General features: G+C 37.5%; 3 protein-coding genes across 3 annotated transcripts; 2 read left to right on the plus strand and 1 right to left on the minus strand.

Annotated features, from left to right (window-relative positions):
- The first annotated feature begins 2,423 nt into the window (after window positions 1–2,423).
- On the plus strand, window positions 2,424–4,379 carry LOC142529184 (protein COFACTOR ASSEMBLY OF COMPLEX C SUBUNIT B CCB3, chloroplastic). The gene is made up of 2 exons (XM_075634644.1): window positions 2,424–3,042; window positions 4,112–4,379. Exon 1 carries the CDS (start codon window positions 2,486–2,488, stop codon window positions 3,029–3,031), a length of 546 nt encoding a protein of 181 aa, XP_075490759.1. The 5' UTR covers window positions 2,424–2,485; the 3' UTR covers window positions 3,032–3,042; window positions 4,112–4,379.
- A 4,918-nt stretch (window positions 4,380–9,297) lies between these two features.
- Window positions 9,298–20,943, minus strand: LOC142529183 (anaphase-promoting complex subunit 8-like). The gene is given in 8 exon segments (XM_075634643.1): window positions 9,298–9,440; window positions 9,552–9,671; window positions 10,570–10,869; window positions 11,102–12,347; window positions 12,431–12,993; window positions 12,996–13,680; window positions 20,148–20,478; window positions 20,592–20,943. Coding segments are annotated over 5 exon segments (1,737 nt in total). The 5' UTR covers window positions 20,678–20,943; the 3' UTR covers window positions 9,298–9,440; window positions 9,552–9,671; window positions 10,570–10,869; window positions 11,102–12,275.
- A 23,817-nt stretch (window positions 20,944–44,760) lies between these two features.
- LOC142529125 (E2F transcription factor-like E2FE) lies at window positions 44,761–47,930 on the plus strand. The gene is made up of 11 exons (XM_075634524.1): window positions 44,761–45,129; window positions 45,295–45,362; window positions 45,491–45,543; window positions 45,658–45,735; window positions 45,873–45,926; window positions 46,154–46,262; window positions 46,373–46,443; window positions 46,531–46,606; window positions 46,694–46,755; window positions 46,912–47,296; window positions 47,599–47,930. Exons 1-11 carry the CDS (start codon window positions 45,029–45,031, stop codon window positions 47,688–47,690), a joined length of 1,149 nt encoding a protein of 382 aa, XP_075490639.1. The 5' UTR covers window positions 44,761–45,028; the 3' UTR covers window positions 47,691–47,930.
- The last annotated feature ends 24,159 nt before the right edge of the window (window positions 47,931–72,089 follow it).

Here is a 72,089-nt window from a genome sequence, read left to right on the forward strand (position 1 = left end):
TTTAGGTAATAAAGCTGATCCTATCAGAAGTCAAAAAGCCGTTTTATTTATAGACGTTGGATTCAAGACTTCTATAAATACACAAGATCAACGACATTTATAGGTTATTGAAACAAAGTTCACATTCTCCTTTATACGAACGTCGATTTGAGCACTCAGACTTACTTATCATCTTCAAAGCTCAATATTGACACCATCAAATAATCGAATTTGAGTATTTAAATGGTAAAATCAAGTATTTGTGAACTTGTATTAGGCATTATTTGTATTAATTTAGGTATCAAATTAGATACTTTTCAAGTAAAAATAAATATTTTAAAATTCAATACTTAGTTGAGAATTTGTTTTTTTTTTTTACAAAAAAAATATTAAATTAGATGAATATGTCATCTAAATGCATCTTCCAAGGAAAGATAAACGCTTGGTGAGCTTACGATGCATATTCGAATATCCAATATTCTATTACATATTATGAGTATCTCATGTAACAAATTAAATATTTGCAATATCAAATTAGGTACTTCACAAATAAAAACAAATACTTTAAAATTTTTATGCTTAGTTGGAAATTTGTTTTTTCTTTTACAGAAAAAATATTAAATGATATGAATATGTCATCCAAATGCTTATTCAATGGAAATATCAATAGTTGGTGAACTTACGTTACCTATTCGAATATCTACTATTTTAATACATATTGTGGGTATCTGATTTACGAAATCAAGTATTTGCAAACTCAAATTAGGTAATTCTCAAGTAAAACTAAGTACTTTAAAATTTTTATGCTTAATTGATAATTTGTTTTTTTTTTAATTATTAAATGAGATGAATATGTCATCTAAATGTATCTTCTATAAAAATACCAACACTTGATGAACTTACGTTGCTTATTCGAATATCCAGTATTTTAATACATATTGTGAGTATCTCATTTACGAAATCAAGTATTTGCAAACTCAAATTAAAATATTAAGTATTGGTAGACTCGAATTAGATATTTTTTGTACTAATTTAGGTATCACATTTTAACTTCACAAATGACACATCAAAAGTCACTCAATATTACTTGAAACTTTTTTTTTTATATCCCAAAATAATCAAAATTGAGTCTTGAAAGGGTAAAATCAAGTATATGTGAAATCAAATTAGATACTATTTGTACCAATTTAGGTAATACGTTTTTAATTCACAAATCTCATCATCAAAAAATATTCAATATTATATTCAAATTATATATTTTGACACACTCAATCGAATTTGAGTATTTAAAAGGTAAAATCAAGTGTTTGTGAACTCGAATTATGTATTATTTATATTAATTATTGTATCACATTTTTGTTTCACGAATATCATCATCGGTGTCACTTAATATTAACTTCAAATTATATTTTGGCATCCTCAAATAATTGGATATGAGTATTTACGGGGTAAAATCATGTATTTATATATTTAATTATATAGTCTTTGTACCAATTTAAGTATTACATTTTAACTTCATAAATGACACAATCAAAAGTCACTTAATACTACTTGAAACTTAAGTATTTTCTTACACATTTGAAGTATTCAAATAGCCAAATCAAATATTTGGAAACCGAAAATAGGTATTTTATCGATCAAAATAAGTAATTTTTCTAATTCAACAATGAGTGAGAAACTGTGTTTTTTCAAAAATTAGATGACTATATAAGTCATCTTAATGTATTTTCAATGAAAATACCAACAATTATTGAATTTATTGTGATAGCTCGAAAATCCAGTATTTTCTTACACATTTGGAGTATTCAAAGAGTAAAATCAAGCATTTCGAACTCCAAAATAAGCATTTTGTTGGTCAAAATAAATACTTAATCTTATTTCATGATGAGTGATGACCTATGTTTTTTTTTAAAAAAAATAAAATTGACATGAATAAGTCATCCTAATGTATTTTTCATGAAAAGACCAACAATGACTGAATTTATAGTGAATGCTCGAAAATATAGTATTTTCTTATATATTTGGTGTATTCAAAGAGCAAAATCAAGTATCTGAAACCTTATAATAGGTACTTTGTATGTCAAAATAAGTATTTACTTTTATTCCATGATAATTGAGAAACAATATTTTGTTAAAATTATATTTTAAATAGAGAAAAATAATATAATTTTTGTGGATAAAATAATATATTTATTTAAATAATAAAAGGTAAAAATGTAAAATTTGCTTTAGGTAGTTAAAACTAAATATATAGATTTGTCAGGTACTGATTTCTAAAAAATTATGATTAGGTACTGAATTTTAATTGAAACATTGACAGAGGTATTTTTTGGAAATTTACCGTAAAAAAACGCTGTATTATTATAACATTTTTTATTGTATTCCATTATATATTAAATTAAAATATTTAAATTTCAATAATTTTTCACACCACTTTTGCAGAATCCAGGCTCCAATATTAGAATTTAAACCACCGCTCATCAAACTGAGGAATGAACAGAAAATAATGTATTGTCTATCCACTGCTCCTGCCGTCGGAATCCTAGAATCCCCTCCAACAAGGTACCAGATCCTAAGATTTCCACACAAATGCTGTGCACGATGTTGTTTGAGAATACCCTCTTCTCCTCCCTGCGATCGCCCACTTCTTTCCTCCTTTTCCACCTTATCCGCAGACCCTTCAATCAGCGGACATGAAGTCTCAAAGATTCCACGTCCTCCATTGCTGGAAACACTGGTGTTAATGGATTTGGACCCTGCTACAGCGAAGCTCGCAATCGGGTTCTTGGGTCCGTTTTTCTCTGCATTCGGGTTCCTGTTCATTTTGAGGATAGTGATGTCTTGGTATCCCAAGTTGCCTGTGGACAAGTTCCCTTACGTTGTGGCGTATGCCCCGACAGAGCCACTTCTTGTTCAGACAAGGAAGTTGATTCCACCTCTCGGCGGAGTCGATGTCACCCCCGTTGTCTGGTTTGGATTGGTCAGTTTCGTTAGTGAGATATTGGTCGGCCCACAGGGGCTTCTTGTTCTCTGGTCTCAGCAGCAGGTTTAGAGTTCGTTGAGGTGTGTACTCGACGTGCAATTTTGAATGGAACTTTGTGCTATCTTTGCTGTGCTTTTGTTGCTTGAGCATATCTTTTGTGCTAAGCATTTATTTTTTCAGGTTATGCATGAAAGTAGGAAGATTTACATGGCCTGGTATTGATGTTGAAATCTAATAGCCATAGGGATAAATAAAATCAAGGAATTATTAGAAATGGCATAGAATAAAAGGTTTACATTTCCAACTGAGGATTTTGACACGCAAAAACCATAGGCCTAAAAAGAGCAGTGTTTTCTAGTGTTTACATATGTGTTAATGCAATAATTACATAACAAGTAAACAAACTATAAGAAGAGAACTAGCAAGTAAACCTTGATCTGAAAGAGCAACATTTGATAGACAACATTGTTGTCTGTTGAATGAAGTCTCTGAAGTTGAGACCTTAATTCCAGGTATTTTGGGAAGGAAGAATGTTAATGTTAATCTGCACAATTCAGATCCATCATGTACATAATTTGTAAGGTACTGAAATATCCGACATTATAGTTTAGCTCTTAAATGTTCACTTAAAGTTAGAATTCTTAACACTGTCCAGACAAATCACAAAACTCAATTAAGACAGAAACTGCAACTGCTCAAAATTTATACGATTCTGCTCAAATTCTATCTGGAAAAGGGGGCTTGAACTCGCATGCATACAGTGGATGCATTGCTATTTGTCATCTAATAGCATCGGGCAGATTATCGTCATTTTCATCTTCATCATTTCCAAGCTTAAACATGCTGAGATGTTTGACCCTGAATTTCTGTTCTCCTTAGATTGGATTATAGCTCACAAACTCAGCACCTTGATCTTCGGCTTTTCTTTTAAGCATTTCTTTATACCTCTCGATCCTTGGTCCCACGGTATATTGCTGGCCAGTCATCTTGTCAAAACATTTTATATTAAGAAGAGTCACCTCGGCAGGTTTATTGAGACCTTGTCCAATTGGATTTCCCCAAAGAACTTGATGCTACCAAAACCATGTCTTCCAAAAACAAAGTCCTTTATATTGCAGCAGAAACCTGGTTCAGCTCTTTCCTTTGCAGCTAGCTCCTGCAATCGTGGCTCCTATAATAATCAGAGTGACAAGCTTAGGCATCAGTGCCTCAATGTTGGCTCCACGCTCGAACACAATAGCAGCTTAGCCAGCTCTTGGCTTCCGAGAGTGATATAAGAATCCCCTTTACATGCGGAACCTTCGAGGGCTTTTGTTTTGGGTTCTGTTTGACAGAATTAACTTGTTCATTAGCTGCACCGTTTTCCATAGAGTCTTCAGCAGGGGAAGCTGAATTGTAACCAGATAGCCACTTTTTTGTACATCATATATGGAGCCGTACATCAGTTTTCACTTTTAGAGCAAGCGTGGACACGCTGCCCAAGTCATCTTACTCATTTCCAATTTCTAATATAATCAAATGTTATCTACACACTGCAGTGGGCTAAGCCGCAAACATTGGACCTTGTGCCCATTTACTAAAGTGGAGACATCTTTCTGCTGAAGTTTACCTACAAAATTAAATAAGATATAATAAGTGAAACAGTCGATAAAATATTATCCCAGTAGAAACAGGGCATCCATCACGTGTAATCAGAATTTGCTTATCCTATCCAACTGAGACAATCAACGGCCAGTGATGAACTAATGACAACATTCTACTCTACATGACCTGGAGCCATGGTGCTAACAGGGCATTCAATGCTTAAAAAACTATCGTATATTTGAGTGATAACCTCATCATAGCATCTAAATTGTTCAGGTACCAATCTATTAGGGAGTGATGGAATACATGCAACTAATTCAAAGTAATCAAACCTTACTTGAGGAGACCAAATATTGTGAAGAAATAATGCGTACTGAAAATTTTATATGTTAGTATATGATAGTTAAATGATAACAGAAACCTCCCACAAAACAATACTAACAAAAAGGCCAAGTTGATCATGCACACAATTGAGACACCAACCACCTTGCCAAAATTGCCTTCCGTGACGTGTTTGAAGCTAAGCAATAACATCAAGCACTCTCCATTGTAAAACCATAATCAATCTTAGTGGGACATAAAAATGTATAATAATCATGGAGAACGGCTAGTATATTACTCTGCATGAGTGCATGTATGTTGTTCATTAATTAATAAAAAACACCAGTGTAGGGCCAGTCCAGACTCCAGAGATATGCGATATAAGTAGTTAGGAAAACGCCACTGTGATTACTATAAAATCGATATTAATATTCATCTAGTAAAAGATCTATCGGTTGGAGCACAAAATTGTAGTATCTACCATTTTCATATGCAGGAGCATTTGTGGTCTTCAATCGCGTTTGATACGATCCTAGGGAAATGAATGAGCAGGGTCGGGTGCTCCACCGAATCTGCTATCAAGATAATGAAGGAAACTGAGCAAGAGCTATATCTGTGATGAAGATATATCTCTGCAATATGGCTTCCGCTGTAACCTGCAAATAAGAAAAGAACTCGTGAATGGGCGCCGGAAGGGTGTCCGGCGTGGCCACTCCGATGCTTAAGCCAGCAGGTGAAGATGATAACCAGTGTAACTTAGATAAAAGTAAAGGCTACTGGTGTAAATATGTGCGTTAACATGTGTTGGTGAATGAATCATTCTCCAGCACAAGAGAAGAAGAGGAAGCCAAAGTCCTTAAAATGAATTACATACCTGCTATTTATAGGAGAAAAGATAGTAGGTACCTTGTTTTTAGTGCCTACTTGCCACTTCCTGTCACGCCACCCTACTTTTCCATCAAGTCACATCAATAGGATTCTGTCAGGTGCGCTTCTCGAGACAAGATGTTATCTTCTGAATCACTAGAATGCGGCACTGTTATCGAGGTGCCCGGGTAGAATGACTCCCGGGAGATTTATACAAGAGCCCGGGACTATGACTGCCCGGAGAGTAGAGCATGGGCTTGCACCTGCCCCGCTCCAGAAGAATCCATCTGCAGACTCACTCGGATTTGGGAATCCATTTGATATTCCGGGTCATCCATGACCCGGGCTCTTACGGGGTATCATCACCCATCCCTTAAATAGTCGGGTTAGAGTCATACTCGCTGTCCCGATCAGTCATGCCTGGATTCCCAAAGATATCATCAATCTTGTTCTATAAAAGCATCGGGGGCTTCATGTCTCCCAGAAATGGGATGAAATGCCGGAGTCTCATGTCTTATAGACTTGAGATAAGATGCCGGGGCCTCGTGCTTCCCGGTCTTTGCATAAGATGCCGGAGCCTCATGTCTCCCGGACTTCGCATAAGATGCCGGAGCCTCATATCCCCCGAACTTTGAATAATGTGCCGGGGCCTCGTGTCTCCCGGACTTAAGAAAATGTTCCGGGGCCTCATACCTCCCGGACTTTGAATAATGTGTCAGGACCTCCTATCTCTCGGACTTAGGAATGGTCGAGGTGTGGTGCCCCGAGCCAGGTTTGAGAACCCTGGGCTTATAAGTAACCAAGGTGCGGAGCCTTGAGCCGGGGAGCATGTCCCGGGACTTGGGAGTGGTCGAGGTGCGGAGCCCCAAGCCAGGTTTGAGAACCCTGGGCTTATAAATAACCAAGGTGCGGAGCCTTGGGCCGGGGAGCATGTCCCGGGACTTGGGAATGGTCGAGGTGCGGAGCCCCGAGCCAGGGTGTAGTGCCCTGGGCTTACAGATAACCAAGGTGCGGAGCCTTGGGCAGGGGAGCATGTCCCGGGACTTGGGAGTGGTCGAAGTGCGGAGCCCCGAGCCAGGGTGTAGTGCCCTGGGCTTACAGATAACCAAGATGCGGAGCCTTGGGCCGGGAAGCATGTCCCGGGACTTGGGAGTGGTCGAGGTGCGGAGCCCCGAGCCAGAGTGTAGTGCCCTGGGCTTATAGATAACCAAGGTGCGGAGCCTTGGGCCGGGCAGCATGTCCCGGGACTTGGGAATGGTCGAGGTGTGGAGCCCCGAGCCCCAGGGTGTAGTGTCCTGGGCTTATAGATAACCAAGGTGCGGAGCCTTGGGCCGGTGAGCATGTCCCGAGACTTGGGAGTGGTCGAGGTGCGGAGCCCCGAGCCAGGTTTGAGAACCCTGGGCTTATAAATAACCAAGGTGCGGAGCCTTGGGCCGGGGAGCATGTCCCGGGACTTGGGAGTGGTCGAGGTGCGGAGCCCCGAGCCAGATTTGAGAACCCTGGGCTTATAAATAACCAAGGTGCGGAGCCTTGGGCTGGGGAGCATGTCCCGGGACTTGGGAGTGGTCGAGGTGCGGAGCCCCGAGCCAGGGTGTAGTGCCCTGGGCTTATAAATAACCAAGGTGCGGAGCCTTGGGCCGGAGAACATGTCCCGGGACTTGGGAATGGTCGAGGTGCGGAGCTCCGAGCCAGGGTGTAGTGCCCTGGGCTTATAGATAACCAAGGTGCGGAGCCTTGGGCCGGGGAGCATGTCTCGGGACTTGGGAATGGTCGAGGTGCGGAGCCCCGAGCCAGGGTGTAGTGCCCTAGGCTTACAGATAACCAAGGTGCGGAGCCTTGGGCCGGGGAGCATGTCCCGAGACTTGGGAATGGTCGAGGTGCGGAGCCCCGAGCCAGGGTACGGAGCCCTGGACTTTAGATAATAACCGGGGCCTCATGTCTCCCGGACTTAAGATAACGTGCCGGTGCCTCGTCTCTCCCGGACTTTAAATCAGATGCCGGGACCTCGTCTCTCCTGGACTTTCAAGAATAAGATGCCGAGGTCTCATACCTCCCGGGGTTTGCATAAGATGCCGGGGCCTCGTATCTCCTGGACTTGAGATAATGTGCCGGGGCCTCATAACTCCCGGACCTAAGATAATGTGCCGGGGCCTCGTATCTCCCGGACTTTCAAGAATGTGCCGGGGCCTCATACCTCCCGGACTTGAGATAATGTGCCGGGGCCTCATAACTCCCGGACCTAAGATAATGTGTCGGGGCCTCGTATCTCCCGGACTTTCAAGAATGAGATGCCGGGATCTCATACCTCCCGGGCTTTGCATAAGATGCCGGGGCCTCGTATCTCCCGGACTTGAGATAATGTGCCGGAGTCTCATAACTCCCGGACCTAAGATAATGTGCCGGGGCCTCGTATCTCCCGGACTTTCAAGAATGTGCCGGGGCCTCATACCTCCCGGACTTGAGATAATGTGCCGGGGCCTCGTACCTCCCGGGCTTAAGAGATTTTGTTTTACCTGCTGTTTTAGTTTTATTAAAAATAAAATCACTAACCTGGAAATATTGATTCCGAATTCATTTCCGGTGGAGTGAAACTTCTCTGGTTGAGCTAAATTAGGTGACTAATATAGCTGTATGCTACTGAGTGCATAGTAAATGCTCTTCATGCCAATCCGGGATAGCTGCTGAGCTTTGAGCCCATATGAAATCCACATATAAGATCTGAGTGCCGAGCTGGTCGGACTTGTATGTTTGCCAAGCAGAGTTGGGCTTACTGAGGTGCCGAGCAAGGTCGGACTTACTTTTGAATGGAAACCATATCTACGTCTTGAGCTCAAGTTCCCACAGACGGCGCCAATGATGCGATCCTGGTTAAATGAATGAGCAGGGTCGGGTGCTCCACCAGATCTGCTATCAAGATAATGAAGGAAACTGAGTAAGAACTATATCTGTGATGAAGATATATCTCTGCAATATGGCTTCCGCTGTAACCTGCAAATAAGAAAAGAACTCGTGAATGGGCGCCGGAAGGGTGTCCGGCGTGGCCACTCCGATGCTTAAGCCAGCAGGTGAAGATGATAACCAGTGTAACTTAGATAAAAGTAAAGGCTACTAGTGTAAATATGTGCGTTAACATGTGTTGGTGAATGAATCATTCTCCAGCACAAGAGAAGAAGAGGAAGCCAAAGTCCTTCAAATGAATTACATACCTGCTATTTATAGGAGAAAAGGTAGTAGGTACCTTGTTTTCAGTGCCTACTTGCCACTTCCTGTCACGCCACCCTACTTTTCCATCAAGTCACATCAATAGGATTCTGTCAGGTGCGCTTCTCGAGACAAGATCTTATCTTCTGAATCACTAGAATGCGGCACTGTTATCGAGGTGCCCGGGTAGAATGCCTCCCGGGAGATTTATACAAGAGCCCGGGACTATGACTGCTCGGAGAGTAGAGCATGGGCTTGCACCTGCCCCGCTCCAGAAGAATTCATCTGCAGACTCACTCGGATTTGGGAATCCATTTGATATTCCGGGTCATTCATGACCCTGACTCTTACGGGGTATCAGCGTTGTTTTCTCCGCACTTGCCATAGAAGGCCGTTGATCCAGAGGACGGATTACAAGAGCCCTCGGATTCTCCTTTGGAATGAAAAGAGCATCTGCTTTTGGCGTGTTGGGTGTTTCTTCATCATCAGCATTTAAAACGGGCATCTGATTGGAAAACAAATACAACATTAAAAATGGTCCTGCAGAACCAAACGAAGTATGCTGCAGTGACCATATTTTAAGCATTCAAGAAAGTCATGAAGGGTTAACTATTACCTTAGGACCATCAATTTTTAGGGTGATATTTCCTTACAGGTAGAGCCTTACACGCCATTGGGAAAGGTGCCGAGGAGTCAAAAGTGATGATATCCTCACAGGCACTGGTTTCTTAACAATCTGCTGAAAATTGCAGTTAGTAGATGAGACAAAAAAATTTGGATGAACAAGTTCTTTATCTATTTCTGTAATAACGTAAGAAGGCCATGGATCAATAGCAATTTATATGACTTTTCTGGAGAAGCACAAGACAAAAATAATCACTGGCAAGTTAGAAATTCCATACAGAATAGAAGGAGAAGTGCCTGTGCCTCCGAGTTCCAAAAGCATACATGCCACATGATTGATGCAAATTACAGCCACAAAATATAGCATACATGCCACATGATTGATTCAAATTACAAACTCTTAACAAAGTGAGATGAATGACAACAATAGCACTAACATTGATGGTGATGTAGAATATTATTGGCCATTTGGATTATAAAGTGTGAGATGAAAACATATGGTTAAAAAAATAAATATGCAAATAAAGAACACACACACACACACACGCATAATTACAAACGTATCGTTACAAATTACTATGCAATAATTTTTACAATGGATGTGTTTCGCTAGAATATCACACTCGAAGTTACTTGTAATTGTCGATTCAGTTGTCTTGCTTACTTGCAGTTGTGCTTCATGTATTTAATATGTACACTATTTTTAAAAGATTATCCAAATTCATTGTTAGAATTTTCCGTAGTTCTAGCAAGTACATTTAATCATTTATCACAAAGCAAACTTTTATTGAAGATGAAGTTGAAACTAAGAATGACGACTCTTTAAGTTTTGTGTAGTGAAACTAGATTTTAAGTATTCTTAAAAACAATGGACTTACAACATTTTTGTTAAAAAGGCCACAAGAAAACCATTCTCTGAGATGTACGGTTACGGAGCTAGTCTATAGCATATAAGGCAAAACTTGGAAGCTCGCTGACACAATGTCATAGGTCGGTATTGATGCACTTACCACCAAATGCAGAAGATGAGTTTCCAAAAAGCCGGGCCTGAGGAAACACCAAATGCAGGGGTTGAACTTCCAAAAGCAGGTACGGAAGAAGCACCAAACGCAGAATTCGAACCTAAAGAAGAAGAAGACCGAGCACCAAATACACCATTAGACATTCCCCCGAAGATGAAACCTCCGATCTGCGAAGCAAAAGGGCTCGTGCTTCCAAAGGGCTTAGGAGAAAAAGGATTGTTATTTGCATTACTAGCCTGGCCAATAGCTGGCTGTGACAAAATGGACTACTTGATGATTGTCCAAAAGCTGTTGAAAGACCACAAAACTTGGCATGTGCAAGTATCAAATTGGAATTAAAATACAGTTTCATCTCTTGAAAAGGCACCGAGAGTGTCAATAGTTTAGGGATTCCCATATTTCGTAAAATTAGAATCTCTCAAAATTATTTAGGCTCGAATCATTCCATCAATTACCCTTTTTTATCCTAATTATACCGCACTTCTTTAACCGATGGATGACGAGAATAATAGTTCATTACCCATGTTTTCTCCAGTCAAATCGACATGACATCAGAGCCACGGCTCTATACCATCCATAACAAAAGAAATTAGGGTTTGCAAAGGCGAAAAAACATAGTCATAGAACCCTTCCCGCGATTGGGCGTTGCGGGGCGCACTGCTGATAGCCGCAGAACTCTACCCCACCGGTGGCACTTCTCTCGGCTGCGACGATGCACCAAAAGCCCACCCAATAAGCCCAATACCTCACTTTTTAGAAAAAGTTCAGAAACGTAAGGGAATATGGAGTACAAAGCCCGATATGGCCCAATGGCATTATACATTTATACGGATTACACTTTGGGGTAGACCTCCTCTTTTATTGGGACGGTGGTGATACTGGATCAAAAGAATTTGTTAGCACTTTTTAAAAAAAGTAAAACTAAGTAAAATTTTATATGGAACTTTGTGCAGTTGTGCCATCTTTGCTGTGTTTTTTACTACATGTTTATATATCTTGAGCGTCAACATCTTTTTTCAAGGTATGCATGAAAGTTGGAAATTTTCAACGGCACTGTATTGATACAGAAATCTAAGAATAGGGGGTAAATAAAATCAAGATTTTTCAAAGAATGGTCGGAATTATAGGCAGCAAGTACACAAGGATACTTTGAGGTTTATGGTACATTTCCATGGGAGAAATGGATAACTTTGACAGACAAAAACATTGGCCTCGAAAAGCAGTAGTGTCTTTTAGTGTTTACACATGATTTCTTACAATAATGACATCACAAGTAAACTACTATGGAAAGAGAACTAGCAAAAGTAAATCTAGAACCAAAAGGGCAACACTTGATAGACACGCCATTATTGTCTGATGAATGAAGTCTGTGAAGTACTTGGCTTTCTGATTGTGATTCCAGCAATCTGGCAATTCGTCAGATTCATATCCTCGATTCAAGATTCCCAAAATTCTTTAGGACGGAGTTTGAAACGAAAGATTTGATATGAGTTGGGAGGGGGGATATGAGGTTATGCCATCTAACAAAGATTTGGAATAGGTTGATATGAATGAAAAAATAACATTAAATAGTAGAAAGAAATTTCAAACATATGGGTTTGACAATCATCAAAACAAGTTCAGTGGATCTCCAACAATGATATGGGATCAAGTATTTCCAAATCCTCCCATCCAAAGGAGCTTCACCGCTTAATTTAAGGAGGGAAATGCTCGACATCCCTCGAGTGTCTTATTCCTCGAAGAAGATTCTTCGCGGTCTCTTTCTCCTGCACACAGAAGCCATGATGGAATGAGAATCACAATTCACAATGCACACGTAACATAAAGCACACAATCTAATATAACTTACTGGCCCAGTATAGTCAAGAAGACGTGCGCAATAAAGCTCTGCTTCATCAAATTTCTCCTCGTTTTTACAATGTTGAGCAAGAAACATCAAAGCTTCGACCATATTTGGTCCTTCCCTCTCTTCAATCTCCATTCTCTCCAAATCCTTCTTGTAATAAAATGTCGCCTCTTCGATACGCCCAAGTTCACAGTGAAGCTTTGCCAACTGGTGTACAGCAATGGCCTCCCTGTCATTACAATTTGCTGCTCGTTTATAACATTTGATGGCTTCTTCGAGCATATGAAGTTGCTCAGTTTCATAGCATTGAGCCATTGCAATCCACAACCGAGAATCATTTGGCTGCAAGAACACTGATTTTTTAAAATAATGAAGTGCATAAAAGGGCATTCCCATCATTTCATATGCTTGGCCTAATCCATACCAAGCTCTAAAGTCACAACAATTTATATCTACTGCCCTTCGATAGGCACCAATTGCAGCTGAGGTGTTCTTCATCTCCACGTATTCGTGGCCCATAAGAGTCCATGCTGATAAGTAATTCTTATTCAGTTTAAGAGCCCTAACAAATACACAACCGAATTTTCATGCTGGCCTTTCAAACTGTAATAGTTCCCGATTATACAACATGACTCAGGTCGGTATTTATCAGTCAAGAACACACGGTGGGCTAGATAACTCAATGCGGAGAAACATTCCTTGGCATAGAGAACATTGGAATACATATCCATATCTTGAATCCTATAAGGATCGTTTCTTAAGAGTTCTTCGAATATAATTTCCACCTGTTCAAACTCCCTGAGACTATATTGAGCTTTAGCTATTTGGGCTTGGATGTAATTGCTACAAGTGAATGTTCCTTGTAAATATTCATACTTTGCCAAGGATTCGTTAAGCATCCGGAGTTCTTGGTAAGCGCTGGCAAGGAAAAAGTCCTTCATCCAGTGATTATTGAGATTAAGACTATTTAATGCCTCACTTGTGGTACACAAGACTTGTAGCTCAGACCAAGCACTCCAGTTCCAAGGGTAGTTATTCGCAGACTCAGCAAGCACAGACCTAGCGATATTCTCACTGCCTTTCTCCTTGAGGACAAGTCCATACACATAGAGACCAAAAGGGTCGATTGTTCCATTTTTATGCAGTGTTGACAGTTCTTTCTCAAGAGAAACCAGTTCTTGGTTCACAGCATCACTCTTGCCCAAAGGTCCCTCAAGTTCTATCATCTCTTCCTCTTTTCGTTTTTCTCCCGCCTTCATTAAGAAAAGGAGATGAATAAAATTTAATTACGTCTTTGCGGAAGATAAAATATGCGGAACTTTTTGCAAGATGATACAGCCCATGCAACCACAATGCACATTCAATAATGAGAAAAAGAGGATCACATGTATTCAATGCATTATGCCCCAGTACCACAAACAGATGGAAATTGGCATAATAATTATGCTGTTAGAATCATATAAGAGAAATAGACCTAACACCAAAGGTCCATATGCTTGCTCCAAATCATTTCTGTTCATGAAATAGATACAAGATACACAGCCAAAACCTCATAGCAGCAATCAACATTTTGTATGCCTCTTCTCCCTGTTGCATGCAATTAAAATCATTCCACCACTTTAATCCGGGAAAAAAAATCATGCCACCGCTGTTTAAATACCTGAAAACCAGACCTTTTATATGGTGAATCAGAAATTTAATAGTCAACATGCGTAACTTCTTTAAACCCTGAAAACTTCTATTAACGGAGGGATTTTCAGAATAACGCTAAACATTTACAAGGTTTTAAATTCCATGTTGGTAGAAAGAAACATGAGCCTTAGTTTACTGACTGTTGAGTGCTGTTTCATCAGCAAAAAACTTTATTGACTTACTCAATCCTACTAGAAAGCATCACTATGTGCCATGAGTCAGAAACTTATTTATGATGGGAACAGATACATATTAAGAATGAGTTGGGAGGTGACAAGATAGAGAGATATAAGATAGTGGTCCCCTGCTCAACCATATAATAACTAGCAGAATTTACGCTTTTTCATATCTCATAGATCATTTTGGTCAACAAGAGCACAAACCTAAGAGTGCAAACCAAAATCTTATGGCTGGGTTTGTGTTCCTTCCTATTCATAAATGAGATCTTATTTTAATGTTCGAGTACCAATGCAAAATTTAACACCTCGAGCATGAGTATCTACATATAATCTTTTTTATGCATATAATTGCTAATTGTAACCATATGGGACATTGATAGATAATTGCATGAGAAACTTGTAGGAAAAATTCTTGGTTTAGTCCCAAATCTTAAGTGTGTTTCCCGGATTAGTCCCAAATTAATTTTGTGACCCAATTTAGTCCCAAATCTTCACAATTTTTTAATCGCTTGGTCTTTCCTTCAAGTTGGAGCTCAAACTAATGGAATAAGTATGGAAGCTTATGCCTTGATCGAAGAAAGCCCAAAACAAATGCCCTAGCGTTCATCGATTTCTCCACTTCGAAGCTAGCCGGTCGCTCAATTCAGCAATCCTCCTCCACGCACCTCTGCATGCTCAAGGTAACCATGAGGTCTTTCATTCAATACTCGTTTGTGTTAACTTCAATTTTCCAGTCTAACTCTTTCCATTCTTGTTACCTGTTTCTTTCTTCTTGAGCTATCGACTCAAAAAATTAAACTTTGCTGAATGAAAAATTATTTGTCTCCTAACTTTTCGGCCATCTCGTGTAATGAAAGTTACGATATATGGAAACACCCAAATAATTGTTTTGAAATTTTTAGACAATTACTACAATAATTTTTCATTCCCCAAAGTTTAATTTTTTGATTGGATAGCTCAAGAAGAAAGAAACATGTAACAAGAATGAGAATGAAAAGAGTTAAGACTGGAAAATCAAATTGAAAACAAACGAGCATCGAATGAAAGAGCTCATGGTTACCTTGAGCATTCAGAGGTGTGTGGAGGAGGATTGCTGAATTGAGCTACTGGCCAGCTTCGAAGAGGAGAAATCGATGAGGGCTAGCGCATTTGTTTTGGGCTTTCTTCGATCAAGGCAGAAGCTTCCGAACTTATTCCGTTAGTTTGAGCTCCAATTTGACGGAAAGACCAAGCAAGTAAAAAATTGTGAAGATTTGGGACTAAATTGGGTCACAAAATTAATTTGGGACTAAACCGCGAAACACACTTAAGATTTGGGACTAAACCGAGAATTATCCTGCACATAATTCCATGCGCAAAAAAACTCTTCTGTGTTTTAAAGCAAAAATGAGTTTTGTTGGTCTCATTACTTACAGTAATTCTTTCGAGGTACCTTTCAAAATCTTCTTGTTTAAAGCTTTTTGCTTTAATTTACATGGATTTCATGTTCCCACTTTCCAGTATTTTTTCCCAGAATTCTATGTTCTCAGGATTTTAACATAATCTAATACTGCATCAAGCAGTGTTGCTGGTTATGGACCATTGCTGCAGCACGAACGTGAACAAGATACGCGAAAAGAAGTATACAAATAATCACAATAAGACGATCAATGTCGTAATCTACCCTCGTATGAAATTAATCATATGAGTCCAAAACCAAAAGTTTCTATTATTTCCTCTCCATGAATCTTCAATCATATGTTTGTCTTATTGTATTTACTAATTAATCAAAATGTTCAATTGGACCTTCGATTGAATATATGAACTTGCTTGCCATTAAAGCAAAATGAAGCACAAATCTCGAACTAGTTGCTATAGCTCCGGTAAAAGCATCGTTACCTCATCCTTTCCTTCACACAGGAAAGATAAGTAACAGCAAAAAAAAATTCCAATTTCCTATTGTAGAACCCGTTAAATCAGACTACGTATAAACCATGCATAATTACTATTATTTAAATTAAAATAATTTTTATGCATGAGGATTTAAATTCTTTTCTTTAAATTTGTTGAGTCATTTTATGCAGTAGTTTAGTTGCATCTTTTCGGATTAATAAGCGAGGCCGGACTGGAGTTGGAGTATTAAGATAAAATTTAATGATAAGAAAATATTCCTAAAATTTATTTAAAATAAAGAATAATTTATTTTAATGAAAAATAATGTTTAGGGATTTAATTAATTAATTAGAGATAAGTAGTAAATAAGTTCCTTTATGTACAATAATTTAATTAAAAGCCTAAATTAAAATGTGTGACCAATTGAGATAGATTAATCTAGGCTTATTTTATTTAAGAAATTGTAACTTAACATGTTAGTAATTTAATTTAAAGAATTAGCCATGCATGCAAGAAAATTACCATCCTAAATTAAATTTACTATTTCACTAAAATACATAATTAGTGTTTAAAACTTTAAGGAGATAAAATTCAACATTTAAGCAATATTTTACCTCCAAATAAAAGCAAGATTTCGGCCATTCACCTTGTAGGATTTAATTAGTTTGACAACCCACCATTTTGATCCCTTTCCTTATCCCTTTTCTTGGTAAATAATCCCTTCATTTTAATCACCAATAATTAATGATTTAAGCAATATTTCTACCTTAGTTGACAAGAGAAAATCGGTCATCTCTCATCCCATTAAACCTCCCTCAATCAAATAATATCATATCATTCCTTACCTAACAAACAATGGAATAGAAAGATTTTGGATCTTGCCATTCTATCCCATTTAATTAGTAGACTTTCCCTTCACTCCTAGCCATTCCTTCCATTCATTCTCTCGAAAATTCTGAGCATTTCAGCAAGAAAAATCGTGAGTCTCCTAGAGGAAATAAGAGAGAAAAGCAAGAAAGTAAAGAGAACTCCGTCTCCGCCGCGCCGTGTTCGTCGTAATCATTTGTTTTCGTTCAAAACAAATTCAAGGCATGTATATGTTATTCTTTTCTCTTCAATCAAGTTATATAAATACATTAAAACATTATATGTGCATGGTTCATGAAGCAAAACCGATTTTTGGACTGGACAGCAACATGTCATCAAAACATGCACAGAATTTTCGGCTTCCACCTATGCCTTCACGGGTTGGCTTGTTCTTTTGGTTTCAGGGTTTGGCTCAGTTCCAGGCGTGCAAGGCTGCATCTAGACATGTACTAGAGCATGTTAGAGTCATGATAGTCCATTGGTTCCAGCCCCTACACGCTGACGGAAGAGATTTGACAGCAACTCTCATAGTTGCAATTGTTGAGTCTCGATTTCTCTTCTTGTTTGTCTAAGGCGGGGGTTCGGATCTTGGTTGGCCTAGGGCCTATAACCATGGTTTGAACACTTCCTTAGCATATCTAGGACATTACCAAGATGATCTTTCATGGCTTGGTTCATGGTCCCATCGGTTTTTAAAATAAACAAGACAAGTGCCCCCTTCAAACCCTTTTCTTTTTCCTGCATGTGTAGTTTCGGTTTTGAGGTTGGTGTGGATCTTGGTTGGCTTTCTTGCCCTTAGCCATGGTTCACACAATGCCTCATGATGTCTAGATCATGCCATGGTCGATCACATGGCCACTGGAATGATCCATGACAGCAAAACAAGCAACACCCCCACGCGTGCCATGTGTGTTCTCGGGTGAAGCTTGGGATCGTCGTAGGCGTTGGTTTGGATTGTGGTTGGCCTAGGGCCCTTAGCCATAGTTCAAACCATACCTTAGGATGTTGGTAAGAGGCTCTGGTCGGCGGTTCAAGCCCCAATGGCCGATAGTCTCGAAAACGAAGCACGGAAGCACAGCAGCTGCTGCTGTATTTTTGTTGACAGCAGCTTTGGGCTTCGGTTCAGAGGCATGTTTGAGTTCTTGGTTGGCTTTTAGCCTATGGCCTTGGACTGGACAGTACCTCATTGAGTTAGGAAGGTCATGTTTTTGGCCGTTCGTGATTTGGTTAAGTTTAGAGGTCGTACGAGAATTTACGGTGCGATGTGCCAAAGTGATTCTCGAAAGAGCATTTCATGATTTTGGCCTCCATGCACAATTTTCGTGTATTACAGCCCTTGGTATTTGTTTTCCAGTATTTTAAGTGTATTTTAATCATGACTAAACGATGGTTCGATGTTGGTTCGGGTTGGTACGGAGTCATGGTAAGATACTAAGTTTGTTGGGCGTAATTGTCTCGTTTTTGGTTCGGTTATGATATGTTGGTCAAGTTAAGTTATTTGCATGTTTCTCATATTAGAATTAGGTCGCAGCGAGCCTGGGAACGATCCAACCCATTTGGTAAAAAAATAAGACAGGATTTTTAATTATATTACGTGCATAAAATATAAAATGTTTATTTTGAGATATATGCGATATGTCTTGTGGCCACTTCACGCTTATGGGATTATTACTTCACCCGGTGACTTACGACCGGTTCATGTTCATGTAGGGGTACGGATATCTAGTCCAAGGGCTGTGATGATCCCTATCGCCCAGTATACTGTGGTTTAATCTGATCAGACGTGCATGTTATGTTACGTTACGTTATGGGCCACTTGCGTAGAACATTATCTCAACCGAAAATAATGATATGCTATTTTATGACAGGGCTCTATCGAGCAAACATTTTTCGTACGATTATCAGTTATGCACGTATTTATAATTATTCATGGCACGATTTTCACGTTACGCTTTACGATATGATATCTTTACATGATATGAAATTTTATGATATATTTTACTTGTTATTCACGATATATGCATGCTGAGTCTTTAGACTCACTAGACTTGATTGTTGTAGGTACTGATGAGGTCGGGACCGAGGGCGGGGACCAGTGAGCTAGCTTGGGTCGGCAGTAATAGGAACCCGAGGACCTCATGTTTCAGTTTATTTACCATTTTTATGCTCAAACTCATTTTGTCTTGTTGAAATATTTTTAAGTGATTGTTTTGAAACAGTATTTACTTCCGCTGCTATTTTGACATTTAAACCTTTTTATCAGTTTATTTTATGAATGAAGCAAGTTATTTACTTTTAAAGGAAAATTTTAAATTATTCCGCAAATTTTCAAATACGAAATACGGGCCTCTACACCTATGCTTTAGAGAGACCATTAATTAGTTCATCCAAATTGATGATTTTGGAACCCAATGAAATGTTCAAATCAAAACGTATCGAAGTACTGATTACTCTATTTCAAATGTAAAAATAAATATTTTTTTCTCAGTGGTAAAAATGTAAAAAGTTATGCAAGATTGATGTTCCACTGAAAGTCTCATGAGATATACTGATCCACAAGCCAGGTATCTGCACAAAAAAAATCAGATCTAAATGCATTATCATTTAACCTAAGCTTTAACTGGCCACATCATCCTATCCACACCCAGAAATATGCTAGCGGGTACTTTCAAATCGATTGCTTATGTTGTGTCGTTCTACCACAATCTAAGAAACAAAAACTACCCTTCAATTTACATTTTATCTAAAATCTGTTGATGCTAAAATTGACGTAGAATAATGGTTAAAGGACAAGTAACATTTCCAGAGCATCTCCAATTCCTAGCACGATCTGAATAGGCTAAATCGACCCATAAGGATACTAAATTGAGAAATGCAACACGCTCAAGTTCACAATACCAAACCTTGAGATTCATTGGTTGAGCATTAAAAAACCAGCCATGAACCACCCCTAGGCTAGTTACTAAAAATCTCAAAGCTGAGTAATTGTATAATGGAGAATTCAAATTGTCATTTTTCCAGAAGTTTTGAACTATTAGTTCAAGCAACAGCCAACAAGTAAACCAACAATCGAAATACAAATTCAGCCCACATTTAAGTCAGAAACCAACCAAATATAGAGAGTAGCAGCGCAAGAATACTGCTTTCTTCCCAGTCTGATCCCGTAGCACATGAGCAGCCCTCCTATACTCCCTGCAGTCAAAATAAGATTTTGCCAGCAGATAGATATCACCGTCAATCGGATCACAATCATACTCTTCCATCCCCATCTTTGTCGGCGTGGAAACATATGACAACCCGGCAGAAGGGGTGGCCGAGGAATCTCCGGCATTAGTGCTCCGGAAGCGATGACGGTTGCTGGAGCTGCCACGCTGGAATCTGGTATGTGACGGGTTGTGCTTTGAAGGGTCTTGTTCTATTCCCATCAATTGCTCCGCTGCCCTGAAGAAATCGAGAATCATGAAAACCAGAAAGAAAAGGCAGGGTCTTTTAACTGATCGGAAAATCCTTGAACTGTAAAAAAAATGAGTTTCTGAAGTGGTTAAAAGCTTCACCATTTGGAAGCTGTGTATAGGCCACGGTCACTGAAATGGCGGACGGCAGAGCGAAGCTCGGTACGGCAGCTTTCTTTAGAGGACATTGTTCAGGAGGATTTTGCTTCCCGTCCTGTTAATTCTTCACATTACTCTCTCTCACTCTTTGCGTGTGTTCGGAGGGATTTTTCGTGCGAATAAAAGGTTGCTGGGTTTCAAAGGTGAAGCTCATATGGTGAAATTTGAATTCGAGAGGGAACGCAAAGGAGGAGGGAGGGGCTGGAATCTGTCGATGGCGCGGCACCGCCGCCTTGTGCGGTGGTTTAAGCTCAAATAGTAAATTGAATTTAGATTTTTTTTTTCTTTTTTCTTTTTTTTTTTCAAACGAGGACTTAAACTTTAATCGTGTAGACCCTCTTACAAATATGAAAATTTCAATTAGTAAAAAATTAAAGCAAAAAAATTAATATCAAATAAGAACAATATGAAAATTTTAATTAGTAAAAAAATATAGCTAAAAAAATGAATATCAAGTAAGAACAAATGTACAAAATTGTGCATATTATAAAAGTAGTTAGAAAAAATATGATAGAAAGTGAGTATAAATGTAGTTAGAAAAAATATGATAGAAAGTGAGTTCCGAGAATGACTTTAAATTATATTATTCATATATGAGAATCACAATTTATAAGATACAATGATAGAATACAAATACATAGAAAGAAATATTGAGATATCTATCTTAAATAAAAAATATATCTACATGATCATCTACGTGAATCTACACAACAACTATTTCTTTGAATTTTTCATTTGGCAAGATGATTGCTTGAAAACTGCACGAACGTCAGGTGTAGTTTCGTTAAAACATTGACAATAAAACTCAGTGGGAAAAACTTGCGCAAAGGAAAAATAATACAATAACATATACTTCTCCTTGTATGTTATCGTGATGATGGATGTGCCTCATTAAAAACTTACTAGTAAAATGTAATGGGACAAAAACTCAGTGAAAGAAAAAGAGTACGACATCTCTTATCTTTGTCTAACTGTCTCATTAAAACCTTGTTATGAAAAACCACTTGAGAAAATTCATACACACGTCATAAAAACTATAGTATGAATTACTCCCCATGTTGCAAGCATTGCTCGAAATCTTTGAGTCATTGACCGATCTTGCATGATATTTTCTCAAAATTTGATATCGGTAATGCTCTAATAAGACCGGTTGAAGTGTTTAGAAGTAGGGGGATTTATCAATCCCTTTTATAGTACCATCTAATATTGCTTTTATTTTTGAATTTATTAGTCTACCACGCTTCTGACGTATTTTAGATTTACATGCAAGTAAATAAGAGATGATTCTGCTGGACATCGATTTATTTAATAATTTTCAGATAGTTGAACCTCTTACGGGGTTTTACTATTATTTATGTCATGATTTCTTCAGGACGACCAGCCTCCTTAATTTTAATATCTTAATTATTTTATAATTTCTTTTGAATGGGATATTAGTTTTATATTTAAAACAAATTAGATTATATCGATTCAGACGAGAAAACAGAAATTGTTCGACTGGACAAATATAAGAGCTAAATAATATATCTCATATATTTACATATTATATCAAATAATGTATTTGAAAACTAAACTTTGAACTTCAGGTTCAATTCATATTTCACAGGGCTTGATCGAAAAAAATACATTTTCGTTGATATACTTTTATATGTTAGTTTCTTCCCCTCAATGTTAGAAAACATTGTTATACTAAAATAACAATTGAGAAATTGTATCATAAAAATCTCATCGTTAATTATTTAAAATATTTCAGTATGATTTCCAACATATTTTCAATATTTTCCAGAGATTCAATATAATGCATTTTTCCCACAACCATACTCTTAACAATAAAATTTGGCTCAAGCCAAAAATCAACAATAATTAGTTGACATAATATCTATAATATTTATTGTAGGAAACATATCACATCCCCATAATATGAAACATTATTTTCAGAATTGGTTTCATAGTTAATTCGAGGCATTTGATAATAAATTGAACAAAACATTTTTACCGATTGTATATTCTTGAAATTATTATTGGTAAATATTTTTGCGAACATCAGATTTCAAGTCATCTATCCACGCATATTGTTATTTATTAATTTAAGAAAATATAGAGTGAAAGGTCCACTACTCGTTTATCTTTAAAATATGTTGGAAATTTTTTTGTCATATTCTCCTAGTCTTGGCCGAACCATACATATACATGTATAAAATATTTTGACACTAATTTACAATAAAACATATGTAAGGCCCGAGATGTTATCAATTTTATGAGACCCCGAAAAGAAAATATTATTGATGGCATTTTTGTAATTAAGTGGAAAAATACTTAATTTAAATTTGATGGCAATTTCGTAATTATTGAGGGCTGAAGTGCAAATAGTGAAGAGTTCAGGGGCTAAAGTGCAATTTTGGGTTTAAGTGGACACTTGTCATTGCCATGCAAGTTTGATATATATAGTGTCAAATTCCTTCAACCCACAACAAGAAAGAACCGAGAGATGCTCTGTGAAATTCTCAAGTTTCCTTGAATCTTAAACTTTTGATTTGGCAAGAAACGGTTATCAGAATTTCGATCCGGACACAGTACTGTACTCCTCTCGTTAAAAGCTTCGAAAGGACGTAAGTTTTGATATGTTCTAACATGATTTGAAATTATGATTTTGGAGAAATAGTGATTTGATCATTATTATGTGTTATGAGAATACTAGACATTGCATAATCAAAGTCGGATCGAAGAACAGATTGATTATGAAATTGTTATGAATTTCTGATTATATCGATTGAAATTGGACAGATTTGAATTATGGATTGATTACAGACTATATCGGATATGAGTTATGATTTGTAATTGATATCTGTTGATATTGTATTGACGGGAATACTGAGATTGTGCTATTATGCCGTTGATTTGAATTAAATCCAGATTAATCAGATTCAGTGGTAAATTGAGAATGGAATATTGATATTATGATTCTCGATATATCGTTTCAGATTTACAGAGACAGTCTTGAGTTCAGAACTGATATTGCTTCAGACCGAGACTTCAAATGAAAGGTATAAGTCAATGTGGTATTGGGAGATCGACTCAAGTAGGATATACTTGAGTTTCCCTAAATCACATACTTATTGTTATTATATGCATTGATTTGATTTGATATGCTTGTTCTATTGATTTATAGAAAGCACGTATTAGATGAGTATTAGACGAGTGATCTTGTGACAGAAGTGCCTGATAGTGGTGGGATCGCCACGGGCACATTGCACGATGTCACAGGATAGTTGAATTGGCGATAGTGCCACAGTCTGTGACGGATAGGTCAAGACACTGGATGTTTGATTATATCGACGTGGATAGAATTGGAGTTTCTTCTATTACTGTTGGTCGATATAGGAATACCAACATCTGGAAACCGGGATCCCTAGACTAGGATTGAGTCTAGTCTGAGTCGTGGAGTCACGAGTATTGTCGACAGTTTTATATTGATTATGTTTCAGATTTTGATACATGTTACTGATATTTATTACATGCTTTTATATTGTTTATATGATTGCATGTTTCGTTGATTTATACTGTGATTTATTTCTCACCGGAGTTATCCGGCTGTTGTCGTGTTTGTATGTGTGCATGACAACAGGTGGGACATGTTCAGGGTCGAGGAGATGAAGATAGATCGTGATTAAAGTGGAGACTACAGACTTGGATTAGAGATAAAGTTTGGACACTTGACATTTAGTTGTTAAACCTTAGTTGAATGATTGTATATATAGTACCAGACTTGTACTTTTAATATACTGAGATGTATATTTGCATGTATTCCATTACGTTCCGCAATTTTAAAAAAAAATTAGACCCTATTTATTATAATTGATTAAATTGTCCTAATGATGATTAAGAATATGATTAGCGTCCGGGTCCCCACAACATACCAACTAACTTTGAAAATTCAAAAGAAAGCAATTTGAAACATCAGTTCGTAAATCTTTTCCAAACCTAACTTACCAATATTTCAAAATCATCATACCTCTAACATCCTCTCCAAAACCATTCAAAATCATATAAAAGTCGTAAAAAACTTTAACTTAAACGTAAATCATAATCATAATGCGAAAAATCTAGCGCTGGTCCTCGGATTGTGTACACTTTCCGTCCAACAAGATCAACCATCGAAACCTCCATCAACATTAATATCATGCTCACCTGCACCCATCACACCTTCTGAGTCTAATGACTCAGCAAACCATAATCTTGATAACAAGTAATATATATACAATCGCATGCAATAGTGAAAATATTTTTACTTAAAATAACTTTTCATTAACATGCATAAACATAAACATTTTTCTTTTCATCATAAACATTTTCATTTTCATCATAAACATATATTTTTCCTTTGATTGAATTTAGATCGTTAATTGTGACTTTCATTTCATCATAAGGTCGATGGATCCATCTACATGTAACCACAGTACTGGGCGGCTGGGACATCAGCGACACTCTCACCCGTCAACTGAGCGCCTATCACCATCATATGGAAATACAGTCGTCGGGCTCCCTCCGGGCCTTCTCCCATAGACGGACTCCTTCTGGGGTCTTTTCTCTCACGATATCCTCAATCATATCATCATAATATCAAAATAGTCACAATTACCTCACCTCCTACAACGTTTCATATTTTCATTACTTATAAAAATCATGCACATAAATATCATTTTTTTTAAACCAAGCATGCAACATATCTTTTAACTTTAACGTTTTATCATAAAATTCTTTAAACATTTAAAATAAGCATTTTATCATGTATTACAGCATTCGGGGCACTGCCATGACGTCTACCCATTTTTCAGTGTAAAATGATTGTTTTACCTCCAGACGTAAAATTTCTCAAGTTTGATTTTTTCTTGTTTTCGTTGACTCTCGATCATCCTAAATAATTATTTAAGCTTAAATAAAATTTCTTATATTTTTATTTGGCTTAAATTCATGGTTTTTGATTTAATTTCATATTTATTAATTCGTAGAACGTTTTAATCTCGAATTAATTCAAACTTTAATATTTTCTTTTCAAATTTTAAACACAGACTTTTATTACCTAATTTACCCTCATGAACCATGATTCAATCCCTGTGGACCATGGTTTGAACCCTTGGCCATTTAAAACCTAAAAATCAAACCCTAAGTGATCCCTTGAGCCAACTCTCGCTTTTCATCGAGCCATGCCCGAGCCACCTTGAGCCAACCTCTTACCAAACCACCTATGGACTCTACCGACCAGCCACGACCACTTGAACTAGCCCCTAACTCACTGCAATCCTCCTGCACGTGAACAAGAAGCTGCATGAGTCCTTCATCTTACGCCTAGGACTCCTAACACCACTAGAACTCCTCGCCCAAGCCACCACCAGATCCCTCACACTCTTGAACCTCTATGGACCTTAACCGACCTAGCTTGGACCCCCTGGCCAACCGTGAACCACCTGCACCCAGCTGTTGCTCTCCGGTGAATTGGGAAGAGTCCCATTATGCATGGGCTTTTCCCTTACTGCTGTGCTTGAGTCCTAGCATGGTTAGGACCCTTCCTAACACACAACCACGCCTATCCCGAGCTCTGGTCAAGCCCTAGTCAAGCCATGCGTTGGTTACTCCCTTAACCGAGACCCTAATGCATCAACATGCTTCTATTTCGATCAAGCTCAGTTCCTATTCGTGTGCAGCCACAAAACCGTAGTCTAGGGACGTTTAAACACCCTTAAAATCTTCCCTTTTGGTGACCCTATGATGGCAGCCCCTTTATGCAATAATATATCAATTTTGGAACATAAAATCATGAGTTTTTGACATGTTAATGCATAAAAACGAAAATAAAGCAAGACCATCATCTTTTCCATGCAAACACAATTCAAACAAGTATTATGGTGTGTTATCAGAAAAAAGAGATTTATGGCGTGCCTTTGCATATATTACGCACGAAAATAAATCAACGATGCGAAGAACGGCGACATAGAACTTCTGGGCTGAAATCCTTGCAAGAACCGAAGCTCTCCTCTCAAAAATCTCGTGGGTGTCGTGTGTTTACTGATGGGAAAATAGTCCTTGTGTGATGTGGGGATCAGGGGGCGTGTGTTTGGTGTTTAATAGGGTAGGGTTTAGGCTTTTATTTATTGATAAATACATAAGTGTGCAAGTTTAGGCCCATTAGTATGGTATATTAGGCTCATTAAGCTCATTAGTGTATTTTTAAAATATTTCGTTTAGGAAAGTTCGTGAAAATATTAGCCGAATTGTCAAAAATTCATATTTTCGTCGAAAATCGAATACCGTTAACAATTACGTCTCGGCGTAAGCATCAACCTTTTTTTAAACAATTATTTAATAAAATATTATATCTTTTTTTCAGTCATCGGTCTCCGTTCCTTGATCGCATTTCAATTAACCTTTAAAAATACAGTTTTATGCATTCTCATAATAAAATCATATTTTTAACATGTAATCATGCACATCACAATTAATTCACGCCATTAAAATCATTTAATTGGTCATTTTCTATTTTTTCTATATTTGCATACAGTTGGATTACGTTTTCTTATTTTTGAACCTTATATAGAGATTCAATCTAAATTTGAACTATTGGTAGTGATACCATATTTAATAAATCAACATATAAGAATTCTTGAAATCCTAAAATCTTATAGTCCTTTAATTCAAGTATTTTTTTATTATCGTGTAATCGGAATGTCAAAACCAATCAATTATGCCAAACTATAAAAGTATTTGTATAAATGATCTATTATTGGTATGAAACTTCTAATTTGCAATATCATAAATTTAAGTTTATAAATCAACAAACTTTTATTCATAATATCAATAAACATCTTATTTTTTGTAATATTTATTTTATTTTATTGACATTTGATACAATATCATTTTTTAGAAATTGAGTTTGTGTACCATCTATTTTTTTTGCTGATCGACACAAAAATGATATTCAATCTTAATAACTTTTTTTTTTCTTTTAGAAAATGAATACTAACTCTTCTTAAGTATTATAGTTCTTATGGAGCAATTTATTTGTAATAACATACTATATTGAATTAATATTATCACTGAATTCAAATATCAAATATTATCAGCGCATCATTTTTCATCGTTAATGAAATGATTTTCTAGATCTTTAATATATCTATGTTAAGTTATGATGAAAATATAATTTAGGCATTAACCAATTTCCTCCACAAATTCTATATCATGCTTGATGAAATCGGTAATAGCTTTAATGTATTTCAGGTAGAATATAATTGGAGAACTCAATGTACATCTGGTACGACATTCAATTAAGATATTTAATATTTTTATCATATTACATGTAAAAATATTTATTGATGACACTTGAAACATATAAGTTTCTAACATTTGTGTCAACAATTTATAATTCATTTAATTTCTAGTGAAAAAAAAGTATTTTTATTCTTTAAAGAGATAATCTACAACGAGAAACATCGTATCAACTATGTTTATTAATATTGTAACGTCCCAAAAATTTGAAGGTTCACGTGGACCACATGCATGCAAGATTATCAAATTTTTTATGTATTTTAATTAAATTGTTTTAATTGCATCTAGTAAATATGGTGGGCATGTTTTCATGTTTAAAATATGATTTTCAACTAGAATGCATAAAACTATGCTTTAATGGTTATTCAAGATGCGATCGAGGAACGGAGACCGATGACCATAAGAGGGAGAAATATTTTTATTAAATAATTATTTTAAATTGTTTAATGTATGATATATTTTAAATGTAATTTTCGAAAATGAAAACTTTTGGGGTGTTTTTACACGTCGAGTCGTATTTTAAATCGGTATTTGATTTTCGATCAAAATATGGACTTTTGAGAACTCGACAAATATTTTCAAAAATTTTTCTAAACAAAATATTTTAAACATCAACTATTAGGCCTAATGGGCCTATTATGCTATGTTAATGGGTCTAAACTTGTACCATGCGTTTTAATTAAAATAAAAGCCATGGAACCCTCCCCAAAAGCATACAAGACTCACGCCCCTCACCCTAAATTTCACTAGAACTCTCCTACCAGCTAAGGCACACACACCACACGTGAAAGTTTAGAAGAAAGACATGGTTTTGAAAGACATTCAGCCTAGGTTCTCCTCCACATCGAAGTCCTTGCATCGCAAGCCGTTTTTCGTGCGTAACATACGCAAAGACATGCCTTAATCTCTTTTTTCTCATCTATCACACCATATTACATTTTTGAATTATGTTTGCATGAAAAATATGTTTGCCTTGCAATTATTTTCGTTTTTATGTTGTGTCATGTCAAGAAATTATGATTTCATGATCCAAAACCTGTGATATTATTGCATGAAGGGGCTGATGTGGTAGGACACCTAGGAAGGACGTTTTTCCATTGTGCTAAGGGTCCATAAGCTTAGACAAGGGCTGCACGGGTTGGGAGGGAGCTTGCACGAAAATTATGAATTTGCATGAGTTAGGGTTCGAGCATGGCTTCCTTGATGGCCACGACTTCCAGCTGATATTAGGGTGCGACCAGGGCTCGTGTCGATCGTGGCTTGGACTTAGGAAGGGTTTTAGCATGGCTAGGACTCTTGGACAACAACCGAGGAAGAGCCCCGTAAGGGTAGGGCTCTTCCCATGGACGCACGGGCGGCTTCACGTGCCTGCAGGGGGTCGGAGCTGACTTAGGTTGGTGGGCAAGGGTTGGAACAGGGTCGAATGAGGGTCAGGATGGTGAGGGCTCAGGTAGAAGGGTCCTCGTCGAGTGTAGAATCCTAGGCGCACAAGGATGGAACTCGCGCAGCTCTCGTCTTGGGCAGGAGGCTGCAGCATGGGCTGGGGGCTGGTTTAATAAGTCAGGGCTGGTCAGGAAGGTCCCTAGGTGGTCTGGTCAGGGGTTGGCTTGAGGTGGCTCGGAAGTGGTTCGACGAAAACGTAAGATGGCTCGAAGGGAAACTAGCTAGGGTTCGGGTTTTAGAAATGAATGGTTAAGGGGTTGAACCATGGTCCACGGGGATCGATTCATAGGTCACGAGGGTAATTTAGATATGAAAAGTTCATGATAAAAGTTTGTGATTAAAATATTAAAGTTTGAGTTAATCCAGGAATTAAACTTGTTACGAATTAATAAATAAAAAATTAAATCGAAAGCCTCAAATTTAAGATAAATAAAAATATTAGAAATTTAATTTAAGATTAAATAATTATTTGGGATGGTCTATAGTCAACGAAAGTAAGAAAAGTCAAAATCGAGAAATTCTAAGTCCAATGGTAAAACGGTCATTTTACACCTGAAAAATGTTAGACGTTTTGGCAGTGTCCTGAATGCTGTAAGTAATATTAATATGTTTATTTTAAATGTTTATGGAATTTTATGATGAAAATTTAATGCCAAAAGACATGTTGTATGCCTGGTTTAAAAGAAAAATGATTTATATATGCATGAATTGTTGTAAGTGATGAAAATATGAAAAGTTGAAGGAGGTGAAGTGATTGTGACTAATACGATGATACGATGATATGATTGGAGATATCGTGAGGAAAAAGACCACAAAGATGGCCCGTTTATGGAAGAAAGTCCCAGAGAGAGCCCATCGATCGTATTTTCATCGACATGATACGATGATATGGTAGGTCAAGGCTCAGTTGACGGATGAGAGTGTCATTGATGTCCCCGTCGTCTGGTACCATGGTCATACGTAGATGGATCCATCGACCTTCAGCTGATACGAAAGTCACAATTAATGATCTGAATTCAATAAAAAGAAAACATATACGTATATGATGAAAGGAAATATGAAATGTTATTATGAAAGGAAAAATTATTTAAGTTTATGCATGTTCATGAAAAGTTATTTTAAGTAAAAGTATTTTCACGGTTGCATGTGATTGTATATGTATTACTTGTTATCATGATTAAGGTTTGCTGAGTAAATAGACTCACTGGGTGTGATTGATGCAGGTGAGCATGATGTTAATGTTAATCAGGGACTTGATGGCTGATATTGTTGGACTGAAGGTGCACACAACCCGAGGACCAACACTAGTTTTTCCGCACTTACGTTTATGACTTATGTTTACGATTTATGCTAAATGATTTGAGTTATTTTTAAGATTTGAGAGGTTTTTGAGAGGATATTGGAGTTAATTTAGTTTTGAAATGTTAAAGTTAGGTTTGTTTGACGATTTACGATTTTATGCTTTGAATTTTTTATTTTTAGATTTTTCAAATAATAATCGGTTGATTTATTTTTAAATGATGTCAAAAATATGTATATATGTATAGATATGTTATGGCGGAAAAAAATTCTAATATATTTAAAAAAAACGAGTAATGAACGTTTTAAAAATTGTCACATTCGCTTCATGGAACACGTCATATTGATTAGATGACTCGATACTAGTTTTTTATTGCTTCGCTTTGACACTGTAAAATAATATTTAATCTAGGAATAATCAAAATTGAAAAAAATTAGGCATGCCTTTTATTTTTGTAGATATCAACTTGATCATTACCTTAGATAATGAATCTAAATCTACAGTGAATTCAATATTGTTTCTTCTTTTGACAAAGATTTTTTTTTCTGATGCTCGTGGGTATCAAATGGATCTTTTTAGCTTAGATTAATGCATTAGAAATCTTAAAACATGTTTTGTATTCGAACATGATATTAAAAGACTCATATCATTCTTCATTAGCTAGGTACTTAAGTCTGAAGGTTTTGGGTTCATGTGTCGAGGGAGGCAAAAGAAATCACTTTCTATGGGTGGGATATTTTATGAGTGGCGGTGCATGAGCATGAGCTAGGGCTCATGCTGGACCATCCTAACGACCCATGACCAGTAGTAGTGCAAGGATATGGGCCGATGCCCATTTTGGTTCAGCCTAATGACCCATGAACGTGACAAAAAAAGGTCTTTATGCATATACGATGACGTAATCCAACTGCATGCAAATCTAGGAAAAATGAAAAATGATTAATTAAATAATTTTAATGGCATGAATTAGTTATGATATGCATGTTAACATGATTAAAATATAGTTTTATTTTAGAATGCATAAAATTGTGTAATAAAAGATATTCGAGATGCGATCGAGGAACGAAGACCGGGGACCATATGAGAGAAAATATTTTAATTAAAAAATTATTTTTAATTGTTTAATATATGGTACATGTGTGGTATTTTTGAAAATGAGGTGTTTTGAGGTGATTTTATACGCCGAGATGTATTTTTAAACGGTATTCGATTTTCGACAAAAAATATGAACTTTTTGAGAATTCGGATAATATTTTCACAACATTTTCTAAACAAAATATTTTATATATTAACTATTGGACCTAATGAGCCTAATATACAATGTTAATGGGCCTAAGCCTAGACCATGAGTTTTAATTAAAATAAAAGCCCCAAACCCCTTACCCCATAACCCTCATAACACACGCCCCACCCCCTCTTAAATTTACTAGGACTCTCCCCTCCCCCAAGATACATACATACACACACACACAAGATTTTTGGGAAGGGAACTCATGCAACTTGAAGGGAAAACGCAACAAGGGTCCCTCTCCGTCGACGTTTTTCGCATCGCCAAATGTTTTTTAGCATAATATACTCAAAGTCACGCTTTAATTTTACTTTTTCTCATCTATCACACCATAGTTGGATGCATATTTGCATGAAAAGCATGTTGGTTTTGTAATTATTTTGGTTTTTATGCAATGCTATGTTAAAAACTCATTATTTCATGATCCAAAACTTGTGTTAATGATGCATGAAGGAGCTGCCATCATAGGGCTATGGTAAGGGATGAGTTTAAGATGGTTTAAGGGCCTAGACAAGCTGACACGAGGGCTGGACGTGAAGGAGGAAGAGGTTGCTCGAAAATAGAACCTTGTGGGGCAAGGACTCTTCGACTAGGACTCTTCGAGGACCACGGTTACTAGCTGTGGTTAGGGTGTGTCTAGGAGACCAAAAAAGGGCTGGAGGATGGTCCCTGAAGGGCCGAGCAAGGGCAGGACACAAGCTAGGAGAGGGGGATGCACGTTTTGGAAGATTGAGGGGAAGCTAGGGCTCGGTTTTGCTTCCTAGGTGCCGGCGGCTGTTAGCTTCGGTTAGGGATCATCCAAGGGCCTCAAGAGGGCTGAGCCATGATCCTAGGTAGGCTGAACGATGCTGGGTGTGAAGGCTAGAGTGATCGCACGAGTAAGGAGCCGTGCACATGTTGTAGTTGACGAGTTGAGTGGCTGAGGCTTTTAGGTCCTTTAGGTTCAGTCCAGTAGCTTATCTAGGGTATGGTCATGGTCCTAGGGTCGATGGTTACTGTAACATCCGAAAAACTAACATACGTAAACCGCATGCATGCAAAATTGTTTTAATTGCTTAATTATTTTATCTAATTGATTTTAAATGCTAGCATGATATTTATTATATGATTAAATGTATGATTGCATAATTAAATGATAATATGACACGATTACAAGAAATTTAAGGATTTTACCCGAATATTCGATAATAGGCAGGGGAAAGGAGACCGGGGACGACCGAAACAAGAATATGTATTTTTCTTTAAATATGTTCAAGGCGTCTTAGTATGATTAAAAAATATTTAATTTTCCTAAAAATGTTGGAGTTCGATTATACGAGTCGAGCTCGATTTTTCCCGGGAAGCCGGTTTTGGGAAAACAAGGAGTTTTAAGAGATAAAAAATATTATTTTTGTGTAAACTAATTTTATAAACTTTTATGTTTTAATTAAATAAGTGTTATTGAGCCCAATTTAATTATTTAAAGTAGGCTCAATTACCCTTAAACTTGCAAACCCAAAACTCAAGCCCATTAGTGTGATTAAATCTATAAATAAGTTACATAGCCTTTCAAAACAACACATTAAAACCTAGTAGCAGCCGAAATACACCTCACACACACCACAATAATTTCGAAATTTATCAAGGAAGAAAAGGCTTGTGTTCTTCGTTGTTCGGTCATCCAACGTCGCACCCTCGCCAACAATCGTATATTCGAGCGTTATAAATGCAAATTCACGTTTTCTAAGCCCTTTTAAATATCATACAAATCATATTATGCATGATTTAATTGTTTATGCATGAAAAAAATGTGTTTGAATATTTTTACGATAGAACGTTTATTTTCAAAAATACATTGTTTTTACGCTTATATGAAAAACGTTTTAAATCAAACGAGTACGCTGCCAATGTAGGACGAAATATGGTTAAAACATGACAAAATTTAAAGGTAATAAAGCTGGAAAAATCGAAGGAAACAAGATGATGGCAACAGTGGGTTTTATATGATTGCACAAGAGTCATGTGGCTCAATGGTTTGCATGGGGGCTCACGGCTTGGTCAAGGCTTGGGTTGGAGCCTGGGCTGGACGTGGGTCAGGGTTAGGGTGAGGGTCAGGGTCAGGAAGAGTCCTAGCATCGCTAGGACTCCTTGGTCGTTGCTTTGGAGGAGCCTCGTGGAGCATGGACTCATCGCACGAACTGGTGAGGTTGACAGCAGCCAAGGGGGCTTGTGGCTAGGGCAGGGAGGCTCACAGTGGGTCCTTTAGAGTCTAAGGAATGTGGTCCAGTGCTGGGGCAGGGGCTGGAGTGGCTGGGTTGGCTGATGGCTCGAGAAAACGTGAGAGAACATGGAGGCGCACAGGTTGATGCTGGGGTGTTGGGGCTGTTCGGTGGCTTGCTGCACCGGGTAGGGGCTCGGTGGTGGTCCATGATATGTCTGGGACTGGTCTAGGGTTAGTGAGGGTCGTGGGTGATCAGTGATTAGAGGGCTGGAGGAGCCCTAAGCTAACTAGGAGTCTTGGGCGAGGATAGGTTCACGCACATAATTTTTGTGTAGAGCCCAAATTCAGTACCCGTATAACCCATGCATTTATTTAATTATTAAAAAATTTATTTAATTTTAAAAGGAGTCTTAGTGGTGCATGATTTTTTTAAACGCATTATTTTAAATTATTTATGTTTATGTGATGCACGTTAAAATATTTTTCGAGATTCTTGTTTCAGGCGATTATTCGAGGCGGGATCGAGGAGGAGACCAGTGACGACTTTTGGCAAAATTTTATTGTGGTATTTTATTTTAAGTCAGGATTGGGGCATTTTAAATGATTTACTAAGTTTTAGTATTTTAAAAGCCTAATTTAATTATTAGGGGGATTTATGATTCTTTTTAAATTCTTAGAGGTTTCCTGTGGGGAGACGGATGCTAATCATCTTCTTAATCATCTTTGGGATTTAATTATCAATTAAGATAAACAGGGTCTAAAAATTTTTCTTTTTAAAATATAAGTGCGGAACGTAATGGAATTTAACTAATATACATCTCAGTATAAAAGTACAATAATGTACAACAATTATTCAAACTAGTCTAAGGTTCAACCACTATACATCAAGTGTTGAAAGCCAATTCTACTTCTAAGTCCGGAATCACCACTCTAATCTCGATCTCTCATCATCCTCTTGACCCTGATACTGCCCCACCTGTTGTCATGCACACATACAAACAAGACAACAGCCGGATACTCCGGTGAGAATAAATCCCAGTATAAATAATGTATACATGCAGTTAACTGAATTAACATAAAAGCATGAATTATATCTTATCACATGTAGCATAATCAAAAAACATGTATCCATACCAGTCTGTAAATAAAACATGAATCGTAATCTACGAAACATAAATCAATACGGATCTGTAAATCAAATTCTAGTCTCAATATCTAAAACTCGACTCATCTCTCATTCTAATCTAGGGATCCCGGTGAATAAGAACGTAACAAGTCTCCCACCTACTACTACCAGTCGCAGTGGCGGTACGTTCTTATTTCTGGACTTTGGTCTAATCTATATCGAATAGAATGCTATCTGTATCTGAAGCATAACGATATACCAAACGTCCAGTGCCTTGGCGTATCTACCAAGACTAAGCCTATTCTGACAATGTGCAATGGGTCAGTGACAAGTCTGTCAAAATCTAACCCCTCTGTCAGTGACTCTTACTTAATAGCTCTCTGCTTTCTACTTCTAATTCAATAGAATAAACATTCTCATTAAAACACAAAGGTATAAAAACAATACCATACAAGTATGTGGTTTAGGGAAACTCGAGTTAAATCTAACTCAAGTCGATCTCCCAATTGACATCCATTTATACCTTTCTCTTCTCGGTCTGATGAAGACGAAGTCTTGTATTCCAATCTGTCCATATCCAAATCTGATAATGACGATCATATAAATACCATATCAGTATATAACTCAATTCAAGACCTGTTCTGATCAATACTCAAATCAGTATATAACCTAATCCATATCTGAACAAGGTACAATCTAATTCATATCAATGATATCACGATACAATCGAAATCATTACTGAATCTGATCAATATCAATCTACTGATGTTTCGACGGCATAATAATACAGTCACGATAACCCCGTCTATCTCAACATCACAGATATAATACCAGAATTCATAACAAGTATCAGTACAACTCAAAATCTGAATAATAACACAACTCTGTTATATAATCTCAACTAAATCAACTCTGAAATTCATAGCAATTTCATAAACAGTCTATTCATTAATCTGACTTCAGTTATACAATGTCTACTGTAGCAAAAACATTATACCTGATTCATATTCAATTCTGACAATATCATAAATTCAAATCATGTCTAAACGTAACGAAACTTACGTCCAGTTGTAGCCTGCGTCGATAGGAACACAGTACTGAAGTCGGATTCAAAAACAGACGGACGGATTTCTCACAAAAGGCGTAAGGATTTTTCTCTCAAAAGCTTCGACCCTTTTCTGAATTTTGTGAAGGAAAGGCGTGCAATTATTATATATATATACTGCATGCAACACCAGGAAACATGGCTTATTTTTCATGCTGCACGTCGCACCGCGGGTGCGCTCATTCCATAACCGCGGGTGCGCTCAGTGTAATGATATACATCAACTTTTCCGAAAGCTTCGATTGCGGGTGCGCTCTGTCTTTTAACGCGGATGCGCTGACCCTACTGGTACAACACCGCGGGTGCGGTCTGTCTAGCACCGCGGGTGCGCTCAATCTCCCGTAGCAACTTTCATACCCTACTGGCCATGCACCGCGGGTGCGGTGTCACTTCTGTAAATAATCTCCAACTCTCTGTCCATCAACCGCGGGTGCGGTCTTGTTCGTAGCGCGGGTGCGGTCTAGACTTTATGCAACCCTTCATAATCTCATTACATGTCATGCATACTCATATCTTCCAAATATCACATCAATGAAGAATAATAATCTCGAGCCTTACATTTCCACTTGTACATTGTTATTTTAATTAAGAGATTTTTGTAATTAGAGGTTAGTAGGGAGATAATACTTTAATTATTTTGTTAATGAGATAATTAAGCAAAATTTGCCCTTATTTCCTACGCAAACACACGCACACACACACACACTCACACACACAAACACACACACATATTTTAAGATTTTTGAATAATTTCTAAGAGAGAAAACCTAGGGTTCTACAAGTTCTTGCAGCCGCCCCATTTCCTTCTCTTTTCCAGCAGATTTTCGTGTGCTTTAGTGCAAGAAAAATCGAGCCACAATCGTCCCGGATCAATCCTCGCGCCATCTCCACTTCGGTATCGTCGGTTCGGTAAACTTTAACATCATAAGGCACATATATTCTATTTTTCCTGCGTCGATCATGTCATAGTATGTGTTGCGTTGTTTTTATGCGTAAAAATACATGTGTGAAGTGTAAAGTTTGAGCGAAAATCATTTAGATTGCATTTTGAACGTTTTTGGATCTGAAAAATCTCGTTTTTATTGTTCTTTTAAAAACTGCGATTTTTCGATCGCAATTTTGAGAAAACTTTCAACATGAAAATTGTACTTTTTGATACCTTCGATTTGATATAAAATTTGAAGTATTTGGATAAAAATTGAGTGAGTTATGGTGATTTTCGTGGGACTGCTCAAACTGCGTTTTCTGAAAATATGTTATTGATGCGTTCTTGAAGCTTTATGATTGCAGGCTTCGTTGGGGATTGACGGGTGATCACTGCTGCGTTTAGATATGTGGTTAATGATGTTGGGAAGGTCATTGACGTTTTGTTTCGCGTCGTTAGGCACTTGGGAGAGCGAGTAGTCGTGAAAACTATTTTGGTGTTAAAAATTGAGTTTATGGGTATATTGCATTGCGTGTGGTGCGTCGTTTCTTTGGGAACGTTTGGGGCATTTTTGTGAAGTCGAGTCGGTGTCTTAGTGTCCTAGGATGGGTCTCGAGGCGTTGTTCACTGTCGGTGTAATCGAATTTGGGGAGAATAAGTTTCTAAATCGTGGAGCACAGTACACTCGGCGCCCGAGCGGTAAGTTCTTGCAGCCCGAGCGCCACCTTCACTGTCGAGAGTTTTATTTTTGTAAGCTTGGTGCCCGAGCGGTAATTTCTTACCGCCCGAGCGCCACCCTTTCAGTCCGAGAGTAATGTCCAATAGACCTGGCGCTCGAGCGGTAATATATTACCGCTCGAGCGCGGCTCATTCTGTAATATCCAAGCCTGGTGAACGGTACGGTTTAAGATTTCTTATGTTTATGGACTATTTGGTCAAGTTTAAGTATAGTTTTGATGTTAAGAATTTCGATTTGTGATTTAGGGTATTGTTGATTTTAGATGATGTGTAGTTATATTGTAGCGTTGTTACGATTAAATTCATGATAGTTTGTATGTTGAGCCAATTGGTATGAGGCCAATCTGAGTAGTTAGATAAGACATAGAGGTGCAACTTTCATGTTGAGAGCGTTGCCAAAATATGAGGAGAAGCGACGTTGCGATTCGATTTTTAGTTGCAAAGGATATTGTTGGCTTTAGGGGACAGTGCACCCACGCCAGGAAAGCTACCGCACCCGTGGTGTTTGGGCAGTAGGTCTATTGCACCCGCGGTCCATTATGCAGCGCACCCGCAGTCGTTTTCTTCGAATTTTCGGAAGTGGTACAGACTACCTCGCGCACCCGCGGTGGAAGAGTTAGCGCACCTGCGGTGCGTGAACAGTAAAGTCGTGTTTTGGAGTTTTAAGTGATATAATACAAGGGTTTGGCTCATTTCTCTCATTCTTTCCTCATTTTCTCGGTTCTTCAGGTCAAGGGAGAGCTAGGGTTCTTAATTCTTTCTTTGGTTCCTTTGATTCAAGCTCCTAGTTGGATTATTGAAGTGAGAACAAGATCATTTTGAGTTCAAGGAGCTAAGGTAATCTTGTGGTTTAAGTTATTCTTGGATTATGGTGTGGGGAAAATCATGGAATGTGTGATTGCGTTGATTGTATGGGTTTTATGGTATGGGTTTGTGATTATTAAGTAGTTGATGATTCAATACATGGTTTATTGTTGTAGGATTTGTACCAAGAGATTAGAATCAAGCTTTCCATTGGTTGTAAGTTGAATTCATTTCTTGTGCTCACATGAAGTATATGTATTGTATTTCAATGGTTTTAATATGCTATTCCCTTCCACTTGATTCATGTTATGTATGGATACACTTTATTGTGTATTAGAGGCTTTTCTATGTCTCAATTATATAAAAGGGAATGCAAATGAATAGAGTATTCAAAGTGTTTGTTTTAATGTCCAAGAGAAAGTTCAAATGATTTATTGGATTGATAAATAGATAGTCAGAGATTGCATGCAATTAGTTGATCAACGACCATAGGCTTATATCCCAACAGAGTAATCGATTTATATCGATGGGATATAGGTACAGAGACAGAGATACTGTTTAGATATCAATCCACCAGAGAAAAGAGAAATACCATCGTTATTGTCATGTTATACTATGTTATTCATGTCTTAAGAGTTATATGGTATTTAATGATTTCAAAGTCATGTTTTACAGAGTATGATATGTATAGATTGTTATGTAAGAGTTTCACTTGCTGAGTTTTATACTCATTTCAGTTATTCATGTGATGCAGATAATAGTGACGAGCCGGGACGTTGATTGGAGCCGAGGTCATATGCATACAAGAGATGGAAGGAAGAAAGATATTTTGTTAACATTTTGACATGATCAAAAATGATATTTTGTATTTTGATACAACAATTTATTGATCATGGATGTACTTGTGATTGTATATATTTTGAAAATGTATTCATGTCAAGAGAATTTTTTTTAAATCCTTCTTTCCTCTAAGTAAATTATTTCAATTTCCGCTGTTATTTTATGAAATCAGTCGAGGGCGTTACACATTCTGTGAGGGTGTTTGGTTTTCCACCTCTTTTCAAGTTCTAATAGTAAGTTCAAGTCTTTTATTTTTGGGAAATGTTCACACATCATTTTAGAGATTGTTCGGGGTTCGATGTCATGGGTTAGTACGACGATTTAACGAGGTCAAGTCCCGAGTGATCTAGAATGTCGTAAGCTATCTATTTAATTCGGTGGTGAGCAAGAATACCTACGTCTAAGTTATGCAAGTTAAGTGTTGAAATTCATGTTAGTATATGCAGCAGTGGCCCCAAGCGAGATCCAACGAATCCCTCAACGCCAAGTAAGTATGTTTGACGTGCAAAGAAAATATTTTAAGTTTTTGAGGTATGCTAAATGTCTTGTGACCAATTAATGTATGGGATTGGAAAGCGGTAAAGCATGACCAGGGACCAATCCACCACGTTAAATCATGAACGAGTTTAGATCAGGATTGAAAAGCGTTAAAGCATGAACGGGGACCAATCCACCCGTTAAAGCATGAACGGGGATCTCATTTATGTGGCAGTGGATTCGTCCCTGTCAGCCCAGTATTGTGGTTTAGTCTGATCAGGCGATTTATGTTATGGGTCACTTGCTTTGAAACATGTCTCTACGCAAAATGACAAAGTTTAAGTATGTTCAAGTATGCAAGCATGTTTAAGAAAAGTTTCATGTTATTGCACGTCTATGCATGTATGTACGTATGTTCAAGTTTATTTATGCAAGTTCAAGTTCCAGTATGTACGTTCTATTTTAAAGCTGCATGTGATCTTATTATTTAGTACTCGTTACTTCTAGTTTATACGTGTTGAGTCTTTAGATTCACTAGACTTGATCGATGCAGGTGATGAAGCATTTGAGGAGACGAGAGACGTGGACCAGTGAGCTGGCTTGGACTGGGCGGGAGGCTAAACCCGAGGCCCATCAAGTTTTGAGTTTTATGAAATGTTTTAAGTAGTTAAAAGTACGGTACGTTACATTTTGGGTCTGGTTCCAGGAGTGCTTGAGCAAGCTAGGGTCTGGTTCTATGGGCTGGGCTTGGTCAGTAGGGTTCCTAGGTGGGTTGGCTTGAGTTTGGCTCGAGGTGGCTCGGGCGTGGCTCGAGTAAATTGGGAGATGGCTTGGTGTGTTCGAGTGAGGGTCAATTTCGAGATTTAAAAGAATAAAATTGGAACCATGGGTCCACGGGTGTGGGTCATGGCTCACAAGGGTAAATTAGGTATTAAAATGTTATGTTTAAAATTTGGGATCAAATTATGGAGTTTTGAATTTATCCGGGATTTAATTGCCTCTCGAAACGTTAATTAAAGAATTAATTGAAACGACTAGATTTAAGCGAAATAAAATTATGAAAAAGTAAATTTAAGCTTAAATAATTATTTGGAATATGCCCGTGTCATTGAAAGTGAGAAAAATAAAAAATCAAGAATTTTTACGTCTAGGGGCAAAACGGTAATTTTACACTTAGGAAAATACGTAAAAGCTTGGCAGCGTCCCGAAGAATCATACTGCATGTTAAATGATGTTGTATGATTTAAAATGTTGATTTTTATGAAAATATGATATTTTATGATTTTGGGTAAAGCTATGCAATTTCTACTGTTTAAAATGTTATTTTTGGAAAACTGTGTTATTTTATTATTTTAAAAGAAAAAGAAAAATATTTTGAGAGATGTGAATTGACTGTGACAAATGATATATGATATGTGGGAGATTCGTTTTTTGAGGGAACAGTGAACTTACAATTTTTGTGGAGATGTCGTGAGGGCCAATGCCTTAGAGGGAGCCCATATACGTGTCAAGGCCCCAGAGGGACCCCGTGTATTGGAAAAGATCCTAGAGGACCCCGACGATCGTATTTTCATGGTGGAGCCTAGTGCCCACCTCGTTGGGCAATGTAGAGCTGAAGACTGATTAGTCGCCCGGAGGATAAAAATTAGTTACTTTCAAGGATCAAACTTCACCCAAAATGATACATGATTGAAAGCTTTACAATTAAAATGATTTTATGATATATGATTTATGCTCAAAAGTTTTTAAATGATTTAATTATGCTTAAAATTATTTTAAATGATTTATTTATGTTCAAAAGATTATTTTAAATAAAAATATGATTTTAATGCATGTGATTGTATATGTATTATTTGTTATTTATGTTTAGAACATGCTGAGTCTTTAGACTCACTAGGTTTGTATGATGCATGGTTTGATGATTTATGGGAGGCGCTGACGATTGAGTGGGTCGAGTGCAGCAGTACATACCCGAGGATCGTTTATTTCCGAATTAGCTAAATAGATTAATGATTTAAAGATTATGTTAATGATTTTTATTAGAGATATTTATATGCTTTAATTTTTTGTTAGTTGATCTTTTTAAAGGTCGACGTCGGATTTTTGGTTAATCAGTGATTTAGGGATATTTTGATACACTTGAGGTTTAAATGTTAAAATATTGTGATTTATGAAAATTTTAAGCTATTTTAATTAGTATTTTCGAGTTTATGATAAAAAAATCGAGGTCGTTTCAGTTAGGGGCTGGTCACGAGGTTGGGGCTTAGGAGCGAAGGAATGCATGGCTTGATCCAACTAGGGTTTTCGAAAATAGGATTGAAGTTCAGTAGCTGTTCTAGACTAGTTCATGGGTCTTGATTGGCATGGTTTGGATTGAATATGGTTTATTTAGGTGTTATTAAGCTTTGGTAAAGTTTGGTTAATTTCGAATCAATACGAGTCAAAACCGGGATGTACGTCTAAGTTTAAAAAAGAATCAAGAGATTTATCAAAAACCTAAATTTTAAGCCTAAGGAATATTTAAGGGAGTGTTTTAAGGTTATAGGTAAATTTTGGAATGATTTGGGATGGCGTTTCGAGGTCTAGAGATAAATATGGAAAGTTATGCTTCTAGGGGTAAAACTGTCATTTTACACCTAAAAATAATAGATGTCCTGACAGTTCCCCGAATGCTATAAATAACGTTAAATGTTTATAAAATTTTATGATGAAATGTTAATACTAAAAGATGTGTTGTATGCTTGATTTAAAAGAAAAATGATTTATATGTGCATGAATTTTTATAAGTGATGAAATATGAAAAGTTGAAGGAGGTGAAGTGATTGTGACTAATACGGTAATAAGATGATATGATTGGAGATATCGTGTGAGAAAATGCCCCAGAAGGAGCCCGTTTACGGGAGAAGGCCCCAGAGGGAGCCCGACGATCGTATTTCCATCGACATGATATGATGATATGATAGGCTAATGCTCAGTTGACGGGTGAAAGTGTTGCTGATGCCCCCGCCGTCCAATACTGTGGTTACACGTAGATAGATTCATCGACCTTCAGCTGATACAAAAGTCACAATTAACGATCTGAATTCAATAAAAGGAAAATATATATGTATATGATGAAAAGAAAAATGTATATGATGAAAGGAAAAATTGTTTAAGTTTATGCATGTTCATGAAAAGCTATTTTAAGTAAAATTATTTTCACTGTTGCATGTGAATTTATATGTATTATTTGTTATCATGGTTAAGGTTTGCCGAGTCAATAGACTCACTAAATGTGATTGATTCAGGGGAGCATGATATTGATGTTAGCGAGGGACTTGATGCTTGATCTTGTTGTACTGAAGGTGCACACAACTCGAGGACCAACACTAGTTTTTCCGCACTTATGTTTATGATTTACATTTATGACTTATGCTAAATGATTTGAGTTACTTTTAAGATTTTATGACTTATGATGATTCTTAGAGGATGTTAGAGTCAAATTATTTTTGAAAATGTTAAAGTTAAGGTTAGTTGACGATTTACGATTTTGTTGTTTCAAATTACTTTCTTTTGGATTTTTCAAATAATAGTCTGTTGATTTATTTTTAAATGGTACAAAAGTATTTTTAAATATGTTTATATATAAGTATGGGTTCGGCCGAATGAATAGAATAAGAAAAAAATTATAGTATATTTTAAAAGAAAAACGAGTATTTGACGTTTCAAAAACATTCGTACTGATAACGTGTTATTAAAATAATCAGAAAAGATTGAAGAGAAGAGATAAAAGTGAGTTGAGAGAATGACTTCGAAATATTATTCGTAACCGAGAACTACTATTTATAGGATACAATGGTAAACACAATTTTCTAGATAGAAAAATTGAGAAATATGTCCTAATAGAAAATCTTTCTACATACTCTACATTCATAATCATTTCATGACAATGCCATATGTTACAAATATCCAAGGTTGTTTTGGATTGATGGATTAAATATGGATTTCAAATCCTTGATTTCGATTTTTGACATGTTAGGTCGAATAAAAATTCAAAGCTGCATTTGGAAAGGTGAAATTGAAACTATACATTTTAAATTAATAATAACACATTAATTTATTTGTTTGAATAAATCGACTTGCAATAATTTCAGATATCAAATAGTTATATTATAAATTAGTTAATTTCAAAATCCTCATGATTACTTTATAGAATCGAAATATTTCAATCCAAATGCAAACCCATGATCTATATCAAATTATACATGTTCAATAGAGTCTATTTGGTAAAATCATTAAGAAATTAATTATTTTATATATTTTAAAAAGAAAGTGAATAAATTCCACAAAATATCTAAGAGTCTCTCAATTTCAAATTTCATTTTACGATACACATATAAATAATATTAAATATAAGATTGAATTTTTGACACAATTTAATAACGACAAATTGCAATATTTACTATGTTCTTACTAAAGAAGAGTGACCGATTCCCCGCAAATCACCCAACCAGATGCGAATTTCCACGATTGTCCCCCGCCGCAGTAGAACACAGACACGCTCCTGTGAGGTCAAAACAGTAATGTCGGCCTAACCGGCGCGTCTCAGAATCCAAAAATAATGTTCAAATTCCCGCTGTTTTTGCATGGCCCATTTTCAAACATTCGAATTCCCTCCCCCAAATCGACAAATTCTCGCGATCGAATTTCGCTTTACAAACCCTTTTTAACGGTCTCCAAGCACATGCAGTGATACGCCCTACTGTGCGTGTTTTGGTCGTATATACATCTGTGTTATTGCTTACAGATTGATATACTTGTTTGAAGAGATTTACATGCCTTTACCCAAGTTCCATGCAGCGGTAGCCATGGATTCTGGATCTAAAGATGTGCCATATTGCCGCAAACAGAAATCTCTGGGTCTCTTATGCTCCAAGTAATTTTTTTTTGTCTTTCATCTTAAATCAAGGACCCAATCTTCTTATTTCTTTCGATTTCGTGTGTTCGTGGGTTTATTTCGCTGAAACTTCAAGTTCATACTTGTGTGCACGAGCTGTGGTTTGGAAAATTTCTGGGTTGACTTTGTTTTTTGTTTGTTCAGTTTCCTGAGCTTGTATAATAGAGATGGTATCGAAACAATTGGACTCGACGATGCAGCTTCACGACTTGGTATGAATCGGCAAGGCACCCATTGAAATTTAATTGAGTATGGTTTTAACGAGCTTCTGTACGAATTTTGATTCCTAAAAACACTGCTTGGTAATCTAGATCTGGGATTTCCTTTAATTTTGTTGCAGGGGTGGAAAGGCGACGAATTTATGATATCGTGAACGTTTTGGAAAGCGTTGGCGTAAGATGTTTTAAAATTTGAACCTCTTCATGATTTAGTGAATTGTTGGGAATTTAAGTACATGGGATTTTAATTTAGACCTGCAAATTAGCATTCTGCGTTTCTGTGTCTCAGATTCTTGCACGGAAGGCCAAGAATCGCTATACTTGGAAAGGGTATGGGGCAATCCCTAAGGCTCTGGAAGACCTAAAAGTAAATAACATTTTTTTCACTGATTTGTGCTTTCTTTGAGGCTTGTAGATTTTATATGTTCACGATCTTTTAATTTTTTCTCACTCATTTGTAGATTTTATATGTTCACGATCTTTTAATATTTTCTCACCCTGCAGAAAGAGGGCTTAAAGGAGAATGGTTGTGCAGTTGAAACAAGTTGCTCTGAGAAAGTATTATGCTCCTATCTAATGATTTCTTTGCCTATTTCTTGATTGAAAGTTCTAAACTGAAATGAAAGTTCTAAACTGAAATGAAAGTTTTTCTTTTCTTTTACATATAGCACAATGATGTTTTTTCTATAAAAAAGCACCATGATGTTTTCTCACAACTAAATTCTTGGGTGTCATCAGATTGCAGGATTCTTCATCATCTTATTTGACATTATTCTTTGCCTTAGACTTCAGATGATGAAGACGACGAGATGTGCTCAGATTTGAACAACTCAAGTCAAACCGAAAAATCGGACTCTAATTCTGTTCCTAAATGTTCTTTGTCAAACAGATCTGGTAATTAATCTTGGTCATTTACTCCTCATTATTCAATATGGATTGCGGCTGATTCTTAATCTTTGACACTGCAAGCGTTGACTCGTTGATTTATTTATTTCCATATTTAGGTGAAAATAGAAAAGAAAAGTCTCTTGGGCTTCTGACGCGGAATTTTGTTAAGCTTTTCCTTTGCACTGATGTAAGATAATTTTTAAATTCATCGCAATTGTTGGTTATTCTATTCGTAATCTTCACAGTTTATAATGTTACGTTTGTTGTTCATTAGATGGATTTGATTTCTCTTGATGATGCTGCAAAACTACTACTTGGGGATGGAAAACGCAATTCAATGACTACAAGAAGTAATGTACCTTCGCTTTTGTTACGTTATTGCTGAATATGCAGGACCGGACCCGTTTGGTTAACGTTTACTTTTTGAAACTCTGCAGCAAAGGTTAGAAGACTGTACGATATAGCTAATGTGCTGTCTTCCATGAATTTTATTGAGAAGGTGAGGCATCTTATCGAGTGATAGTTTTATAAAACCAGAACTGTTGTACAGAACTTCCATCTTTTATTCTCATCAATAAACTTTTGCATGAAAATGCTTAAAAATATTAAAATGTATGTGACTCTAGCTCTAATCTATCTCTTGAATGATGTTCAGACTCATCATCCTGAAACAAGGAAACCTGCTTTCAGATGGTTGGGGCTGAATGGAAAACCTGATAAAGAAAATGTGGATTCCTTGGTTTTGAGTGAGTCCAAGAAGAGGGTTTTTGGAACTGACCTTACTAATGCTACTATAAAGAGGTTCAAGGTGGATGGGGATAAATCCCATTTCCTCAAACCACATACACCTATTCAAATTAAACAGGAGAATTTGGATAATGACGTTGAAAGGACAAAAACAGGAGGCAAGAGTTACCAGTTCGGTCCTTTTGCTCCTGCAAATGTGAACAAGGTCGGAACTTCTCAAGATGAAAAAGAAAAACAGGTCATAGATTGGGAAAGTCTAGCCTCCAGTTATCGGCCTCAGTATCATAATCAAGGTACTTTACACAATTGATTTCAGCAACATTAAAAGAGCTACCATCAATTGATTATTTGTCTAGTTCAATAGTCAAATTACATCAACCATTTCTTGTCTATACATATACATGTGGGAAAGAAGAAAAAACCTTCCATTCTTTAACCACACTTAATAAATGGAGACTCCTCATTAAGTGGCTTCAAAACAGGAGAATGCAGTGCAAGCACATGTACACCACTATTAAAACACATGCTCAATAATTTTCCCTAATGCTGCCCAAATTTTGATTACTAGAAACTTGTTTCGTTGCTGTTTTCTCAGCTTTAAAAGACATGTTCTCGCACTATGTCGAAGCATGGAAATCATGGTACTCTGAAGTCGCTGGCAAGAACCATATACAACTACTGTCCTAACACCCTAGTTTCTATTCAGATAGCAGTGGTATAATTCACTTCGTGAGAACGAAGGTACATTTGTTGACTTAGAGTAAATGACTCCTGATGAAGAATGCATGTACACAATGAACTCGGCGACGTCGCAGGAATCGCGTATCAGTAAGGAACAATTGTGTTTCTTGATTTTATCTACGTTGGCATCGTTGATCCTTCTCAAATTTGAGTATCCATGTACATATACTGAAAGTTTGTACTAGTGGCTATTCTTAATATCAACCAGTAACTTGCATCGTTTGGGATTTTTTTTCAACAATGAAATACTTCTTGGATAGAAAAAGTTTCTTTAGCTTTCACCATATCAAAGTTGAATAACTAGTAAAGGCAGATAAAAATCGAATCATTAAAAAAGTCAGGCAAAAGTTAATTCTACTATTGGATGTGATAATTTTAGTTTTGTACTTTTTGTTGAATTAATTATAGTATTGTAACTATGTTACATCGATGAATTTTAGTCATTTTAATCAAAATTATGCAATTAAATGTTTAATATTATTGTTAATTAAATAAATCATGTTAATTATAAAAATTTAATGATAATATGATAATTTAATTACATGGTTTTTTTTGATGAAGACTAAAATTCAAGTCAAAACATAGTAATAGAACTATAATTGATTTAATAAAATTTACAAGCTTAAAAATGTCGCGCATCAATACATATGTACTAAAATTGACATTTCACCAAAAAATTTACAAACAAATTCCATTTTTTTGAGGGAAAAATTCCTTCTGAAAATTCATTTAATTCCTAACAGGAGATGATAAAACTGGAAAGTTCGATTTTGGAACCTGGATTTTATTTAATCCGGCTGGTTTTGTACCATTAAATTGTTCAAAATTTTGAGAATTATCGATAATATCTTGATTACACCAATAAGATTTCAACTGCCACAGTATGCGAACTGCACTGGAAAGTAAGAAGATTTCATGTAAGCCGGCTGTAATTACATGCGCATATTATATATTATCACAATACATCATACGGTGGACATTGTATTGCCATCGACAAAAGAAAAAAACACTAAGAGACAAATGGAACTTTAGAATTAAGATTTCGTAACGAAGATACAGAGAATACTAGTCATGGAGACAATCTATCCATTTTCCACACATTCTTCCCGTCGATCACCTCTGAGAGTAACAATGTAACATATCGTACTTTTGAACATAATTAAGAGTTGCGAAAAATAATTTTTTTAAAATAATTAACAACCTCATAAAATTCACTTGTAAATAAAATGCTTGATCAAATATTTGAAATGTAAACGAACGTGCAACAAGTGCTTGTTTAAAACAACAAAAATTAATTCGTTAAAATCAGAGTAAATGAGTTCAACATGCATAGAAGCCCTTAAAACTTAAGCGGTCCTCGGGTTAGTCCTCCGCCCAGTCCGAGTCATCTCATTGGTCTCCGCCCGTCGTCTCCTCAAACTCGTCCTCACCTACATCGATCAAGTCTAGTGAGTCTAAAGACTCAACATGAATAAACTCAGCATAACAAATAATACATAATAAAACACACGCTTTTTAAAGTAGCCCATATGTACTTAAATTCTGAACATACTTGCATAAACATAGACGTGCCAACATTTCATAAACTTTTTCAAAAACGTACTTGCATCATACATACTTAAATATGCATATTATCATCATTTTTGCATAGAGATATGTTTCAAACTAAGTGACCCATAACATAGTGCGCCTGATCAGACTAAACCACAGTACTGGGCTGACAAGGATGTCCACTGTGAGAACCCGGAATTTTGAAGCAAATCATGTAAGAAATAAAACTCGAAATGAAGTTAAAAACTTTAATCTTAACAATAAAACTCAAATATAAACTTAAATTTTCAGCTAACATAGCTATAAGAAGTAGTTCGAAAGCTCGAAGATTAGCTCAACAGGAAGCTATGCTATAAGAAACCACATCAATCAAAGAGTCATCATCGGAGGAGTAAACCCCCAGCTCAAGGACTCAATATTTTAGCTCAATGAAGCTCAACCATATTTGTCCTAAAAGGACCAAAAAGGGAGCTAAATGAGGAAATAAGGGAATTGACAAATTTATTGAGCAAGAATTGTCCATGAGCTAAAGGTTTGGACACACTTATTGTGCAAGAGATGACCATTGAGTTAACCAAGGAAGGAACTAAAAGAGCTAAAGGTTTGGACAAACTTATTATGCAAGAAATGACCATTGAGTTAACCAAGAAAAGGAGCTAAGGGAATAGCTAAGAGGCTTGGACCAATTTATTGTGCAAGAATGGACTCTTTATGTAGGGACCCAAACCTAATTCGTCTTCTTAATCAACATTAGGATCAATTAATTAATCTGGGTCTAATTTTTTTTTTAAAATACATGAGTGCGCAACATATAATAATCAGTCTGATATAAACATCGAAAGTAACGTACAAGTCTTGTACAAAGTACAATTATTTCAAACTAAGGTTCAACCACTATACATCAAGTGTTGAAAGCCAATTCTACTTCTAAGTCCGGATCTCCACGCTAATCTTGATCTCTCATCCTCTTCTTGACCCTGATACTGTCCTACCTGTTGTCATGCACACATACAAACACAACAACAGCCGGATAACTCCTGTGAGAAATATATTCCCAGTATAAACAACGTATACATGCAATCATATAAACAGATATAAAAGCATGAAACAAATATCAATAACATGTATCCAAATCTGAAAGACATGAATCGATATAAAGCTGTAAATAACATTTTGACTCGTCATCTCAGACTCGACTCATTTCTAATATAGGGATCCCGGTCCTGGACATTGGCACACATATCGAATCTCAGCAATAGAAGTCGATCTACTCCTAAGCAACATCGATATAAACCAAACATCCAGTGTCTTGGCACATCCGCCAAAGACTTGGCACCTCCACCAATGACTAGGCACATCCGCCCATGACTCAATACATAAGCATATCAATCTCATGAATTGCAAACATCAATGCAATAACATAAAGTATGTGGTTTTGGGAAACTCAAGTCGAATCTAACTCGAGTCGTATCTTCCCGATTCAACATTGATTTATACCTTTCTCTTGTCGATCTGACGAAGTCGAAGTCTCGAATTCAAATATATCAATACACAATCTGGTAATGACAATATTGAGGAGTACAATATCAATATACAACCCAATCAATACTGGATACAATCAGAACTCAATCTAATTATTTTTTGATGGCATAACTGCACAATCTCAATATACCCAGCAATACAAATCAATAGATATCAATCTCAACTAATACTCAATCAACAAACATAATCTGATACCAAATCTGTATAATATCAATCAAATCAATTCTGAAAATGATAACAATTTCATACGGTATCCGTTCTTCAATCTAATTTAAATTATACGATGTCTAATATCTCAAGAACAGATAATAACAGTCATATCATGATTCCTCTCATATCAGATTTTCAAATCATATCAAAACATAAAAAAACTTACGTCCAGTTGAAGTTCTTGTCGATAGGAGCAGGGTACTGAATTCGGATCAGAATTTTAACGGTCGGATCTCTTAAAATCTCAATTCTTAAGCTATGAAACCTTGAAGATTCTCTGGAGCCCTCGTTCTCGTTTCTGAAGATGCAAATGAAGACTTTCTATATTTATTTGCATGGCAAGTACATGTGGCTTAATGTTCATGTTGCACGTCTCGCGCATATGCGCGGGTCCTGGTCGCGCATATGCACGAGGTTCTCTGCATGCCTCGCACATATGCGCCCTGCTCGGTCGCGCATATGCGCGAGGGGTTCAGTCCTCGCACATAATTCAAGTCTTCTTTTATCTTTCCCGATCTGATCCTTTCCGTCTATAATCACATCAATTATCAATAAATCATTTCAGATTACAATAATAAAATCTCGGGCATTACATTTCTCCCCCTCTTAGATCTGATTTCGTCCCCGAAATCACAGGCAATCAAATCAGATACAAGAAGGAGATATGTAGAAGCCAAATAAAGAGACTCACATCAATGAAATAATTCTAGGAACTTCTGTCTCATGTCTGACTCAGCCTCCCAAGTAGCTTCTTCGATGCCATGACGACTCCACTGAACTTTCACAAGCGGAATAGTCTTTGTTCTGAGTTACTTTTCTTTACGATCAAGAATCTGAATCTTCTTCTCAAAATAACTCAGAGTCTCATCAAGTTCTGCCTCGTCTGGCTGGAGAATATGAGATGCATCAGGAAGATACTTCCGCAATAAAGATACATGAAAGACATCTTGTATTCCAGATAGAGAAGGCGGTAAGGCGAGTCGATAGGCACGATCTCCTATCTTTTCGAGAATCTCATAAGGACCGATATATCGTGGAGACAACTTCCCTTTCTTGCAAAATCTGACAACGCCTCTGAAAGGAGAAATCTTCAAAAATATTCTGTCTCCTGCCTCAAATACTAGAGGTCGATGACGAACATTGGCATATTTGGCCCGTCTGTCTTGAGCTGTCTTCATTCTCTTCTGAATCAGCTTCACTTTCTCTGTCATCTCTCGAATCATATCAGGTCCAATCTCAGGTACCTCAGAAATATCATCCAAATAAAGAGGGGATCTGCACTTCTTGCCGTACAACGCTTCAAATGGAGCCATCTCTATACTCGTCTGATAGCTGTTGTTATACAAAAACTCACAAAGTGGCAAAGAATCTTGCCAACTAGTGCCAAAATCTAGTACTACATCTCTAAGCATATCCTCCAATGTCTGGATAGTCGGCTCTGACTGTCCGTCAGTCTGTGGATGATATGCGGTACTCAAATGCAATTTAGTACCTAGAGCTTGCTGCAAACTGTGCCAAGAGTGTGAAGTAAATCGAGGATCACGGTCTGATATAATCGACTTTGGCACACCATGCAATCTGACCACTTCTCTGACATAAATCTCTGCCATCTGGTCATGTCTCTATGTCATCTTGTATAGAATAAAACATGCTGATTTGGTTAATCTGTCAATCATAACCCAAATCGCATCACAACCTCGGGAGGAACGTGGTAGCTTTGTCACAAAATCCATAGAAATGTGATCCCATTTCCATTCAGGAATAGACAAGCTGTGCAACAAACCTCCTGATTTCTTTCTTTCTGCTTTCACCTGTTGGCAATTCAGGCATTTTGATACAAACTCTGCAATATCTATTTTCATTTGTTTCTACCAAAACTGTCTTTTCAAATCATTATACATCTTTCTGCCACCAGGATGAATACTATATCGACTACTGTGCGCTTCTGACAATATCTGTCGTTTCAAATCTGAAACATCTGGCACAACGAGACGATTATTCACGTACAGTACATGATCACGTACTTGATATTCTGATCGATGCCCTGCTCTGACCATCGAAATCAAGTTCTGCACATTCTGATAAACTTTCTGAGCGTCTTTAATTCTCAAAATCAGCTTTGGTTCAACTTGAACAATATAGAGTCTCAACGGTCTACAATCTGTTTCAAATGCTAATCCAGACAAACAACAATCTTCAATCAAATTTGAAACACCAATCGTCGATAAGGATAAAGAACATACCTTTCGACTCAGTGCATCAGCTGCTGCATTCGAATTTCCCGGATAGTATTTGATTTCACAATCAAAATCTTTCAATAAATCAAGCCATCTTCGTTGCCTTATATTCAATTTTGACTGTGAAAATAGATATTTCAGACTCTTGTGATCAGAATAAATATCAAACTTCTCACTGTATAGATAGTGTCGCCATATCTTCAGTGCAAACACAATAGCTGCCAATTCAAGATCATGAATTGGGTAGCGAGACTCATGTGGCTTCAATTGTCTCGAGGCATAGGCAATAACATGTCCTTGCTGCATCAAAATACAACCCAATTCTCTGTGAGAAGCATCGCAATAAACAACAAAATCACCAGTGCCTGATGAAATAGTCAACACTGTAGCACTGATCAATCTCTTCTTCAACTCTAGAAAACTGGACTCACACCCTTCAGACCAAACAAATGGTGCATTCTTCTGAGTCAACTAAGTAATCGGCTTAGCAATGCTTGAAAAATCTTTAATGAATCGTCGGTAGTATCCTGCTAAACTCATAAAACTGCGTATCTCTGGCACTGAAGTCGGTCTAGGCCAGTTAATCACTGCCTCAACCTTGCTAGGATCCACAGAAATACCATTTCCCGATATAATATGTCCCAGAAATACAACTTGCTTCAGCCAGAATTCACATTTCGATAGCTTAGCATATAATTTCTCTTTTCTCAGAATTCTCAATACAGTTATCAGATGCTCAGCATGATCAATCATATTATTGGAATAAATCAGAATATCATCAATGAAAATAATCACAAAATCATCAAGATACTTCTGAAATACACGGTTCATCAATCCCATAAATACAGCTGGAGCATTCGTTAAACCAAACGGCATGACTATAAACTCATAATGGCCATACCTGGTTCTGAAAGCTGTCTTCCAAATATCAGAATCTCTGACTCTCAGCTGATGATATCCAGATCTCAGATCAATCTTAGAATAAACTAAAGAACCCTGCAACTGATCAAATATATCATCGATACGAGGCAAAGGGTATTTATTCTTTACCGTAGCCTTGTTCATTGCCAGTAGTCAATGCAGAGTCTCATTGAATCATCCTTCTTTCTAACAAACAGTACTGGAGCACCCCAAGGAGAAACACTCGGTCTGATGTAACCCTTGGCCAGTAAATCTTCTAACTGCTATTTCAATTCTTTCAATTCAATCGGTGCCGTTCTGTATGGAGCTCTAGAAATCGAAACTGTACCTAGTACCAATTCAATGCTGAAGTCTATCTCTCTGACTGGAGGCAAACCCGGAATCTCATCTGGGAAGACATCAGCAAACTCGCATACCACTGACAAATCAGCCAATGATGGGCTCGATTTCAGTACGTCAACTGAATACACAAGGAATTCCTCTGCTCCTTTCTGTAATAATCGAGTCATAGATAATGCAGATATCAAAGTAATTCTAAATCTAGAACCCTTACCGTAAAATATCAACTCATCAGCCATATCAGGTCTGAATCTCACAATCTTCTGGAAACAATCTACGGTAGCTCTGTACTTGGTCAGCATATCGATACCAATAATGCAGTCAAAATCAGACAACCAAAGTACAATACAATCTAACTCAATCTCATGCCCATCATACTGTAGCATACAATGTCTAACAGACGTCACTGATACAAGACCTCTCCCCAAAGGTGAAGAGACAGATACTACAGCAGATAATGACTCAACAGGCAATGCATGAATCAATGCAAATCGCTCAGAAATAAACGTATAGGATGCACTCATATCAATCAATACGTAAGCAGAATAACCACATAAAGAACAGTTACATGCAACAACATCAGCTGGTGCTTCTTGAGCATGTTCTTCACTCAATGCAAATACTCTGGCTTGCTGTCTCGGAGGCTGGCTAACAGTCTGGCTTCCTCCTGGCCTATGCTGTGACTGAGTAGTAGTCGGTGGTGGCTGGAAAGAGTGAACAGCAGCTGATCGTCTATCAGTCTGAGCCACTGATCTTGATGATTCTGCTCCCTGGGATCTTTGGGAACCTCTCTGTGGACATACTTTAGCAAAATGTTCCTGCTGTCTGCAAATGCAGCAACTACCAAATACTCCTTGGCATTGCTCTGTGGGATGTCTCCCTCCGCAGGTTCTGCAATAGACCCCTGTACTACTCTGGCTCTGTCGGGAACCACTGGAGCTAGATGAACTACTACCAGGCTTATTGAACTGTTTCCCTCGAGCTTTCATAAAATCTTTCTTTCCACTGCTACTACTGCCACTCTCAAATCTGGGCGGTGGTTGGTGAAACTGAGGGGAAAATGGTTGTTGTTTCGGTATTGGAGGAACATACGAAGCTCTTTTCTGTCTCATCAGACCTGCTTCTGCTCTTTTGGCTCTATTCATCATTCTCAGCAACATGCGGAGCAAAATGCAACAAGGTAGAGAACTTGGCCACATACTCTTCAATGTTCAACTGACGCTGTCTCAGATTGGCAAACTCTGCACCCTTGTCTTTCTTGTACGATACTGGGAAAAATCTTTGATAAAATTCAGTCTTAAAGATTTTTCAAGTAATAACAGTACCTCGATGCTCCAAAGCCCTCTTCGTCGTGAGCCACCAGTTCTTTGCAACGTCATGCAATTGGTGCCCAATCAGTCTAACTCTGCGCTCATCTGTATAATCCAAGGAATAAAACAACATCTCAATGTCATCGAGCCAACTCTCACACTCAACAGAATTCTCTGTGCCCTTCAAAGTCGGCGGTTTAAACGACTAAAATCTCTTCAATAAGGTTTCCATCGGAGTTGCTGTGACATCCATCGGATTAGTAGAAGTACTATCCTGTTCTGGGACTCTTCGAGGAGGCATATCTGATTATCAAAAAGATTAGTAACCAAATACAACAAGTCTGTTTTCAGTTCTCCTCCGATCATCTTACTACTGATCAAGAATCTGTTCTGATTCATTCTCCACAACACATGTTTCCAATCAAATCAGATATTCAGGTAAACATGTATTAAAGCAGTAAAACATGCAGTAGTGCTAGTATGTAAAAGCAGGAAAGAAAACTCAATCTACCCCGCTCACTAGCCTCTATCTCAGTCTAAGGAACCTACTGCTCTGATACCACCTGCTGTGGGGACCTGAACCTAATTTGTAGAACCCGTAAATCAGTAGACGTATAAGCCATGCATAATTCTAGATTTTTAAATTTAATTGACTTCATTGCATGATTATTTTAAATGCATTTATTTGAAGTTAATTATTCATTATTTCAATTCAGTAGTTTGATTTTTAGCATTTCAGTTATTTCAGGGAGGCCGGACCGGAGTTGGAGTTTTGAGATAGAATTTAAGATCCAGAAAATATTTCCAGAAGTTAATTTAGTTAGCAAGTAAGTTCATTTAAATTAGTAAGGATGTTTTGAGGATTTAATTTAAGTTACTTGAGGTGAATAGAAATGAACTCATTTAAGTTATTTAATTAAGGGGTTAGCTCACTAAATTATTTAAGGGATTAGTGAGGCTTTTAAGAGTTATTAATTTAGTAAATAAACAACATTTCCCCTTTATTTTATCATGCATTTTCGGCCACCCTTAGTTGCTAGAAGACTCATTTTCCAACTCATCAACTTTGACCAATTCTTTGCATGTAATTAGTAGGATAATTCTAGGATTTTTGGGAGCACAATTTAATTAAATAAATGGACATATCCTAGACTAGAAAATAAGCAATAATCGGCCATCACCATTCTAGAAACACCCAACATAGATTTGATATCAAACCATAATTCAAAATTCAAAATGAGAAGACTTGGTCTTGATTCTTTCCTTATATCTTGCACCCACTTCCCTCACCCTCCTAACCATTTTTCCCCCCCTCTCCTTTTCAAAAATTCAGAGTGAAATCAGACCCCTTTTCAGTAGAAAAAACGTGAATAATAGCTAGGGAGAAAGGGAGAAAAATCGAGAACTAGAAAGAACAAGAGAAGCGCTCCATCTCCTCCGTGCCGCATCGTCGTCGTTTCGTTTGTTTTCTTTCGAAACGAAACCAGGCATGTCTAGATTCTTTCAAAACCTCAATCAAGTCATATTATCATTTATTTTTCAGTACATGATCAAGATTTATCATTTCAAAAACCAAAATTTTCAGTAGACAAGAAACGAAAATTCTGCACAGATTTTTTTATCGACTTCCATGCTTCACGATTGGTATGTTTTGTTTCGATTTAAGGGATGGATCGTTCCAGGGGCTCGAGGCTGCATATGGACATGTACTAGGACATGTTAGGGCCATGTTAGAACGTTTATTTAAGTCCCATGCTTGCTGGAAAAACAGAAATGACAGCAACACCATTTTTGTCCCTTTTTGAGTTCGAAAAATTTCAGTTTTTATGTCAAGGGGTTGGATCTGATCTTGGCTGCCCTAAGGGCTCTTAGCCATGGTTGGATCACTCCCCTAGCATGTCTAAGACGTGACTAAGTTGCCCTTTTGGTGGCTTGGTCCATGGCTCATCGGTTTTTAATAAAAACATCACAACAGCCCCTATACCCCTTCGGCTACTTCGGTTGGACAGCTTTTGGTTCGTTTCTTTTGGTTGCTTGGTATGGATCTTGGTTGGCCTATGGCCCTTAGCCACGGTTCATATCATGCTCCTAGATGTCTAGATCGTGCCATGGTCAATCAAATGGCCACTGGAACGATGCAAGACATCGATCTAAGCAAAAACACTACACACGCATGCACGTTGGCTCTCGGTTAGAGACTTCGGTTGAGTTTTGGTGTGATGCGGATTGTGGCTGGCCTAGGGCCCTTAGCCATGGTTCAAATCATTCCTTGGGATATTGGTAAGAGTCTCTGGTTGGTGGTTCACGCCCCAATGGCCGGTAGTCTTGAAAACAACACAAGTTACACGGGTGTGCAGCTGCTGGAAATTTACAGCAAGTTGCTGTGTCGTTTAGAAGGCTCGTTTGAGTTCTTGGTTGGCTTTTAGCCCATGGCCTTGGACTGGACAGTGACTCATTGAGTTGAGAAGGTCATGTTTTTGACCGTTCGTGATTCGGATCATTTTTGAGGTCGTACGAGAATTTACGGTGCAATGTGCCAAATTGACTCTCGAAAGAGCGTTTCGTGTTTTGGCCTCCATTCCACCTAGATTTCGACCCTATCATTTTAGGAGCATTATTTTATGATTTTTCAGCGTATTTTAATCATGACTATACGTCGGTTTGATGTCGGTTCAGGTTGGCTCGGAGTCATGATTAAATGCGAAGTCAATAGGCGTCATAGTCGCATCTTTTGAACGTAAATTGCATAGTTGGTCAAGTTTAAGCTATTGCATATTTTTCATGGCACAGTTAGGTTGCAGCGAGCCTGGGGACGATCCAATCCAATCCAGTTGGCAAAATTACAGGAATTTTCATTACGCCAGTTAATTATTTTACGTGCATTAAATAGAAAATGATTATTTTTGAGATTTATGCGATATGCTTGTGGTTCATTCACTATGTGGGAGTGTTATTTTATACGGTCGCCAGTGACCGATCAGTTCAGTATGGTACCACCCGGTCGCCAGTGACCGGCTAGCTCAGTTCAGTTTCAGCCTCCCCGGTAGCCAGTTACCGATCAGTTCAGCTTAGTGCAGTGGCCACAGGCGTAAAACATAATCTCAACAGAAAATTTTACCAGTTATTTCAGTACAGGCTCCAAGGAGCAAACATTTTTACTGTGATTATCAGTTCAGTTATGAACGTATTATAATTGCTCAGTACAGATTATTTTCAGTATGCCTCAGGACATGATATTTTATCCCATGCATATTTTAATTCCGATTTTTACTCGTTAGATGCGATATATGCATGCTGAGTCTTTAGGCTCACTAGACTTGATTGTTGTAGGTACTGATGAGGCCAGGGCCGAGGGCGGGGACCAGTGAGCCAGCTTGGGTCGGCAGTAGTGGCACCCGAGGACCTCAGTGCAGCAGTTGTTATTTTATTCCGCAAACAATTTTTATCAGTCGTTGGATAATTTTTAAATTGTTATTGTTGGCAAAACTTTATTTTCTTCCGCTGCTATTATTTTAAACATTGAACTTGATTCATCAGTCGATTTTATGAATGAGGCCATTTAAGTTCTTTTAAAAAGAAAAATTTTTAATTTTTCGCAAATTTTCAAGAAAGGAGTTTTAGGCCCTTTACATAATTCATCTTTCTTAATCAACATTAGGATCAATTAATTAATCTGGGTCTAATTTTTTTTTTAAAATAAATGAGTGCGCAACATATAATAATCAGTCTGATATAAACATCAAAAGTAACGTACAAGTCTTGTACAAAGTACATTTATTTCAAACTAAGGTTCAACCACTATACATCAAGTGTTGAAAGCAAATTCTACTTCTAAGTCCGGATCTCCACGCTAATCTTGATCTCTCATCCTCTTCTTGACCCTGATCCTGTCCCACATGTTGTCATGCACACATATAAACACAAAAACAGCCGGATAACTCTGGTGAGAAATATATTCCCAGTATAAACAACGTATACATGCAATCATATAAAAAGATATAAAAGCATGAAAAAAATATCAATAACATGTATCCAAATCTGATAGACATGAATCGATATAAAGCTGTAAATAACATCTTGACTCATCATCTCAGACTCGACTCATTTCTAATCTAGGGATCCCGGTCCTGGACATTGGCACACATATCGAATCTCAGCAATAGAAGTCGATCTACTCCTAAGCAACATCGATATAAACCAAACTTCCAGTGTCTTGGCACCTCCGCCAATGACTAGGCACATCCGCCCATGACTCAATACATACTTTGCTATAAATCAATAGACTAAGCATATCAATCTCATGAATTGCAAACATCAACGCATCAGCATAAAGTATGTGGTTTTGGGAAACTCAAGTCGAATCTAACTCGAGTCGTATCTTCCCGGTTCAACATTGATTTATACCTTTCTCTTGTCGATCTGACGAAGTCGAAGTATCGAATTCAAATATGTCAATACTCAATCTGGAAATGACAATATTGAGGAGTACAATATCAATATACAACCCAATCAATACTGGATACAATCAGAACTCAATCTAATTCTGTTTCGACGGCATAACTGCACAATCTCAATATACCCAGCAATACAAATCAATAGATATCAATCTCAACTCATACTCAATCAACAAACATAATCTGATACCAAATCTGTATAATCTCAATCAAATCAATTCTGAAAATGATAAAAATTTCATACGGTATCCGTTCTTCAATCTGATTTCAATTATACGATGTCTAATATCTCAAGAACAGATAATAACAGTCATATCATGATTCCTCTCATATTAGATTTTCAAATCATATCAAAACATAATAAAACTTACGTCCAGTTTAAGTTCTTGTCGATAAGAGCACGGTACTAAAGTCGGATCAGAATTTTAATGGTCGGATCTCTTAAAATCTCAATTCTAAAGCTATGAAACCTTGAAGATTCTCTGGAGCCCTCGTTCTCGTTTCTGAAGATGCAAATGAAGAATTTCTATATTTATTTGCATGGAAAGTACATGTGGCTTCATGTTCATGCTGCACGTCTCGCGCATATGCGCGACCTCCTTCTGCGCATATGCGCGAGACCTACTGGTCTCGGCAATCAAGCTTTCCTTTGCTCGCACGTATGCGCGTCCCCTTCCGGCGCATGTGCGTGAGGTTCTCTGCCATACTCGCGCATAGCATATGCGCGAGGTTCTCTGCCTGCCTCGCGCATATGCGCCCTGCTCGGTCGCGCATATGCGCGAGGGGTTCAGTCCTCGCACATAATTCAAGTCTTCTTTTATCTTTCTCGGTCTGATCCGTTCCGTCTATAATCACATCAATTATCAATAAATCATTTCAGATTACAATAATAAAATCTCGGGCATTACATTTTAGTAAACCAAGGTGACCTTTGATGCTTGGAATAGCCTTAGCCACATAAATGGACCTGTAAATAGCACTCAAAGGTCGAAGGAAAAACACACCAAAAAGCCACAAAAAGTTTCGGCTCCTTCCCTCCAAAAAGCATCCAAAATTCGGCCAAGGTAAGGGAAGGAAAAAGGAAGAAGCTTCGTGCAGTTCGTGTGCTCAACAAATACGTCGAGGTGCTGCTGGATTATCAGCATAATTTGCTCAAGTAATACGTCAAAGTGCTGTCCAAATTTTCAGGAGAAATTTCGTTCAAGAATCAAGTCAATTTTCGAAACTCGTCTTCGAAATTCGGTAAGTGGGTTTTCGTTACGTACTTTATTTGTAATTTTAAACTTTGTATAATATATCATGACATGCGTGAAAGTGTGTCTTCTTTTTTGAAAAATACATTTTTTCTTTTTTAAAATTTCGATCGATATGCTCTTTCTGGTTTGTTCGTTCTAGTTTTCGATATTCTTTGATTCCGCTGTATTAGTTCAAGATTCTGATAAGTTCTGTTCGATAAGTTTGAATCTGTGATACACTGTTACAAATCGATTTGAAATGGAACGATAATTGTAATTTTGTCTGACCCCCATCAGTGGGAATAAAACTGTGTTATGACCTTACCCCTTAGAGGACTAACAAATTGGGGAAATATTGACCATAGAAATGAGATAAGTAACAATGTTGTGTTTGTTTCTAGTTTGCCTCTGAATTACTTCTGAAATTGCTCTGAATCGTATAATAATCTTTGTTTTATATTTGATTCGGTTCTGTTATGATAATTCAAAGGTAATAAATTTTGAAAGTTTGTTAAAGAAATGCTTTAAAGATTAAGTTCTATATGTATCTTTGGAAATCGATCGACCCCACTTGCTGAGTGTTTCCCAAAATACTCACCCCTTACAAATTTCAGATAAGAATGAAGAGCAACTTAATGAGGAAGAACAAGAATTTTTCTGGGGATGGTGATCGATCGACAAGATCAAGAGTCAAGATTTTTACCTTTCCTTTTATTTAAAGTTCCACAAACTCTGATGTAAATTTTTGGTTCTATTGTCATTGTAAAGACAATATTTTATTTATGAAAAAGACTGGTTTATTTTGGCTTTTCGATACGAGGCATATTGTTTTTGTTAAACAATGCCGGATGTCACCGAAGCCTCGATTTTTGGGCGTGATATTTAAATGGTATCAGAGCCGCCAGGTTCATAATCCCGATGGGATTTGATAGACAAAATTTGACGATGTCAAATTTTGGCAAAAGCCTAGTGAATTCCAATCTGAGTCCAACTTTCATCTGTTTCTTAAGTTTTCGAACAAAATCTATCTCTTCAATCGTTCCGCAAATTCTTAGTATCAAATTTTCCACGAGAAATTTGCTTTTATTGTGCCTTTCGATCCTTATACTGTTATGATGTTTTACCTCGATTTTTACTCTAGGAAATGGCTGCTCCAAGTACTCGTGCTCAGGCTGCCCTTCGTATGCGCTAGCTCACAATAGACAATCAAGCTAGGGAGATTGTGACTTCGAAGGCGCAACTTGCCAGGGAGAAGCTAGAGAAGCAGAAGCTTAGCAATATTAGGGACATACTTGAGACAGACGAACAACGACTCACTCGCCATCTGGACTTGGCTGAGAGCCAACTTCTTCAGATACCTATGGATTCAGCTCGCATTGCGCGTCTAGCTTCACTGAACAAGGATTTGCTAGAGAGAGTAGAGACAGAGAGAGGACGTGCTACTCGGGCTCGTCAACGTCAAGAAGAGCTCAACACTAAGCAAGAACGATACATTTCCAAGCTCCACAACACCATAGATAGGCTTCAGGATTAGAATAACTACTTGCATCTGGTGGTAGAAAACATGGCAGAAGAGGAGGAAGCGCCAATGGAAGTGGTTGACGACGACAGTGATAGCGACGACGGAGATATGATAGATTAGACTAGATTAGTATTATGATTGTAATAAAAATATGATTGGAAAAGTATTAAATGTACCAACTTATTTCTAAATAAAAATTCTAAATTATTGCATATTTAAACATTGATGAGTATTTTATCAATAAAAATGTTTTTTTTAAAATCTTTATATGAAACAAAAATGGATCCTCAAAGCGTCATAATCGAACTCCAGAAACAGCTCCAGGAAAAGGAAGAAGAAATTAAAACATTGAAATATAAAAATGACAAACTTGAGAGGGATAACTATCAGTTAGATGAAAATAACGTATGCATAATGGAGGATCTTCGTGAGGCTAGAGAAGAAGATAAAAGACTGCGCGATGACGTTAGACATTATGCTGCTTATCACCTAAAATCTGAACGTCGACACGATATCACAAAAAGAGAGTTGAACAAAGGCAAGATAAGATTGTTACGCTCCAAATCCGGGACGACAGCCTTCTCAAAACACAACGCCGTCTTGAGGAACAGATCGAGGAACAAGAAATCAATGAGAACGTAAACCATTCCACAATTCAAGTGCTGCAAGCGGAAGTGGAAACTCTGACAAAACAAAACTCTCTATCGGAACAACACATTGATCAATTACAAAATGATATGATCAATTTAGAAGATCTCGAGGAGGAGATGGAAATAAACCCTGAGGAGAATCTGGAAGAAGAGGAAGCTATTAGAGACATGGACAACGGAGAGGTTTTAGATGAATAGGATAAACTCCTAGAATAAGAAGCTATTGCATAGAAATTGATTTATCTATTTTTCATTGATATGTAACGACCTTATGACTTTTGAATTATTAATGAAAGATATATTTTGTTGTCTTTTACGTTATTAAAGTTATACAAACAACTTAGGAAACCTTTATGCTTATAGGAAATGGAAGGAAGACCACCAAGGAACAACCGTAATCCCCGTAGAATCAATCAAAACGGAAACGAAAATCCACCATCACCACCAAGGGTGAATCTCAGCCAAGAGGACATGATGACAATAGCTACCATAGTAGCAGCCACACTGCAAGGGATTGTGAACCCAATTGCCAATACCATCCAGCCACCACCAGAGCCCCAACCACGTGGAATCAAATACCATTACAAGTCTCTTCCCAGAAATCGAGTCCCAACCTATGATGGAAACCCCGAACCGGAAGCTGGCCACAACTGGCACATAAAATGTAGAAAGCCAACTTCATCTGCTGGAAGTGCCCGAAGAGCTCAAGGTAGAAGTGGTGATACCATTTCTTGAAGATAGAGCCCGCAAGTTGTGGGAAACAATATCGCTATCATTAGCTAAAATTGAACAGATCTCATGGCAAATATTTCGAAGGGAATTTTTAAAGCAATATTACCCAGCAGAATTTCGTCTGCAAAAGTTGAGCGAGTTTGAAAGTTTCAAACAAACATCGAACATGACGGTGATGGAGTACACCTCGAGGTTCAATGATCTGGGAACCTATGTTCCAACTATCATGTCGGATGAGACATTGAAAATGCACCGTTTCAAGAAAAAAACAAGAACAAGAGACCTTTGGTCAGTCAATCGGCTCAGAGTGGCCCCAAATTCAAAAGGCCAAACTATTCAAGCGGCCCCCCAAGAGGAACCTTTAATAGTGCTGGCAGTAAAAAAGGAAAATGGTGCGATACTTGTCGACAGAATCACATTGGGAAATGTTATAGGAAAACGGGCGCTTGTTTCAGATGTGGTAAGGTGGGTCATCGGATTCAAGATTGTCCTGACAACAAAGACAAAGGGGTGGGATCGAGCAAACAAAATGAGAACAAGACTAATTTCGGGTGTATGCAATAACCCAGGAAGAAGCTGATAACACCAACGAGGTGGTGGCAGGTACTGTATTACTCAATGAGATACCTACATATACTTTGTTTGATTGTGGTGCTACGCACTCATTTGTGTCTAGAAGATTTGCTAAGAAGCTAAAACTTGATCATGAAATTCTTAGTGAACCGTTAAGAGTGGAAACACCTGCAAGTAAAACAATTGAAACCCACAAGGTGTATCGAAACTGTAAAATTTGTATCAGTAAATAGATTTTTGAGGCAGAATTGATTCAACTCAATATGATTGAGTTTGACATCATTCTTGAAATGGATTGGTTAGCTAAAAACCATGCCATAGTAGAATGCCAAAAGAAAAATGTTAGACTTCAGACTCTGACTAAAGAGGAAGTCATATGTCACATAAAATCCAAAGAACGAAAATCTCTGTTATCTGCCTCACAAGCCTGGAAGGCCATAAAAGGAGGCGAAGAAATTTATCTGGCAATGATCAATGAAGCCAAAGAAGAAGATGCCCCAAAGTTGGAAGATATTCCAGTTATTCAAGAATTCCCAGATGTTTTCCCTGAGGATTTACCGGGTTTGATACCAGATACAGAAGTGGAATTTGAAATTAATTTAATCCCTGGTGCTGCATCAATTTCAAAAGCACCAGATTGAATGGCTCCAGCTGAATTAAAGGAGTTAAAGGAGCAACTTCAAGAGTTACTGGACAAGAAGCAAATCTGACCCAGTGCATCCCTGTGGGGAGCCCCAGTCTTGTTTGTAAAGAAAAAGGACGGAAGCATGAGACTATGCATTGATTATAGAGAATTAAACAAGATCACAATAAAGAATAAGTACCCGCTTCCAAGAATAGATGATATTTTTGATCAGCTAAAAGGAGCCAATGTTTTCTCAAAGCTCGATCTAAGGTCAGGTTATCATCAGATGAAATTCAAAGTAGAAGATATCCCTAAAACCGCATTTAGAACAAGATATGGACACTATGAATTCACGGTAATGCCTTTTGGTTTAACAAATGCTTCTGCAGCATTCATGGACCTTATGAACCGTGTATTCAAACCATACCTTGATAAGTTTGTGTTTGTTTTCATATATGATATCCTGGTATACTCACCAAGTGAGGAAGAACATAGAGAACATCTGCGTATCACTTTACAGGCACTGCAAGAAAATGAACTATATGCCAAATTCAATGTGAATTTTGGCTAAAAAATGTGGCGTTCTTAGGACATATAATATCTGAATTAGGGGTGTCAATGGACCCTAAGAAAGTAGAGGCGATCAAGGACTGGCCACAACCAAAAATAGTAACCGAGATAAGGAGTTTTCTGGGTTTAGCTAGCTACTATAGAAAATTTGTGGAAGGATTTTCTTCGATAGCCATTCCTCTCACTAAACTCACACAGAAGAATTCAAAATTCATTTGTAATGAAGCATGTGAGAAGAGTTTCGAAACTCGCATCTACACCAGTACTAGTTCTTCCCGAGGATGGCAAGAACTTCACAATATACATTGACGCTTCAAATGGAGGGTTATGATGTGTGCTTATGCAGGAAGGTCAGGTAATTGCCTATGCATCAAGGCAATTAAAACCGTATGAGCAAAACTACCCGTGTAATGCCCGAGGTTTTGATTCTGTTAATCCGAGATTATTGATTAAGAATTGAGGAGATTATAGCCGGGCCATTTCGAGACCAGATTGGGCAAAGCATATGAATGGTACAAGTTTTGGACAGAACTATTGGCGCCCGAGCGGTAGAAAGTAACCGCCCGAGCGCCAGTGTTCAACAAAGTATGCTTCGGATAGAAGATGTGGCGCCCGGGCGGTAGTTTTTGACCGCCCGAGCGCCAATGGGTATTGTGGAGAACCTCCTGCACCCGGGCGGTAAGTTATAACCGCCCGAGCGCCGAGCAAGCGCCCGAGCGGTAATTCTCGACCGCCCGAGCGCCGCCTGAATTGTTTGAAAATGAGCCACGTTTCATAGACATGCAACGTGATATATATAAGTTAATCCTTCAGTAAACATTAGGAAAAGAAAGAGAAAGGTCGAGGAAAAGCTCCAGAGGATTTGTGAAAGAAATCCTTACGCCTTTATATTTCAATCCGTCCGTCTGATTTTGAATCCGACTTCAGTACTGTGTTCCTATCAACACAGACTACAACTGGACGTAAGTTTTGATACGTTTTGATATGATTTGAAATTATGATGTTGAAGGAATCGGATATGATTCATATATGATGTTCTTGCGATATTAGACATTGTATAATCGAAACCGGATTGAAGAACGGATACCGTACATAATTGTTATGATTTTCAGAGTTGATTTGAATGGAATTGATATCATAATTGAATTGTTATCGATTATGAGATATTGGAAGTGATATCTGACTAATACGGTATTGTTGGGTATATCGATATTGTACCGTTATGCCATCGATAGTGGATTAGATTGAGTATTGAGCAGAACAGATTTGATTGGAGTAATGTATTGATATTATACTCCTCGATATTGTTATTGCCAGATTGATATTGTCAGGCTTTGAGTTCGAGACTTTGACAGAGTCAGAGTGACAGAAAGAAAGGTATAAACTAATGTTGAGTTGGGATTGCACAACTCGAGTGAGGTTTGGCTCGAGTCTCCCTAAATCACATACTTAGTTTATTGGATTGATATTTGTAATTGATGAGATTGATGTTTGTAGTGTATTGATTTATAGTCACTGCATGTATTGACTACTGATTGTTTAGTCATTGGCTGATTCGCCTAGTCAACCGACTGATTCGTCTGGTTATTGGCTGATTCGTCTAGTTATCGACTGATTCGTCTAAACTTTGGCTGATTCGCTTAATTACTGGCTGATTCGTCTAGTTATTGGCCGATTCTCTTAATTCTTGACTGATTTGTTAATTCTGGGCTGTTTCGCCCAGACACTGGATATATGAATTATATCGATGCCGTTTAGGGTTGATTCATTCCTATCGACTGAGATTCGATATAATTATCAATATCCAGACATTGGGATCCCTAGATTAGGAATGAGTCGAGTCTGAGACGACGCGTTGTTTGAGTCAAGTCTGATACGACTAGTTGATTTACAGTTTTGAGATCATACATGTTTGTTGATTGGCTGCATGTGAATGATATTTGTTATACGCTTTTGTATATGTTTTTATATGATTGCATGTTTACATTGTTTATACTGGGATTTATTCTCACCGGAGTTATCCGGCTGTTGTCTTGTTTTGTATGTGTGCATGACAACAGGTGGGACAGGTTCAGGGTCGAGGAGATGAGGAAAGATCGTGATTAGAGTGGAGGCTCCGGACTTGGATTAGAGATAGGGTTGGAAACTTGATATTAGCTGTTAAACCTTAGTTGAATAAATGTATGTAGTACAGGACTTGTACTTTTATACTGAGATGTATATATGTTTTATGTCACTACGTTCCGCATTTTAAAAAAAATTTAGACCCTGTATTACTAATTGATTAATTAGTCCCAATGATGATTAAGAACTTGATTAGCGTCCGGGTCCCCACAACCCGACTCATGACCTTGAGTTAGCCGCAGTCGTATTTGCGCTCAAAATCTGGAGACACTACCTTTATGGGGTAAAATGCGAAGTATTAATGGATCATCAGAGCCTCAAATACATCTTCACACAAAAAGAACTAAACATGAGGCAAAGAAGGTGAATTGAACTTCTGAAAGATTATGATTTATCAATCAACTACCATCCGGGTAAAGCAAATAAAATGGCAGATGCTTTGAGCCGAATGAACATTGAGAAAGTGAGCTTATCTTCTCTGTCATCACAACCATGCCTTAGAGAAGCAATCAAATTGAAACAAAACCAAGATCCTTCTATCACAAAAATTAAGGAACAAATTCAAGAAGGAAAAGCCGAAGAATTCCAGACTGGTGGAAATGGTGTCCTATGGATGAAAGGACGGTTGTGTGTGCCAGATATCGATGGGATTCGTGAAGAAGTAATGGCCGAGGCACATAAATTGAAATTTTCGATTCATCCGGGAAGCACCAAGATGTACCGAGATCTGAAGAATAATTACTGGTGGAATGAAATGAAGAAAGATGTAGCTGTCTTTGTTTCCAAGTGCTTAACCTGTCAACAAGTCAAGGCAGAACACCAACGGTCAGGAAGACTTCTGCAACCGTTAGAGATACCTAAGTGTAAGTGGGAACACATCTCCATGGATTTCGTAGTAGGGCTACCGAAATCAAGGCAAGGTCACGATGGGATCTGGATAATCATTGACAGATTAACCAAATCGGTACATTTCATACCGGTTCGAATGAATTACAACCTTGATAGTTAGCCACCCTGTAGATGGATAACATAGTGAGATTACACGGTGTCCTAGCAAGTATATTATATGACAGAGACCCAAGATTTGTATCACGATTTTTGAAAAGTTTTTAAAAGGCTATGGGAACCAAAGTCACTCTAAGAATGACCTATCATCTACAGACTGATGGCCAAACTGAAAGGACAATTCAAACCCTCGAAGACATGTTGACGGCGTGTGCTCTTGATTTTCATGGGAATTGGAACGAGCAGTTACCTCTGATAGAATTTGCTTCTAATAAAAGCTATCACATCAGTATTAAAATGGCTCAGTATGAAGCGCTGCATGGCCGAAAGTGTAGATTACCTTTGTACTGTGATGAAGTTGGAGAAAAAGCTATCACTAGAACCGAGCTTGTTCAAATAACAATTGACAAGGTCGCCATAATCAGAGAAAGACTCAAGACAGCTCAAGATAGACAAAAGAGTTGGACAGATTTAAAGAGAAGACCGTTGGAATTTGAGAGCGATGAAAAGACGTATGTTAAAGTCTCTCCTATTAAAGGAGTAGTTCGGTTCAGCAAGTCCGGAAAGCTAAATCCCAGATATGTAGGACCATTCAAGATACTGGAGAAAGTAGGAACCCTAGCCTACCGACTGGCTTTGCCACCAGGTATGGCCAGAATTCACAATGTTTTCCACATATCACAATTAAGGAAATATATCCCAGACCCTAGTCACATCCTCAAAGTTGCACCGCTGATGATCTAAGGACACCTGAACGAAGAGCTGAAGTATGAACAAGTCCCTATTCGAATAGTGGACACCAAAAAACAAGTGCTAAGACACCGAACAATCCCATATGTCAAAGTACAATGGTCAAATCATACTGAACGGGAAGCAACTTGGGAACTAGAAGAGAGGATGCACACACAATATCCTCATCTCTTCTAAACATCGAGCTGATCCAAGTTTCGAGGATGAAACTTCCAATAAAGAGGGTGGGATGTGAGAACCCGGAATTTTTGAAGCAAACCATGTAAGAAATAAAACTCGAAATGAAGTTAAAAACTTTATTCTTAACAATAAAATTCAAATATAAATTTAAATTTTCAGCTAACATGGCTCGAGGAAGTAGTTCAAAAGCTCGAATATTAGCTCAACGGGAAGCTATGCTATAAAAAACCACATCAATCAAAGAGTCGTCATCGGAGGAGCAAACCCCCAGCTCAAGGACTCAATCTTTTAGCTCAATGAAGCTCAACCATGTTTGTCCTAAAAAGACCAAAAAGGGAGCTAATGGAGGAACTAAGGGAATGGACAAATTTATTGAGCAAGAATTGTCCATGAGCTAAAGGTTTGGACAAACTTATTGTGCAAGAGATGACCATTGAGTTAACCAAGGAAGAAACTAAAAGAGCTAAAGGTTTGGACAAACTTATTATGCAAGAGATGACCATTGAGTTAACCAAGAAAGGGAGCTAAGGGAATAGCTAAGAGGCTTGGACCAATTTATTGTGCAAGAATGGACTCTTTAGTAAACCAAGGTGACCTTTGATGCTTGGAATAGCCTTTGCAAGAATGGCTCTATAAATAGCACTAAAAGTTGAAGGAAAAACACACCAAAAAGCCACAAAAAGTTTCGGCTCCTTCCCTCCAAAAAGCATCCAAAATTCGGCCAAGGTAAGGGAAGAAAAAAGGAAGAAGCTTCGTGCAGTTCGTGTGCTCAACAAATACGTCGAGGTGCTGCTGGATTATCGGCATAATTTGCTCAAGTAGTACGTCGAAGTGCTGTCCAATTTTTGGGAGAAACTTCATTCAAGAATCAAGTCAATTTTCGGACCTTGTCTTCGAAATTCGGTAAGTGGGTTTTTGTTACGCACTTTATTTGTAATTTTAAACTTTGTATAATATATCATGACATGCGTGAAAGTGTGTTTTCTTTTTTGAAAAATACAGTCTTTCCTTTTTAAAGTTTTGATTGATATGCTCTTTCTGGTTTGTTCGTTCTAGTTTTCGATATTCTTTGATTCCGCTGTATTCGTTCAAGATTCTGAGAAGTTCTGTTCGATAAGTTTGAATATGTGATACACTGTTACAAATAAATTTGAAATGGAACGATAATTGTAATTCTGTCTGGCCCCCATAAGTGGGCATAAAACTGTGTTCTGGCCCCCCATCAGTGGGTATAAAGCTGTGTTCTGGCCTCACCCCTTAGATGGCTAACATATTGTGGACAATATTATCATAGAAATGAGATGAGTAACAGTGTTGTATTTGTTTCTGTATTGCTCTGAATCATCTGATAATCTTTGTCTCATATTTGATTCGATTCTGTTATGATAAGTCAAAGGTAATAAGTTTTGAAAGTTTGTTAAAGAAATGCTTTAAAGATTAAGTTCTATATGTATCTTTGGAAATCGATCGACCTCTATTTGCTGAGTGTTTCCCAAAACACTCACCCCTTACAAATTTCAGATAAGAATAAAGAGCAACTGAATGAGGAGGAACAAGAAGTTTTCTGGGGATGGTGATCGATCGACAAGATCAAGAATCAAGATTTTTACCTTTCTTTTTATTTAAAGTTTCGCAAACTCTAATGTAAATTTTTGGTTCTATTGTCATTGTAAATACAATATTTTATTTATGAAAAAACTGATTATTTAGCTTTTCGATACGAGGCTTATTGTTTTTGTTAAACAATGCCGGATGTTACCGACGCCTTGGTTTCGGGGCGTGACATCCAATACCACATACATAAGATCCATGTTC

Source organism: Primulina tabacum, chromosome 16 (genome assembly GCF_025594145.1).
Source record: "Primulina tabacum isolate GXHZ01 chromosome 16, ASM2559414v2, whole genome shotgun sequence".
NCBI lineage: Eukaryota > Viridiplantae > Streptophyta > Magnoliopsida > Lamiales > Gesneriaceae > Primulina > Primulina tabacum.

What these genes read in the sequence shown, in the direction of transcription:
- LOC142529184 (XM_075634644.1), top strand. Translation starts at nt 2,486, where the DNA reads ATGTATTGTCTATCCACTGCTCCTGCCGTCGGAATCCTAGAATCCCCT.
- LOC142529125 (XM_075634524.1), top strand. Translation starts at nt 45,029, where the DNA reads ATGCCTTTACCCAAGTTCCATGCAGCGGTAGCCATGGATTCTGGATCT. An exon ending in CTGGGTCTCTTATGCTCCAA is followed by an intron (nt 45,130 to 45,294) that starts GTAATTTTTTTT and finishes TTGTTTGTTCAG; the next exon opens with TTTCCTGAGCTTGTATAATA. An exon ending in AAACAAGTTGCTCTGAGAAA is followed by an intron (nt 45,927 to 46,153) that starts GTATTATGCTCC and finishes TCTTTGCCTTAG; the next exon opens with ACTTCAGATGATGAAGACGA.